Here is a 72089-nt window from a genome sequence, read left to right on the forward strand (position 1 = left end):
CTCTAGACATGTGTTCATGGATGTACACTACCTATTTCTCCATATCTTGAAGCATCTTAGGACCCAACAATATGCGATCCTCAAGGCTGTCCCAACTCAAAGGTGTATGAAAAGGTTGACCATACAAAGCCTGAAAAGGTGCCATCCCACTAGAATTGTGATACCCATTTTTATAAGAAAACTCCATTAGGTAAATATAGTCCTCCCACAAAGTCTGTCTATCCATTACATACATCCTCAATATATCCTCCAAAACCTAATTCAATCTCTCAGTTTGACCATCTGTATCTGGGTGATAAGTTGAGCTGAAGTTCAACTGCACTTCAAGATCATGTTGTAGTGATGTCCAAAATGTAGAGGTGAATATAGGATCCCTATCTAAAATGATCTTTTAGGGAATCCCATGTAATCTCATGATATCATGCATGAAGACATTAGCTACAGAAGCTGTTGTATAGGATGACCTCACTAGTAAAAAGTGTGCCACCTTAGTCATCTGATCAACGATGATCATGATAGCATCATGTCGATGAGCAGTCAAAGGTAATCCTACAATGAAATCCATAGAGATGATATCCCATTTCCATGAAGGAATGAGATTAGGCTGTAAATGCCCTGCTGGATGCTGGTGTTCTACCTTGACTCTCTGGCACTCAAGACACCTAGCCACAAAATCAATGATATCATGCTTCATCCCTGTCCAATAGTATAGATGTCACAAATCTGCATGCATCTTTTTGACACCTAGATGTTTCGAGTAAGGTGCATAATGAGCCTCTGATAGGACCAATGTACGTAGCTTATCTAGTAGTGGTACATAGATCCTTCCTAAATATCACAAAAGGCCATCTGACTCCAAAACATAACCTAAAAATGTACCCTCCAATGGTCTCCCTGAATCTATCTCCCTACTCACCTCCTGATACCAAGTATCCATAGGAAGTGCCTGAAGTATACAACTCCTCAAATTCACACTAAGAGTCAAAGATAGTGTCACATGTCCCCTACGAATCAAAGTGTCAGCTACCATGTTCTGCTTTCCCTAAATATACTTCACCTCAAAGTCATATTCACAAAGAAACTCCATCCAATGCCTTTCCCTAGCATTTAGATTAGGCTACCTGAATACATACTATAGACTAAAATGATCACTATGAAATTCAAATTGGTGTCCCAACAAGAAGTGTCTCCATCTCACTAGGGCATGAACTACCACAACTAACTCAAGATCATACGTAGGATAATTCAACTTTTCGTCCTTGAGTTTGCGTGATTCATAAGCAATCACCTATCCATCCTACATCAATACTGCTCCAATCCCCTCTAGGGAAGCATTTGTACACACCATGAAGTCACCTACTAGATCAGGTACTGATAATATTAGTGCACTGGTCAAAAGCTCTTTGAGCTTTTGAAATTCTTCCTTGCATTTCTCCATCCATATAAAGTTCTTTCCTTTCCTTTGAAGGGAAGTGATAGAATGTGCTACTCTAGAAAAGTTCTGGATGAACTTGCAATAATAACTGGCTAGACCCATGAAGCTATGAATTTTTGACATGGTAGTGGGTGCAGGCCAATCTACCATTGCCTGGATTTTTGTAGGGTCTAAAGAGATACAAACACCTAATATGATATGTCCTAAATACTGTATATTTGATTGAAAGAAATCACACTTCATTAAGTTGGCATAAAGGTAATTATCTCTCAAGCAATGCGAAACCAAACACATATGTTCCTCATGCTCCTTCTAGGATCTAGAATATATCAAAATATCATCTAAGAACACAAGTACAAATCAATAAAGATAGGAATGGAACACTCCATTCATTAGACACATGAAAACCAATGGAATGTTCATCAGCCCAAAAGGGACTACTGTGAAATCGTAGTGCCCATAGTGAGTTTAGAAGGTAGTCTTATGAATGTCAGCATCCTAAATGCAAAGCTTATGGTATCCTGACTTTAGATCAATCTTGGAGAACACTATGGCTCCCTTGATTTGATCAAATAAATTGTATATCCTTGGTAAAGGATACCTATTCTTTATCATCACCTTGTTCTACTATCTATAGTCAATGTACACAAGCACAACGAACCATCCTTCTTCTTCACAAAGAGAAATGGTGCTCCCCATGGAGATACACTCGATCAAATACTACCCTTGGCCAGAAGGTCCTCAAGCTGTAGGCACAAATAACTCAATTCTTGAGTGGTCATATGATAAGGAGCTCTAGAAATAAGCTCTACTCCTAGAATAAGATCAATGTTGAAATCAATATCCCTCCTTGGAGGCATACCAAAAATCTTGCTAGGAAAGACATTCACATATTCTTGTAGAATAGGGTGGTCTAAAGTCTTCTCTTTAGGGTCTCCTTCCTCTAGTTCACTCATTGTAACAACAAACACCTGAAATCCCTTATGAAAGCTCCACTTCAAATGCATAGTAGAGATCATCCATAGCAATATAGGTCTCTAAATGCCCACAATCTTCTAGTCCTTCCCCTAATCATCTTTACACAGAATGGTCTTCTTTCTGCAATCTATACTAGCTCTATTAGAGCCAAGCCAATCCATAGCTAGGACCATATCATAAGAGCCAAGAGGAATGACCCAAAGGTCAACTAATGTAACAAAACTCCCTAGGTTTAGTCCACACTGCTGCACAAAGGAATCTATAGAAACCCTAGCTCCATAAGCTAGTTCCACTTGCCAACCCAGGTCTTGCTTTATGGCCTCTAGCTTACATTTAGCAATTATGGATGGTGAAATAAAAGAGTTTGTAGCACCTGAATCAAACAAGATGGAGAGAGGTGTACCTCAAATAGCTCTCGTAGTCTCAACCATAGTCATTGATGATCAGCTTGACGATGGTCGACCATCGCAAATACTCTATGAGCTCTACCTGCATCTCTAACTGTAGGTTTAGATGCTGCTAGCCTAGAACCTAAATAGTGAGATGCACATTGTGGGCAATTGGCTACAATGTGTCCAAACTATCCACAAGAATAATATCCCATGTCTCCACCAGATCCCTTCCTTGCTAGAGGTGCACTTGACTGTTGGTGGCTATCCCTACTAGCAAAAGATTGGCTACTCTATGTAGGCTAAGTGTTATGATTTCTCCTATTGTGCTAAGCATTACAATAGTTCCTAGCATTGGAACTACCACTACCAATCTATATCAGAAGGTATGCTCCCTTCTTTTGTTGCTGTTGCTGAGGTTGTTGTTGGTTCTAATTTCCCTTAGAAAAAAGGGGGTTTCATGTTCCCATCTGAGTTGTGGCTACCCTTGGGTCCTAATGCTGTAGGTGTTCCCACAAAGCCACCATGTCCTAGATTAACATTATGCTCTATTAGTATGGCTCGATGTACCACATCTTTGAGGGTTTTAGGTTCAAATACCTTAACACCCCCAACTAGAAAATTATTCAAACCTCTGATAAAATGGTGTGCCAACTGTGTTGGGTTATCAGTAATTCTTTCTTAGGGCATGAGCTCATAGAATTTATGCTCATGCTCTACTACAGTCATAATGAACTGTCTCAAGTTTTGGAATTCATCTGTTCTTTGCTGATTCCATTCCTCTGGTAGGAATCACTCATGAAAGTTCTCTAGAAATAACTCCCATGTGACATTGTTCATGTTTATACCCAGTTTCTTCTCTTCGATAGTCCATCATGTGGCTCCAAAGAGTTCTAGGTTGGTGATAGAAAACCTCGCTTTGATGTTAGACTCAAAGTCTTATATAACAAAAACCCTATCAAGAGCAATAAGCTACTTCTTAGCCACATAACTTGAACCCAACCCATTGACGGTTTTGACTTTGGACCTCTGAAGGTCCTTCATTTGAGTAGCTACAATTGATCTCTATCAGTCCCTTTGAGGGCTCTTTGACCTAGGTCTCTTCTCATTCCCTATCTAGTGCGCTCCTTCCTGAGCAACATCCTAAAGAGGGGGTAGGCGATCCATAATGGTTCTCATAATTTGCCTCAGGTCAACCTCCTCTGATTCAACCTATTGCTCTCTATGGTTCTCTTCCTGATGTTCATTGATATGCTCTTCCCTATTCTCTTCTCGAATAGGGCTTTCATGGATAGACTCATGTACATTGATGTTTCTACCTCATCCGTAACCTCTACCATGGCCTAAGGTATGACCTCTAATTGAAGATCTCATCCCAAATACCATCCTACAATAATATCCAAGATAACAAGATGTTATAATAACCATAAAAACATACCACTGTAAAGCATACACATAAGAAACATGTTTTGAAGACAATACAAGTTCAATTTTTAGTTTTGCCTATTTTAGGTTTAAGTATATTTCAATTTTGAAGTTCAAGTGTTCAAGTTTGAGAATATACAAATAATAGTTTAAGTTCTATTTTAGTTCAACTAGTTCAAGTTTTCAATTTGTAATAGATATACATAACAATTTAAGTTTCATTTCAATTCAACTAGTTAACAACTAGTGGCGTTCCAATATACCTAGAGCTCCCAATGTAGAAACTCAGGCTCTGATACTAGATGCAATGCCCTTCCAAGGGATTGAAAAGAACAAACCTAAAATTTTTACTAAGTTTACCAAACATTTTTTTTAATAATAACATATAACAACAATTATAAAACAACATACATTCATGCATAAGCAACACATAAACAAATTACATTCCTTAAGGATCCCATGATGTTGAATCACATTTAAATATAATTAATACTAGATACAATATATAACACATCCACATCAACGATTAACTACAAGTTGAAATCCATTTAAATAATATACAATTATCCCAAATGCCACTTGGCAATAATCAAAATGCACAATCATCCACTGTACATGTCACAAGGTATGAAAGGCTAAAAGAGCATATATCATAAAATAAATTACATCATCTCTTTTAGATCCATGAAATAAAATACATATAATAGTTATAACCATCCATCATAATACACAATGATAGAATGAAAGGAAATGCAAAACAAGGAAGTCCAGCCACGACATCAATTGAAGGATCTCAATGGTAAAAGTAAAAAGAACTACCACCCAACCTCATGGTAACCCAAAAGGCTCACTCCCACCGTGTTGACAAGATAGTCTCAAGTCCCAAATAGGATAACAAACTGAAAATTGAAAATCAACATCTAGGTCAAGGAAAACCTAAAAGAAATCTAACTCAAAGGTACCAAGACGCAAGAGATATCTAAACCCAAAGGCAACAATGACTTGTAGGATATCTTCTATGTAAGTGGGAAAGTGGTATCACATGAGTCAACTCTAAGGTTACCCTGGTAGCTTGATTGGACTTCGACCTCCTAGTGACTCTATGCGGCACTAGTATCCTTTCATACTAACAAGGCATACTAATAAAGAAAGGTCACAACCAAGCATCCTCTCTACTCCTATCCTAGTTTGTACTAGCACTCAAGGCATGGGCGAGAAAAAATAATGACTCTTGTAAATTCATTTTACTCTTATTTAATGTAATGTTATCACTAATTTAAAGAACCTACAATGGGTTAACTAGGCAACCTCTTTGGGCTCCGGCCTCCATTGCAAGACACTTCTTGACATTACATATAGATAACCTACCCTAAGCTCAGTAAAGCAAAAAGATCTCAAAAGACCACATACCAAACATCAATTCTTTAAACAAGCAACTGACAAGTACTCAAATCACTGGTCAAAGTACAAACATCACTAATAGGACTGATCCAAGAAAGTATACATAAACCAAATCATGAAATCATATATAATCATCAAAACAATAACTCTCGGGCTCTGGTAGACATCCTAAATGGGTCAACACTTCTAGGTCCCAAAACATAAGAAAGCATACAATTAACAGTGTAGTTTCATAGTTTTGTTTGATTTGAAAACACAGTTTTGAGTTTATAGTAAGGTTCAAGTTTTCATTTTGTTGTATGATTTTAGTTTGATAAAGTTCACTATATTCCCCTTACAACTTAACCCATTGTCACATTTAAATATGAACACATCATTACCATTAACTCACAAAGCCAACGTCTCTATAAGGATCATCAATTTAAAATAATAGTTAATAAGTAATTAACTAATAATTATTTAACAATATTAAAGGATAAAATAAATTTCATAAATTGATTACCTTCTAACGTCCTATTAACAAATTAATTAATTAATAATTAAATTAATTAACTTAAATTGCTAATAACATATAAAATACTTAACAACTAATAATATTTTAATAATTAAAAGAAAGCTATTTATAAAAAATGTAATAATTAAATTTTAATTAAATTAAAATTTGAATAAATTAAAGTTTTAAATAACATAAAAAAATAATATAATTTTTTTAATAATTTTTTTTTAATAAAACATAGCATTTTTTAAGGCCTGTCGACCTGCCATACTATAGTGGCCGTCAAGCCGTAGTAGGCCCTGCTACGACAGTCCTTGTGCCGTTGACAAGGACAACAGTGGGGGGTGGGGGGTTTGGTGGTCTTGCTTCCAACCAAATTTATTTTTAAAATATTTTTTATAAATTTTGTTTTATCAAAACAACAAAATGAAATTCACAACCCCCCCAATTTTTTTAATATATAAAATTGTGAAAAAATACTCTAATAGGGAAACCCAAAAAAAGTATTTGAGTTTTAAACCAAAATCCATCTAATTAAAATTTACAAGAATGAGGGTTTCAAAAAGACTTCATTTCACAAACACAGATAACATTGAAATGAAGATATACCAAGAATCACAACAGAAATTTTTCCAATGGTATCAAACGAATCTACAAATTTTTGAGAACGAATTTATCCAAACATGAAGTAGATAGAAGATTGGAAAATAGAAATTTTTTACATAAATTAATCACAAGATTCTACCTGAATTTGATGCTAATACGCAAACATGCAAATGCACAAAACAAAAAAAAAAACCCCTTCCTTCTGAAAAGCTTCTTCTCTAAAAATCCCTTCTCCAAAATCCTAGTCCCCGAAAAATGAGCTCCAGATCTCTGACAAAGAGTTCTCCCTTAATTTGGGGCTTTGATTGTGCAATCATGAGAGGGAACCCGATGATCATAATCTTTTATTATTTTATTATTTTTTTACATTTTCATGCACCAACTTTTAGATATTTAATTACAAAATATCTTTATTTAAATAATTATCTTTCTCTCTTTAATTAATTTTCAAACTATTTTTTAATAAAAATATTTGTTAACTTAAGTAATAATAATATTTAGCATTTCTTTAAAAATGATCTCTTAAATATATTATTATTAAATTAAATAAATATTATTATGCTCCAAAATTAGACTTTTAACTTTATCATTAAATTTAATTCCTTTATTTAATTAATTTCTCAACTAATTATATATACTTAAATATTAAATTTTCTTAGTAAAATTTCCATTAAATTAAATCATTAATTATTCTTTTAAATTGATTTAATAAATAGAAAAACACCATAGACCCACAAGATGAACTCGAAAACCCATCATAAAATACAACATACTAGATCAAACTCAAGGGTTATACTCATGAATTTATGTCACTTGATGAATTCAAAATGTAGACAACTTAGATTCTTGCCCTACTTTTTAGGACAAATGGTTTAAGGATAGGATTTAGACTCAAGAGTTATCTCCCCTCTCTTACCATTGAGATATTGCAATAAGGTATGCTCATTTTGGCAATTCAGGGAAGTCGATACCCGGTACCTACAATCTGCATAAAATCCACACATGTACAAACATATATATTCTAAACTAAATAGGGAATGGCAAAAAGTGGTGCATCATGTAGATCCAGACTCGCAGGTGACTACGGCTCCCTTCCTTAATCACATCAAAAACGTGAAACATAAAGAAAACATACATGTACACCATACACATGCAAGTATGGGGTATCCATAGAAAAAAGTATAAATAATCCATCTAACTAACATTATTAAATAACTAGAATCACTGCAAATAATCATCAACAAAGTATAATCATGCAAACATGAAATAACTAGTACCAAAGTAATCCCATCATATAGTCAATTGAGTATGAAACAATATCCAATAATCTAGAAAACAATGTCACTGATCATCAAGCATAAACATAAAGCTGGCCTAAAAGAGTTTGTCAATAATAACTGAAAAGTAAACTAGGGGTAGGCACTACAGAAGGGCAAAAGTGTTCTGGGTTTTCTTCGTCTCGACATTTCCAGTCCAAAGTAGGTTGCAGAATCTCCTGAAACTCTACACAAATATTAGAAATTAGTATTTTCTAGATTTTCCCTACTTTGAGGTTAGTTTTTGTCTTCTATTCATTCAAGATTTCAAGTACATACTTTCTATAGTAGGTTATAGGATTTCCTCCTTTCTTCATATTCTCCATCATTTGATTCATTGGTGCATTGATCACTTCTTTGTGATTAATCCATTTGGATCTTTCCTTTTGGGAAATTGGGTAAGGATAGGTTTTGTATTCCCCCTCTTACATCATATATCATACCCCATCCACACATTTTTATCTCATCCACTTTTATTCTATTCACATACATATCCAAAATAAATACAAACAATCATATCAACATGAGACCAATCATTTTAGGCATAAAGATAGGATCTCCTTTTCATTTTATCTAAAGTATTCTCTGCTTCAAAGCCTCTATGCTCATAGGAAGAAAGATTCCTGTCCTATGCTTCATGAAGGTTTAATATTACTTGTGGAAAATTTCTGTAAAAGCAAGGCCATTAAGCCCTCTCCAGTTTTGGAGAAGAGGAAAGTGTCTGGAAATAATTCTCATTCTAAGAGAATTAAGGATAATTTAGCGAGGAGGGCACTAGTGATAGCAAGAGCATAAAAAAGGTTTTCAAACAGGAGAGGTATAAGAAAAATGTAGAGGAAATCACAGAATCTGAGAATTATGACAATGATGACACAATGGAAATGGAGGAACTTAGTTCCAACCTGGATCTATATTCTGGGAGCAAAGGGGTGTTGATTAGTAAAGATTATGTGGAGGGTAGCAATGATAGAATTACTGACTCAAATGTTGGATCGAAAGCCCTTAGGGAGGATGAAGAGAAACAAAGTGCTCACCCTTCCCATCTAAAGAAGAATGTCAGTGAGAAGAAAATGGAGGAGGATGCTGGTAAAGAAATTGAGGATAAAGACCTTGATGCTAAGCACAACAACCTGAGTAAAGAGGAAAAAGAGGAGAGGATGAAGAAGCATGATACAATACTGATGTCCAGATCAATACAGTTGCTACTGCTATTGATTATGAGATTAGGGCTATTGTAGATGGTAGGGAAGAATATCATGAAGCAAAATTATCCTTTCTTCACACTGCTAAGCTTAAAGTAAAGGCTTCCCTTCAGGGTGATTCTTGGCTTTACAATGAAATCATGGTACTTAAGAAGAAAATGGGGGTTATGCAGAAAGATTTGGACTATGAATGCACCATGAGAGCTCATATGGAAATACAAATTGGTAACATCCCTAAAAAGCTCAAGGAATATGTGCAGGAGCTCCATTACTTAATTAAGGAAAGTGGTGAGAGAATGGAATATGTCACTTCTAGACTATGTGTAGTGGCGACCAACTTGGGTAAGAAGAGAAATTAGGAGATAATGTCTCCAAGTAATGTTGGGATGGGGAGTCCAAGAGGACCTAGTAAGAGAACTAGGAAGAGCATGAGGAAAAAGGTCACTGAGGCTCTTGAGGCTCTTGTTTTAGCTTTGGCTGATATTATCAAGAGTACTACAGAAGCAGTTAAAGAGGTGGTGAATATCATCAAAGAGCTGTTGTAGGTGTTGGTCATGGGAGCTAGTGTGCTAGTTGTTGGTCCATGTGGTTTTATTGGTTTTGCTTTTTTTTTCCAGCTTGTTTAAAACTCTAGGTTCCAGGTCCTTGTAAAACCTAGCTTCTTTTTTATGGTTTAAACATTTGGTTTCAGGTCCCTGTTAAACCTAGTTTCTTTGTTTAAAACTTTAGGTTTTGGGTCCTTGTAAAACCTGGTGGTGCTTAATGTTTATCTATAGTTTTTTGTAAAGGGTTTTGAGTCCCTTCAAAACTTGTTTTTACCTTAACCTAAAAAAAAATATGAGACCAATCTAAAATGTGGATTGAGTATACAATGACATGAAATCTCAAATCTCCAAAACATACAATGTCATAAACTCACAATGTTACCATAGAAAATATATATCATAAACCATTCAGATCAATATATTACCTAATAAACTATATCAAACCTACACTAAATTAGAATCAATGTTTAGAGCTCTCCAAGAGCTTTCTGTTGACTACTCAAAGTCCAAAATCTGACTCCATATGTTCAAGTTATGCCCAAATCTTTGCTCATAATAAACAACTAAATTATGGGCTCTTAAAACCTGAAAAAATGTCATAATCATAGAATCAAACCTACACCAAGTTGTAGTGCTCTAAATTAGCTTTCAAATGACTGTAAGAAGTTTAAAATCTGAAATCTTGAGAGAAAGTTATGGTCGTTTACCAAGATGATCTTTATACCATTTTCACTATGATTTTTTTTTTGTGACGAAAATTTTGATGGGATTAAATTTGATAGTCATTAGGGATTGAAACTAAAAACCTTTGTATTTTTCTATCAACATGGCCAAACTAGGCCATATTACATACTAAAATTTACAGAAACATCAACCCAGATCCAATGGTGAGGTATGTTTTTGTCCAGGAGGTCATTTCTACAAGCCCCCCCCCTAAAACTCTCATTTAAATGAAACATCCAAAAAATCATTTTGGCCAACAATTTCATATGCCCAAAATCTACCAACACCCCATCATAACAACAAATCCAAAACTCTCATATTTGCAATTCATAACTCACATATCTTGCCCTTTCTTTTATCCTCTCATGCATTCCCATGGATCCAATTGAGGGTTACAACAACAAAACCATAGCTCTGATACCACTTGTAAGGAAACTTGCAACAAAATAATATAACTATTTCCACATAACCCATAATAGATCTGAAACAGATATGCAATTAAAATCCACATGCAAGAGAATAGACAACATACCCACAAAAAATGTGACATAATATATACCCTGGGAAACCCTCATTGAGTGGAAAAAAACCCATCCTCCAAAAGTATCCATCACCATGTATTATTCAAAAAAAACACCATTGCAATACAACCATGGAATCCTTCAAAGCCATATACACAACCAAACAATCCATGTGAACAAGCACGAATCCACACATCCCATGCCATGCTTCCAACTTTCACAAATGCTCCCTTGGCTAACCTGTCAAGCCTAGTCTTGCTCGACTCTTGCCTTTTTTCTTTCTATCTTTTTCACACAACAACTACCCTTGTGGTTAATTATATAGCAGCAAGTCCCACAAAACCAACAAGTGGTATTACATAAATCATGTGCTACCTAACCCACTGACCCTACATTTAATATTGGACATTTAATTCTTTTTCCCAATATTATCACAATGTTACAATACAACTCATCAAGTATATCTCATTGGAATTTTTACATGTTGCATGTCCATCTAGGTGCTCCTAGGTACAACATTACATAATAAAATAAAATAAAATAATAATATTATGCAATGTGTGCAACACCCATTATCTCAATATTTGACATCTTTGCAATGACTCTCATGAGAATCATATGAGAATTGAGAGACAAGTCCAACCACAAAGAAAAGATCAGTATGCGTGTGTGTGTCACATATAACAAACTATCCACAAGCTATCTACATAAAGTGGAATCTATTATAGGAGTAGAGAAAGTGGTATATAAAAGAACATCTGACTGAAAATGTGTGGGAGTAGACTTGCAATCAAGCATACTGAATCTAAAGAGCATATCAAAAGCATACTTCTGCTGGAGTATGGCTATCCCATCTAAATATTGAACAACTCGTAAGCCCAAAATATAGGGCAAAAGTCTAAGGTCTATCATCTCAAATTTCTCTCTCAAAGCTTGTTGAACACTTTGAATCATAGAGGGTGAGCTACTTGTAATAATGAGATCATCAACATATAGCACAAGTATCAATAGGTTAGCCCCATGATGTTGAATGTACACTGTAGGATTAAAATTACAATGTGTAAGAAGTGATGCAATAAAAAAGGAATTCATCTTCTCATACCAATCCCAAGGTGTTTGTTTAAGAGCATACAAGGACCTCCAAAGTCTACACACTGTAGAAGAGTCCTGCCCAAAACCCTAAGGCTACTCCATATAGATTTCCTCATGTAGGCCTCCATGCAAAAAGGCACTTTTCATGTCCATTTGAAATACTTTACATCCCTAAGAAGCTTAAAGAGAGAGGAAAAGGTGAATAAAATTCATCTTGGTGATAGGAGAAAAGATCTTAGAGTAATCAATACCCTCCACCTATGAGAAGCCCTTCACAACAAGATGTGCCTTGTACTTATCAAAAGAACCATCTGCAACATACTTGGTATGATACACCCACCTACACCAAACCAACTTTCTTCCTTTCGAAAGAGGACAAAGACCCCAAGTGTGGTTCTTCATGAAAGAGGAGTACTCCACATCGATAGCCCTATTCCAATATGAGTATCCTATCTCTTGTCAAAAAATTTGTGGATCATCTAAAATGGTATTACTCAATAGTTTAGTACTAGATGTTTGAGCATGAGTGTGATGAGAATATGAAGGATCTCCTTCCATAGGTCCAATTGCATCAACAATATCATGAGACCACATGGGTACTCACAGAACATCAGGGGAAGGGGAAGGTGGATCATCATCAAGATCTTCCTCAAAGGATAAAGAATGCTATAGAGAAGAAGAGGAAGTACTAGGCAGTGAGGGAGAAGCTAGTGATGGAGACACCATTAGAGGATAATGCTCATCAAACTGGACATCTTTCCAAAACAAGACCTCTCTGGAATCAAGATCAAATATCCTATATGACTTTACATCCTCACAATAGCCAAAAAATATGAGTGGTCAACTCTTCCTCTCCATGGCTTCCCTCTATGCATCTGGAATAAATGCCCAAGCCTCATTACCAAAAATATGGAATATAGAAACATTGGGCTTGACATGAGTCCAAGCCTCCTCAGCAGTTAAATGTTGCAATGCCTTGTGAGGCATCTGATTTTGAATATAGTTGGTACAATTGATAACCTCATCCCAAAAGGAAGGACCCATATCTCAAGACTGTATCATACAATTGGACATCTCCCATAATATTATGTTATTTCTCTCAACAACCTCATTCTACTTAGGGGTATGGGGAATTGTGAATTGATGATGTAAATCATGCTCAGTGCAAAAATATCTATAAAAAAATTCACATATTCCCTACCATCATCAGTGCGTATATAAGCCTGATAGAAAGACTAGATTACTTCTCAACTAATGTCTTAAATATATGAAATGAATCAAAGACATCATACTTGTACTTCAAAAAGTACACCCATTTGCATCTAGAGAAGTCATTTATGAAGGTAAGCACATATCAGACACCTAGAAAGATAGAGTAGGGAATGCCATAAGATCACTGTGTATAAACTCCAATGGTGCCTTAGCACATGCGGATCTACCTACTAGAAAATGATCTTTGTGATTTTTTCCAAGTGCACAATCTTGACAAACACCGTTAGTACAATAGATCTGAGATAGCCTAGTCACTAGCTCCTATGTACTCATATGCTATAGACATCTATAGTTGACATGACCAAAACACTCATGCCAAAGTTTTTTAAATGTGTCTACATTAGTAGAAAGAGAAACACCTGTAGAATCAAAGATCTCAAAGGCATTAAGTGATAAAAGAGAGACTGTAAATCAAAGCTCCCAATATAAATAATCAAATCAAGATGATGGAGGTCTTGAATAACCACATCATGTGGTGAGGACTCAATTGTCTTATCAAAGCCATAATGAAAAATATGATAGATAGAAAAAAGGTTCATAGAAATGGATGGAACTAATACAACATCCTATAAGGAACCACCCTCCAAAGAGATAGTGCTAGAACCAAAATTTGAAAGCTATGTGGAGTTACCAATTGCAAGTTTTTTAGAAGCTACAATTAGAACATTTATTGTGTTGTCATTGATGTCAAATCTACTGGTGAGACAATTTTCTATTTGATCTAAATGTCATATCTATTTAATTGATGAAGAGGATTTGAGAAGTTATTCATATCAAAAACATCTAGAGGAAATGTTGAGTTATGAAGAGGAAACTACAAATGGACATTTGATTAGTTAGACTTTGACAAGACAAAGTGATTGTGTAAATCATGGTTATAGAGGAGAAGACAACAATTTTTAAGTTTTGGAAGTATAAAAAAAGATAGATCACTTCTGAAGGCTTGACTAAGAAACAATGTAAAAGATTAAGGAATCTTAATGTAGGTGCCAAGTGTTTCTAGTGTCAATCGAGCCATAGTAAGTGATGAGAAAATCTAGTATTGACCAAACATCAGTATCGATCGAGGAACAATATTGATGCCAAGAAAGAATTTCTATAGTGAATGAGTAATTTAGTGATGACCAAATGTCACAACCTAGTGTTGGCCAAGGAATACCATTTTAACTGTTTGAGAGGAATTAAAATTTCTAGCCAACTAAGTTAATTTCTTGGGATATGGAAAACATGTTAAAGATAAGGATTGATGAGTTGGATCATTTAATTTCATTAGAGGATCAGATAAACAATCTAAGACATGAGTTCAAGGAGAATTTTATAGAATAGAAGACATAAACAAAATGACAATTAGATACATTGTGTTTGATGGATCAAATAGTGAACACTAAGAGCTATGGTGTTGATTAAGCATAAAAAGATTAGAACTGCTTATTTAAAGAGGTACAAAGGTGAGTTGTGCTTGCATTTGGAGAAAAAGAGAAGTGTAGAGAAGCTATGCATGTTTTGAAGGATTTATAGAAAGTTGGATTTGTTATTAATGTGAAGGGTGATTTATTGAATGGTTTCCAAGAAGATATGAGATTGAGATGACAATGGAGGCCAGAAAGTGAATCAGGTATTAAGAGCTGAACAAAGATATGAACATGCCAATCAGGTTGTACTAAATAGATCAAGCCCGTTGTTACTTTCTAACCATTGTGAATAGTATTTGAAATCCTTTAATCAAGGTTGACCTAACAGTCATAAGGACCTAACAATCTATGTAAATCCTTTAATTCGGTGACATTCTAATGGAATGTTCTAAAGTCCTCTAACAAGGCCACTCCTAATAGGGTGATTAAATCCTTTAACAAGGTCACATTTAATAGTGTGTATTTTCACCATCCTTTCCTTGTACATTGGGGTTAATCTAGAACATCTCCTAACATAATCCAATCTCAGGTTGAAGTATCAACAATGTTCAACCACTCCCATTCCACTTGCTCGAATCTGTGATCCCTAACCAAGTTACCAGGACTTGCCTAGGGTATCACTTCAAATATACCTCCTCATCTTTCCAGGGCCCCATCTCCACTATACACAATGTACATGGAGTCATGTTCCAAATCATAAAAGACCATATAGGTACTATGATGAGAAGTGGTCCTATGACCCCATTTGTGCAAGCAACTTGATTCAGAACAATATGCTGATAGGAAACAAAATATTTATTTCAAGCACTTTAAACCTTAAAAAATGAAGAACTAAAGCTTTACATAATCCTAAAACTATACACTCTAACACCTCCAAAACAAAAAGTTCCGAATCTAATCCATCTACATGCCAAATCCACACAAAAGCTTAAAAATTGTTAAAGAAAACTTTTTGCTCAGTCTGTACAATGCAAAAATCAACTTCATCAACCCCTTGAATAGGTTGAGAATGACATCATATAGGCTTTCCACCCATGCTCCTAACTATTTCAGATAGTTATAAAACCTTCTAGAAAAAGTTTCTCAAAATGCAAGAAAAGTTGTCAATGTTGTCATTGACAACAATTGAGCAACTTTTACATCTTAAGTAGCTAAGTCCTCAAAATTTCTCCAAAATTCATGAAACCTTAAATATAATGCCCAAATATGACTTAAAACACCTAAATATTGCCTTAGAAAATCTATTTGACCATTCTACCCTTCCAAGCCTCAAAACACCTATGTTATCCTAGTGAGCAACTTTTACCTATCTAGGATTGCCAAACCTAACACCTTACCTCCTTAGGACTACATGAGTCCCTTTATTCTCCTAGTGGTAGCTAGCACCACTATAAGACAAAATCCCAAAGGGAGCCCTAGGTCTTTCTTAACCCACATGGGTGCCCCTGCACCATAACTGTTGAGCATGGAGAGACCAAGAATTACAAGAAGGAGATTTGGGACCAAGACCAAAGTTAATTGAATGGACACCCAAAAGAGATGTTATCCCTTCCAAAGGTGAGGGAAAGTCAAAAACCTTAGGCCGAGTGATGGTTTGAAAAACCGATCTTTCAACTTATTAAGGAAGGCTCAAATATCTTCAGATTCTTTCAACCATAGCGATGCTTTGGGGTCAAGAGAAATTTTATTGGGGTCAGGAGAGAAGGCACAATAAAAAAATTGAATTTAGGAAGAATCTTAGGGGGAGCTAACTCATTATGAAGATGATATTTTTTAGCAAGAAGAGGGAACAACTTCCTCCTATGTCAATCTCTTCTATACAAATAACAAGTTTTGAGACCACTCATGTAGGTAACAGGGAAACAAATGGGTGACTCTCCAATGTTTAAGAATTTTTTTTTGGGTCTTGTTTGTAGGGTAAATAGAGATAGGAGCTCTTACATCTAAATTTGGAATTAAAGTGTTTGACTGATTAGTTTTAAGGACTCTACTTATAGGTTCAAGTAGTTGTTGAATGAAGTTCTAGACAAAGGTTGACATGTTACTAACCATTACCCATGTGGGGTTGGCTAGAGCTAGAATTTCATCATTAATAGAATCAAGCGACCATGGAAAAATCGTGAATTCAGCATAGCCAACTTCCTAAAATTTCTTTTCTACTACTTTTTAGGAGTTAGGTTTGTAGAAATTCAAAATTGTAAGAATTTTCTATAGCTCTGATACCATGTAAGAATTTAGTATAGCTCTAATACCATGTAAGAATCTACTTCAAGCTCTTATATCATGTAAGAATTTTCCTAAGGCAAGAATGAAATGCCAAGATAAAGAAGCTCAAGGGATAACACAAGAGAGACAAGAGGTGATCAAATGAGAATGGATTAATCACAAAATTGGATAAATACATCATAGAAGTGCCTTGTATGTAAAGACAATCAAGATGACTAGGAGTCATACAAGTGATAAGCATAACAACTAAGCACATGTCCATCAAGAGTGGATTATCATCCATTGTGCATCAATGTATGTGCAACAATGAGAGGATAAGAATATAAAGGTGTATCTCATAAAGAGATGTAGTAGACAACATGTGCTCAATTGGAGTGCAAACTAATGTGTTGTCAACATGACAACTCATATAAATATGCAAACTCCTAGGTGTCTACATGAAAACTAATATGAAAATTCATTATCATACATAAACTTAAGTAAAGTGTAAATAGTAAATACTTATTTACACTAACACCCCCCTTAAGTGCAACTTAGGGGAATACACTTAAGCTCACAAAAGATAGATAATAATGCAAGATGAGTCCTAGCTACTAGGGCATGTTAGGAACCATGTAAAAACTGTAAGTGCAAAAAAGATATGTAATGCGATCTCTCATAAAGTGGAGAAAGAGGGAAAACCACATGGGAAAACCCCCCTCCAAAAAGAGAGATAAGTACAATAAGAGAAAATGAGAGAGAAGACCTCATATGAGGAAAAGATCCCCCCCATAAGAGAGAAGAAGTGGAAGAGAGACTAAATAGCAGCCGCCCTTCCCCCCCCTCCCCCCCAATGTAGAATGTACACCTATGGTAGATGCTCCCAGCTCGATGTAGAAACCATGCTATGAGTGTAGAACAACATTCCTCCCCTTAGGAAGAAACACAATCAAAGGTGTATCAATTAAGCCTTCCTCATCTATAGGAAGAAACCTCAAAATGTATGGAATCTCTGAAACTTGCTCAAGTGTCCCAATGTCAATACTAAAAGGTTCATCCTCTGGATCATGTGTACTATACCACTCTATTGAAAAAGACAAGTTAGGATCAACTGAGGATGAATGTAGAACATAAATCAAAGACTCAAGTGTCTCCTTTGAAAAGAAAGTGACTTCCTCCAACTGTTATATCAAAGTATCCACCATCATGTCAACCTCAAAAGAATGATCACGTAGAGAATGAAGATGAGGGCCTGAGTGTTCCCTTGCAACAACTGAAGGAGAATCATCTTCACCAAAGAGAAGATGAATGCCATCAATAGTGTCTCCCAAATCTATAATGTAGTAGTCCACATACAAACTAGAAATGTTTTTCAAGTAGTCATCCCATGGAACTAAGTCTAGAAGACAATGAATATCCTACTACACTGAATCACTTGAATCCATGACTGCATGAATACTAACATCATCAAGAACAATATTATATGCAATATCAATAGGATAATTAATAGTTACAACTGGAGTCTTTGGACCATCAAGACTCTCAATATCATCAAAATTTTGAATTTTCCATAAGGTATGCTCATCATAGGGAATGCTATCTACATTATCAAGTGGAACGAGACAATTTGTAACTAGATCTTCTGGTAATGGAGGAACATGAGGATATCCAAAGTGTAATAATCCAATGTGTGTGTAGGAACTTAATACCTTCTAGCTTGCTATCAAATTTAGAGAAGAAAGGTGGACCAAGGCTATAAGCAATCAATCCCCTTATATGCATTTTCCTATCACACCAAGATAATTTTTTGAACTTTGATTTGTGCCTAGGAATAAGTCCATAAAGATTAGGTAAGAGTTTTATCCATCTACAACTTGTAATAATTCCCTAAGTTTACTATGATGTATAATTATCCCCAGTAAAAAAATAATTTCCGGATGAATTTTCTCTTCCATGACTTTACCCATGATGTGCTTATCTCATGAAAAATAAATTACTGTAGTCTCCAAAATGTGAAAAATAAAGAACCCCCCTACCCCCCTAAAAAAAAAAAAAAAAAGATGCTTTGGCACTTTATACTTAGTGCATGTACAATTTCCACTTGTCAAAATGAACTAAAGTGGACTTCTAATTTTGATGGTTACAACAAAAAATATGAAGCTATATTAGAATCAACAAGATAAGACATGAGATCTCTCAAGGATCTAATTAATTACAAGTGCCAAAATAGGTCAAGAATGATCAAATGTTGAAAGTACCATGTTCACTCAAAATTACTCCAAATTAATACCATATCTGGAAAGTAGACAAAAAATTATGCACTTGAAAAAAAAAATACTTGAATATGTGTCCATATGAGCTTGAATGAAGCCTTTGAAGTTGTAGAAGTTGGGATTTATGATTTTCCAAAAAAATTAGGAATAGAGATTACAAAGAAATTGTAGCAATGTGTAGATCACAAAATTCTACCCCAAAACAAAAAAAATGCTACAAAAAAGGAGTCCATATGAGTGAGATATCGCTATTTGAAAATCACCTCTGTAATTATTTATTATGAATCACCATCGTTGCACCTCCAAAAATCAAATGACTCTAGATTTCACCTCATATGTCTGATTTGGATGAAACATGAGCCGATTTAGTGAGGTTTGGACCTTCTGAATCTGATGCCAACATTTTATTTGTACTAGCAAGCTCTAATCTTAACGTACAAAAAAATCTTCAATGGCTATGTAATGAAATTACTCCTATGACTCTGATACCATGTAAGAATTTGGTATAGCTCTGATACCATGTAATAATTTTCCTAAGGAAAGAATGAAATGCCAAGATAAAGAAGCTCAAGAGATAGCACAAGAGAGATAAGAGATGATCAAATGAGAATGGATTAATTAGACAATTGGATAAATACATCATAAAAGTGCCTTGTATATAAAGGCAATCAAGATGACTTGGAGTCATGCAAGTGATAAGCGTAACAACTAAGCACATGTCCACCAAGAGTGGATTATCGTCCATTGTGCATGAATGTATGTGCAACAATGAGAGGATAAGAATACAAAGGTGTATCTTGTAAAGAGATGTAGTAGACAACACGTGCTCAATTGGAGTGCAAACTACTATGTTGTCTATTTGACAACTCATATGAATATGCAAACTCCTAGGTGTCTACATGACAACTAATATGAAAATACATTATCCTAAGTAAACTTACGTAAAGTGTAAAAAGTAAATACTTATTTACACCAACAAAAATAAATAAGCCCCTTTGCAACATGAGATAGAAAGATAAGTGATTCCCTAATTTATGCCCCCATAGTCTCTGAAACTAGTCATTTAGGAAATTTCTTGATGATAATTTGAGGGGGTCCATAGTAGCAAAGAAAATGACAATGTTCTTAAGCCTAATTTTCTCTTTATCTTTCTCTACCCTCATTTGGTCATTAGGTTTAATAACAAAAGAGGGTAAAGCTGAATCCTTACCTCCATCTCCTTCTTGGGTAGGTTGAACGGTGGTGATCGAGATGTCCTTGACGAACTTGATGTCAGATGGGATGGGATGGGATGGATTCCTTGCATCACTTGCTTGAACGAGATGGATCGTTCTCCATTGGCTTGGTCCCCTGCACCTTCCCTTTGTTCTCCATGATGAGCAACAACGTGATAATGTAGAGTAGATTGGATGTTGTTGAGAAATGATGAAGAAGTGACATTATGGTGAGACTTAAATGCAGGATCAAGTGTTTAGGCGGTTGGTCTTTGCAACCTCGGGTGAAGCCAAGGCCATTAAAGCCTTGTACGAAGGAGAGTAATGAGGGCTCTATGGATGTTCAGTTGCAGAGCCCTCTCCTCCTCTCTCGTTTTCTCAATTTTTAATTCTTTACTATTTTTTAGTAATACACATATGAAATTAAAGTTTTTTAAAAAATAATAGTTTAAGTGAGAGCCAATATTGTGGGACCACCTTCAACAATCAATTCTTTCCGAATGCAAAGACCTACAATATCTCAAGAAGGTTAAATCAAGATCATTACTTTGATTAGATAAAATGGTTCTCTTTTATAAGCATGCCTATTCCCATTTCTCATTTCAACACACTACTACAACTATTTAAAATAACCTTTTCATTAAAAATATAACTTATTTACCTTTCAATTATACTTCCAATAATATTATTTGTTATTATTTTAAAAATGTTTAGAATATTACTATACCTTTCATCTCTCATAATTTTAAGTGCTTCATCTTCTAACTAAAAAAAAATGACTTTATTGCCTTTGAAATGTACCTCCCTCTCTATATATAAATATCACATCTTAAACTATTGAGGGAAAACTCACTTTTCTCACACGTGCAAGAAAAGTCAATAATTTAAGATGTGATATATATAGTGCTGTGGACCTTGAAAAGCACTTACAACTATTTTTATTTTGATGAATGATATAATTAACTAAATAAAGTCACAAATCAGAATGGACAAATAAATCAAAGTATGAAGGTGTCGAAGGGCTGAGATTGCCCCATGTGGACATTTTATGGGCAGTGTGAAAAGTAAACCATAAAGATATATAATTCACCTTGAATTACCAGTCACTGAGTGGAACGGTGCTGGTCTTAAACATATTTAATTCTCCTTAATATGTAGTCAGTGCCCGAGAGATATTTAATTCTCCTTAAGTACGTTATGACAATCATGGCAGAAATGCTGATAATGTCAGGGCATTAAGTGTATGAAAATGCAATGTTTTGTGTTAAGAATAGGGGAAAACCCCATGATTAATGCAATAATATTGAAAATCTATTGTTAGATATTAAACTGTATTATAATTGAATAAAATGCAAAAGTCAACACTGTTGAGAATAAATGCTAAGAGTATGAACATGATCATGGTTCTAAAGAAAACGTGTTGGATTATAATGTTCAATCTTCTTTTTAATTATTTGGATATCAGATTCAATGTGAGTTGACAGATCTTAGTTGCAGAAGGATTGGTTTCTAGATTCAATGTTTATATGAATGCAAATGTAATGGTCATATTAGAAGGAGAATGGTCTTTAGATAAAAATATAAAGATGGTATTCATTTGTTTTTTCTTGATTCCAGTTGTAGCTTGGAATATTCTCATTACTGGAACGACTACAAAAAGGATTCGTGTGGAGAAGAAAATGTGTAGATCGATCTATGTGGATTCTGATATTAGTGATAGTGTACACTGCTTGCAATGGCTTGCAGACTTCCTGTAGTGTGTGATGGAAGAGTTTTATCTGTGTTGTTTGCTTTGTTCGCACTGTTTTATTTTATTAAAACCCCAACATTGACAAAGACGGGCTCGAACAACGTAGTGGAGTTCAATTGGACTGTAAATTACCAGACCTGGGCTCCTGATTGTGTGGAGATGAACATCATCTCTATAAATGGACAATTCCCTGGACCCACCATCAGAGCCACAGAAGGGGACACCATTGTTGTTCATTTAGAGAACTTGATGCCCACTGAAAACGTTGTTATTCACTGGCATGGCGTTCGCCAGGTAAATTATCCGGATTTTCTTTCAAAACTATAAATTTTGTTGGTAAGTAATATGATACTATCTATAAATTAACTATATTATGTACTCCTGTTAGATATGATAAACTATAATGTATGTATAGTGTTATGCCTCCTTGTGATTTCACAATGCGTGTTTTTGTAACGGCACCTCAATTACTTTCTCCTCATTTTTCTTCATGGTTAACATTCAAATACCATAAGTTTTTTTTCCCTTTCCATAAGCTAGAATCAGTTTTTATAAATTAAGATTGTTTGATCTGTAATTTTGCATGTACATGAATGAGACTTCTTTTTGTTTTAGTTGTTTTAAGATTTCTTCAAGATTTCATATTGAGAAATAATTTATAATATATAGTATTAAGAGATAATTCTATAATCATAGTGATTGAATTGTGTATTAGATTTTACATCAATTTTTCTATCACAACTCTTGCAAACATTAATTACATAAAAACAACATCACTTAATTTATATGCATTTATCATCTCCAATCACTCTAATCAATTGAGCCTTAATCTAATGATAAAAAACATATTGTAATTTGTTCAACTGATAAATACTTTTTTTTCTTAAACAATTCTTGTGTGTATCTTATTTTCTTCAATTTGATGGGCACCAAGCTCACCTATGGCAGAGATAACTCTATCCTGCTGTTTTGTATTGCAGATCGGCACTCCCTGGAACGACGGGATGGCTTCCACTTCGCAGTGCGCGAACTATTCTGGAGAGTCTTACAAATATAGGTTTGTTGTGGACAGAGTAAGTTTGAATCTCTTTCATTGCGAACAAGTTTAGAATGTATTAGTTAGGAGTAAATTGAAATGTGTGCTTCATTTCATGTTAATATCAATCACGAGTATGTGAAATATTGCAGCCTGGGACGTACTTCTATCATGGTCATTATGGCCTACAACGCTCAGAGGGAATTTATGGGTCGCTGATAGTATTTTAAAGCAGTTTTGAAATCGATTGTGTATATTTATTACTTTCTTTGTTTTATAATGGATCCCGTCTGCTTATGAATAAATGAATATTTTTGTGCCGTATTTTAGATTATGTCTTTTAATTAATATTTTTGTATAAATGTTTTACATTATAATTATGATGAATTGTACATTATTGCAGTATTGGTGTTATGGATCGTTATTTTTAAGAAAAAAATTAATGTAATATTTTGTATTCATGTTTTGCATGACATTGTCTAATAATAAATGATTGAATATTTTTATATCAATGTTTAAAATTTTTTTTTAAAGATGTTTTAGATATTTTCTGATGACCAATTGTTGAATATATTTTGTATCAATATTTTTAATAGTATTATCTAATGATATAGATGTTGTAGATCGTATTTTCTGATGAGCTGTTAAATATTTTTATATGAATGTTTTGTTCACATATTCTTAAATATGAGATATTTCTATGTGATTAATTATAATTATAATTTTGTATTATTATTTAGATCCAATTTTTGACCCAAATTTTGACCAATCATCGCATATTTTTATATATTTATTTTAGAACTCATTTATATGAATCCCTAAATATTATGTATATTAATATCTTAAAATACTTGTTTTAATAAACGGTTCCAATATGTTTTAATCAATATTTTAAATCATGTCAAAAGAATATATCATTTGAAAACACTATGTGGCACTGTTGACCCAGTCTCTGCTGATAGAGGGACGAGGAAAATACGACTGTTCAGCGACCAAGTCGTGCAACGCTACAAACGCGCAGTGCTCGCCTAAAGTCCTGCAGATCCAGCCTGGCAAAACATGCCACCTCCACATTGCCAGCGTGGCGTCTCTTTCGGCACTCAACTTTGTGATCCAGGTCAGCCGTTTTAACCCCAAATACTTCTTCATTCGCTAAATCAGGCTGCTTGAAGAACTAAACAGTGTTTTCCCAACTATAAAATAAGAAACTATTCCAGTCAATCTCAGTCCACATTTAAGGACTTCCTATGTTTCTCACCTTTCATTTTGCACAGGGACACAAGATGACGGTTGTCGAAGCAGACGGGCATTACGTAGAGCCGGTAGAGATAGACAACTTGGACGTCTACTCTGGCGAATCATATTCCGTTCTGATTAGGGCAGACCAAGATCCTTCTCAGAACTATTGGGTAGCTGTGAACGTTAGGGGTAGGCTCCCCAAGACTCCCACTGGACTGGCCATTCTCAACTATCTTCCAAGTCCCTCAACCGAACTCCCCACTGCGCCATCTCCCACGAGTCCACTGTGGAACGACTACGCCTACAGCAAAGCTCTGGCCAAGAAAATTGTTGCTCTAGAAGGACACGAAGCGCTTCCTCCACTTCATTCCAACAGGCGGCTCATCCTTCTCAACACGCAGAAGAAGATCAACGGATACACGAAGTGGGCGATCAACAACATTTCCCTAGTGCCGCCACCGAATCCGTACTTGGCCGCCATGAAATACGAAATAAAGGGCGCCTATGATACCACTCCGCCTCCGGATGTGTACGGTCCCCGTGACTACGACATCACTATTCCTCCCCAAAATCCCAACGCTGTTGAAGGGAACGGCGTTTACGTCTTCAAATTGAACTCAGTTGTGGATGTGATTCTTCAGAATGCGAATACTCTGACTGCCAACCATTCAGAGATCCATCCATTGCATCTTCACGGCCACGATTTCTGGATTCTTGGGTACGGAGATGGCGCGTTCGATCCCGTGAAGGACCCTCTGAAATACAATACGGTGAATCCGCCGCTGCGCAACACGGTGGCTCTGTTTCCGTATGGATGGACGGCCATCCGGTTTAAGGCCGATAATCCAGGAGTATGGGCATTCCACTGCCATTTGGAGGCCCACCTTTTCATGGGGATGGCAGTGATGTTTGCAGAGGGAATAGATAAAGTAGCGAAGGTGCCTATCAAAGGGATGGGGTGTGGCCTGACAAAGCATCTTATTCACCGAGGCGATGTGGCTGCTGTTACTTCCGTCACCTTGTTGCTGTTAATCCTTTGCATGCTGATTTCAAGCATGTAGTTTTGATTTTCTTCATTCACACTCACAACTGATCTCTCTCTGCCCCACAAATTAATTTACCATTGCGTCATCCCTCCAAACATCCAGGCACTGTCCAAGAAACTGCTATAATATTTAAAACTTTAGGGTGGAAGTTTTTAATTTATTTTTATCGTCTCGATAATTATATGTGTGAAAAATCAACTATTGCAGTCACTGATTATTAATCTCCTATCGTAAATGATTATTAAACTGCTGAAAATAAATTCCCAGCTAATATCAAAAAATAACACAACTGCAACTTCATTTATAAAATACGAAAAGAAATGCGCAACACAATGAACACAATATTTTCGAACAAATTGTCCTTGAAAAAACCCCTAAGGGAAAACCAGTTCTATAGATGAGGAATTATATTAAACTTCAGCAAATCAAGAGATACAAAATTCCTTGCCTCTCACTGGCAGAACTCTGACATCCTCCTAATTTCTCCCGCTGATATTCCCCACTGCTATTCTCGCGCTAACACTGCGCCCTTGCTAACATTGCAAGACTGTTTGCTAACACTGCAAACATTTCTCCAAACTTCTTCATGTTCTCCAAATGCCCCCCTGACCTCCTTTTATACTACTCCTATTGGTAAACCAACGGCTGAGATTGATTTACAATCGACGGTTGAGATTAAGACAACTCGACAGCCAACAATAGAATTGGTTGCAAGGTGTCCAAAAGGGAATCACTAAAATTAGTAAATAATTATCCTTGCAATAACCATTTACTAATTCTTGGCAAGTGGACAAACAGCTGTCCAAACCACCCATAACTAATGCTGCTATACATAGATAAAAACGAATAGCTGTCCAAGCTACCCATAAATACTACTGCTATTTTCGGGTCAGAAATAACAGCTGTCCAACTAACAAAAATTAACACTCCCTCTTAGCGAGGAAGCTGTTCTGTAGGACACCTAACTTATCTCTGAAGAAGATAAATTTTTCCTTCCCCAATGCCTTAGTCAGAATGTCTGCTACCTGCTCCTCTGTAGGTATGTACTGCAGCTGAACAACTCCCCTTTGTACACAATCTTTGATGAAGTGATATATGATATCTATATGTTTAGACCTATCATGAAACACTGAATTCTCAGACAACTTGATGCAACTCTGATTGTCACAATGTATCACAGTAGTCTCAACCTTCTGATCAAACAAGGCTACTAACAACTTCCGAAGCCATATAGCTTCACATGTCGCCATGCTAGCTGCTATGTATTCTGCTTTTGCTGAACTTAGAGCCACAGACTTCTGCTTCCTACTGAACCAAGATACAACTCTTGATCCCAAGCTGAAACAACATCCTGAAGTGCTCCTTTTGTCTGTTGTACTTCCTGCCCAATCTGCGTCAGTATAGCCTATCAACCTGATACCTTCACCTCGAACATATCTGATCCCATACTCGATTGTACCACGCAAGTAACGTAGCACATGCTTAGCCGCTATCCAATGCATTCTCTTTGGTTCAACCATGAACTGACTAAGAGAGTTTACTGCAAATGCTATATCTGGTCTAGTGTTGACCAAATACATAAGCGAACTAATCAACTGTCTATATAAAGTGGGATCTACATCTTTCTCTTTAGTCGTATCTACCTTCCTCCAATTCGTGATCATGGGTGTAGACATGGCTTTGCAATCCTCCATCCCAAATTTCTTCAAGATTTCAATGCAATATTTCCCTTGACCAAGGAAAATTTCCCCATCTGTCTGCCACACTTTCATGCCTAGAAAGTAGTGCATAAGTCCTAAATCCTTCATCTCAAACTCTTCTGCAAGGTTCCTCTTGCAATCCACTATGACCCCTAGTGAACCTGTAAGAAATAGGTCATCCACATAAAGAACAAGAATGAGAATCTCACCCCCAACCATCAAGTAGTAGAGGTTAGCATCTGCTTCACTCTTCACAAAGCCCATTTTTTGCAAGTATGTATCAATGCACTCATACCACGCTCTAGGAGCCTGCTTGAGTTCGTATAATGCTTTCTTCAATCTGCACATGTGGGTCTCTTTGCTGTGTGCTACAAAGCCTTCTGGTTGTTCTATGTATACCTCCTCCTTCAACTCACCATTAAGGAATACTATCTTGACATCCATTTGATGGATCTGCCATCCCATCTGTGCTGCAAGTGAGATTATAGCTCGTATAGAAGTATACTTGGCAACAGGAGCAAATCTCTCCTCATAGTCTATTCCCTCCTTCTGAGAGAACCCCTTTGCCACGAACCTCGCCTTGTATTTCTCGATGCTACCATCTGCATCATGCTTTATCTTATAGATCTAGCGTGATCCAACTACAGCCCTATCTGTTGGTCTAGGTACTACCTCCCACACATCATTCTGCATTATTGAAGAATATTCCTCAACCATAGCATCTTGCCATACTTGATGTTCTGCAGCTTCTTGATAGCTAGAAGGCTCACTATCTACCAACTGACTAACTAATGCCACATAGTCTTTGAACCTGGCTGGTTGTCTTCGCTGTCTAGTACTCTTCCTAAGAGCTCCAACAAACTCCTGAGTATCCCTTTGTGTATCTGGAACCACATGGTTCCCACTACCAACTGTAGAGGATGAAATGTCAACCTCTAAGTCTTCTAGATGTATTTTCAGTTGCAACTGTTGCTCCATACTCTGTGAATCTTCACTAACTGAGTCTACACTTGTATTGGTAACTGTACTTGAACTTTGTTGCTCTTGACTTGGTCTTGGAGCTTCTGTTGGCTGCTCACTCTGATCATCTGTTGGCAAATCTCTGGATCTCCTGAATGCCTTGTACTCCATGAACTTGACATCTCGTCTGACAATAATTCTTTTAGTCCTCGAAATGAAAATCCTGTATGCCTTTGAGGTCTCACTGTACCCAACAAAGTAACCCCCTCTCTGTAGTCTGATCTAACTTTGTACGTGTATCTCCAGGAATATGGCAATATGCCAAACTCTCGAATATCCTGAAGTGACTAACATCTAGCTTCTTCCCTGTGAAAGCCTCCTCTGTTGTCATCTTCCCTAGCACCTTGTGTGGAACTCTATTCTGAATGTAGACTATTGTATTACACGCCTCTGCCCATAAGTAACGAGGCATGTCCTGGTCATGTAGCATAACTCTTGCTGCCTCTGATATAGAACGGTTCTTCCTCTCAGCAACTCCATTCTACTGTGGATTGTAAGGAACCATCCATTCTCTCTTGATTCCTTCTCTGGTATAGAACTCTTCGAAGACATTTCCTTTGTACTCGCCTCCATTGTCTGACCGAAGAACTTTTATCTTCTTTCTTGTCGAGTTCTTCACAAGAGCCTTGAACTCTTGGAATCGACTGAAAACCTCATCCTTAGTCTTCAAGAAGTATATCCAGGTCTTTCTAGAGAAATCATCAATAAATGTAACATAGTACTCATATCCTCTGAGAGATTTCGTCGACATCGGTCCACAAACATCTGAATGTACTAGATTAAAAACACCCTTAGATCTGGTGTCACTCCTTAGAAAAGATGCTTTCACAAACTTTCCCAACACACATCCCTTACATACATCGTCATGCTCTATGCTTACCTCTGGAACACCTATCACTATCTCACGAAGCAATCTAAGTGCTCCATGATGAATATGGCCCATCCTCCTATGCCATAGCTCTCCAAGATCTCTAGGATTACTATTGCTCATAAGTGCCTTAGGAGTATCAAACTGCAATCTATAAAGGCGACCACTCCTAACTCCAATAGTCATGGGTGATTTCCAATCTTTGTGCTTAATCAACACATTTGCCCCTCTAAAGAGTACATTATACCCCCTATCCTGAAGAATAGATACAGAAATCAAATTCATACCTAATCCTGACACATATAACACATCATGAAGTGGAATTATCTTTCCATTCTCCCTCTGAAACTGAACAGTCCCTTTCCCAATAGGGTTGAGTTTGGACAAGTTTCCCATAGAAATCTGGATGTTGGTGTCCTCCTCCTTGTAACTGGAGAAGTACTCTAACTCCTGTCATATGAAATGACACCCCACTATCTATATACCAAACACACTATGAGGTTGAGCTAACCATACAAGCTATGAGTGCAAACTCATCTTCCATTCTACTAGAGAGTTCTTCTGCACTTGCTGAAGCTGCCACCTGCTTCTTACCCTTCTTCCTATCTGGGCAATCACTGACATAGTGGCCAAAATCGTGACATCCAAAGCACTTGACCTTAGAAAGGTCCTTCTTCTTCTTCTCACTTTGTGAATTTGATCCTTTGCTAGATCCCTTCTTTGCTTTCCCTTTACCCGCTAGGGCAACGTTCTCTTGTTCCACCTCATTTTTCTAACTCTTGTTGGCCCCATTGACAAGACTTAGTCTAAACTCCTCCTGAGTGAAATCAGTCCATAGTCAATCCCAACTTGGTAAAGTATCTCGTCCACTGACAACTTGAACAAAGACACTCCATTGTTTAGTAAACCCATTTAGGGCTATACTCACTAGCTCGTCATCACTAGGGCTATCTCCAACAGTTGCTAACTCATCCTTGACAAGTTTGAGCTTGGTGAGGTAACTTGTGACGTCTTCTCCCTGATTCATCCGGGTATTCTTTAGCTTCTCTCTAAGAATCAACTTCTTATTGGTGGCAGCATTCTGGTACAGATTCAGAATGGCATCCCACATCTTCTTCGCTGTATCTAGCTCCGAGATATGTGGAACAATATGATCCTTGACACCATCAAGGATTATCCTCCTCACCTTGGCATCGTCCTTCCTATATGTTGCAAGCTGTGTTGCATCCATTGGTATAGGTACAACATTGGTAGCATAATCCTTAATACCATTCTCTTCCAACAATAAAGAAATTCTAGCCTTCCAGACACCAAAATTTGGGGCACCATCCAATCTATCCCGATCTCTCAAACCAGCTGAAGCCATCTCAAGGATTTAAAGCAATAATAAATCTAAAGAGATCAAAATTTCTTTCCTAGGGCAAAAATCTTCTACCCTTAACAATGCTCTGATACCATGTGAAAAATCAACTATTGCAGTCACTGATTATTAATCTCCTATCGTAAATGATTATTAAACTGCTAAAAATAAATTTCCAACTAATATAGAAAAATAACACAACTGCAACTTCATTTATAAAATACGGAAAGAAATTCGCAACACAATGAACACAATATTTTCGGACAAATTGTCCCTGGAAAAACCCCTAAGGGAAAACCAGTTCTACAGATGAGGAATTATATTAAACTTCAGCAAATCAAGAGATACAAAATTCCTTGCCTCTCACTGGTAGAACTCTGAAAACCTCCTAATTTCTCCCGCTGATATTCCCCACTGCTATTCCCGCGCTAACACTGCGCCCTTGCTGACACTGCAAGACTGTTTGCTAGCACTGCAAATGTTTCTCCAAACTTCTTCATGTTCTCCAAATGCCCCCCTGACCTCCTTTTATACTACTCCTGTTGGTAAACCAATGACCGAGATTGATTTACAATCGACGGTTGAGATTAAGACAACTCGACAGCCAACAATAGAATTGGTTGCAAGGTGTCCAAAAGGGAATCACTAAAATTAGTAAATAATTATCCTTGTAATAACCATTTACTAATTCTTGGCAAGTGGACAAACAGCTGTCCAAACCACCCATAACTAATGCTACTATACATAGATAAGGACGAATAACTGTCCAAGCTACCCATAAATACTACTGCTATTTTCGGGTCAGAAATAACAGCTGTCCAACTAACAAAAATTAACAATATGCAATCCATTGATATTTTTAAATTTTTTTAATCTTCATTAATATAAATAAATCTCATTTAAATTTGGGGGAGATCAAAATGAAGCAAGTGACATCATTTCAATACTAAATAATCATTTTATTATAAACTATTATATAATTGTAATTTTTCATTGCTCTTTTTTTATTGATAATGAAGGTAGGGAAAGGGCCGTGAACTCGGAGAACCAATATAAATAGTTAGCATTGTTTTGGACTATTACAACCAAACAATAGACTAAAGTATCATAAACCAACCATGTAACTTATACCTTTCGCAAAATTTATCAAAAATAACTAACAACCACAATAACACTATGATTTATCACAATATAAACATAAATATTACTATTCAAGGAAATCATAGAACTAAGCCTAATAAGCAACTTACCTAAAATGAAATCAAACCAAAAAATATATTTTCTAATGTTTAGTTAGCAAAGATTTGTTGTACAACTATTAGACTTAAACAAAAAAAAGGTTGGATAGATGGATAAACTAAGGAGATTAAAATTGTTTTGAAAAATTTAGATATTACAACAAAGATAAAATGATAGGTGATGTTTTGAATAGTAGTGATTAAAAGGATGGATGGTATAATTAAATAAATATTTATTTATTTTCAAATATCTTAATTTCACCATTTTCTATAATTAATAAATTTAATTTAATTTATTTGATTAATTCATTATCCATTTCTCTCTAATCCTAGTCCTCCAACTAGGAAGTACTGTAAAGACCACCCCCTCATCATCAAGCATCGTATGAAGATGTCACACTATAAAATCCACTTTATTTTCCTTAACTTCTATTAGCATGAGTATGTTAGAAATGGATAATATTGAAGGAGATGGGGGGGGGGGGGGGGGGGGGTGGTGGTGGTGTTAGTGTGGGGTGAATCAATATTCTACAAACTTTTGCACACAATTGGATATTTTTAATTTCTTTTTAACTTGCATAAATAAGTAACCGAACAATGTTGTATAGTAAATAAAACCATATACATAGAGAACTCATAACACCATTATTTGTTAACTAGGGAAACCTTGGCCAAGGAAAACCTCGGTGGGAATGATACCCACATGATGATCCACTAAACAAAATAATCCTGTTAAGGATACTGACCCTATTAGGAGTTTCCACAACCTTGTTAGGAGTCGGTAGTACAAATGCAATGTATGCAAGAAGAGCCCACTTCCCTAACATGCAATAAACAATTAAGTTCCTTTACAAGAGTAGATATACATACAATATTGTCCTTACTATTGTACTTTGCAATTCGTCTGATACATTAGGTTTCACATTACACAAGGCTTCCATATCACATAAGCTTCATTAATAATAACTAACAACTCATTACACATTCACATTAGCTGCATAAGATATTATCTTTACTTATACTTCATAGATTAACAAAACTCTACTTAGTCAATCTTGATGCTTCCACACGCTTGGCTAATTATACAATGACTTCGGGGTTAACATCTAGGATGTCGACACATCATGGCTTAGTAATTATTTTGTTATTAAAATAATTCCTTAAGATGTATAATCAATTTTATTGTCGTGCTCTATTCTTCTCTATTAATTACCTGTACTGGTAATTCCTCTATAACTAATGTCATACTATCCATACAAACTTGCTCACTAACATACATCATCAAGACACTGTCATCGATCATTCCTCAGCTGTGCATGTCCTAGCTGAAATTCTATCATCCATAGATACCAAAAGTATCTCTGTACTACTGTAAATTATTCAATACTTATAATTTTCTATCATTGATTTTATAATGAAATACTAGAATATGTATGTTTCCATGAATGACAACACTACGACATCTACTTAGCCATATTTACAACAATCTTCCCCTTTGGAATTTATGGAAATATTTGGAAAATTTGTCTAAGTTCTAAAATGATGTCATATGAAACAAAAATAAATACAAAACTTAATTACTCAAAACTAGCCTCGAAAACTTGAACATTTTACTCATGTCTTGATGGATCATTACATTCCTTATCACTCCTTTACAATGATTTCCTATATACGCAGCTAAGCTCCCCCTTACATGTATATGCATCTTCTATACAATTTCCCTTTACAATCTTCCCCACTTTTGACATAAATGACAAAGGTTTCAAATCAATAAGACAAAACTATGTTACCTTCCTCTGATCAACTTGAAATTCTTGATATACAATTTACAAAACCAAGTTCATATTTTCAAGATCTTTCTTCTAGTTTTGGGTAAGTGCACCAAGATGGTGTACAAAAAAGTGGACACCCTCTAAATAAAAAGGCAAAATTTTCAATAACCCAATTGGGTTTTTGAAGACCCAATCGGGTCATTTAAAAGTGAAATGCCGGCCAGGCTTGGTATCCAAGTCTGGCCACTATACTTTACAAAACCCAATCAGGTTTTGTAAAACATGATTAGGTTATTAACTGATATAATTCAAAAGACCCGATCGGGTTTTTTAAATTATATTAGTTAATAACCTAATCAACTTTTACAAAACTTGATTAGGTTTTGTAAAGTATATAGTTTTACTGTTGTCCGCGTTTGAGGGCATTTTTATACCCTCAAATGATAACATCAATGTGAATTGCATAGGAGAACACCAAAACCCTATCGAGTTTACCATAGAAAATTATTTTTGATTGCATCTCCATCCATGGAACTCCACAAATAGGGTAAATCTTCATTCTATTAATCATTTATGCATTTTTTATTATCAAACTTTATAATTTGGTTTTGTAATTGTTTTTCTAAATTTTTAATATAGATGCAATGAATCCAAGAAAATGAAGGAGAGAAGAAAGACCACCTCCTACACAATCAAACCCTCCACTCATCATGACACAACCACAAAACACTCCCCCCATTGTGACACAACCACAAAACCCCCCATTTGTAGTGACATAATTGCAAAACCCTCCACTCAATGTTCCCGTTCAACAACCACTGCCTCACTGCCTCCTATAAACCCTATGTGCATCCAATTACATCATTTAACCACTACACAAGAGGACCTCATAAAGTGCCTCTCACAAAATAGTGCTAACGTTACCCAAATTTTTGATAAGCTGCAGTCATCTACACTTGATCACCACTCAACCCTAGGGAATACACTTGAACAAATGGCCCAAAATACAAATGAGTTGTCTAGGGAGGTTACGAAATGGGGTACATGGAGGTATAGGTGTCATGCATTTTATGTCGATGGGTTATCATATGAGCAAGTGAAAGATAAACACATAAACAAAGGTACTATATGTTCTCTTCTCACCGATCCTATATCCGACAATTCCATATTACACACAACCAAAACTTTTCCTATTCACTGGTGCACTCATGCTAGGATGAGATCATGTTTTTGGGATAGGTGGTATATAGTATTTGACCTACCAACATGTAATAATTATGAGGCGTCTCTATATTTTTTGAGAAAGCTATATTGTGAGTTCATCTTTGGCAAGAAGCCAAATTACTTTGACATCCGTTAGTTTTAAGGTAGAGGGAGAGGCTTTATGCAGGATAGACCTGAGGCTCATAGGGTGGTACCACAACATGAGAGGAGATGTAAAACATGAAAACCATGCCTCATGTTGTGCTCCAACAATTATAAAGGAGTCTATTTATTTATAGACTCTTCATGCGACTGTGTCATTAATATATGTTATGATTCAACATGGCTCATAGTTAGGTGGTTTTCCTTCACCTATGGCACCTCGAACATCATCAGATGCACCTTTAGGGTCATCATAGCATGCGACAGCTCCATCATCATCACCTATGGTACTAGGGTCATCACAACATGCAACAACTCCATCATCATCACCTATGGCACCTCGGTCATCACAACCCATGACAACTCCATCAACATCACCTACACCACCAATGTCATCTCCACTTGTGTCACCTACACCACTAGTGTCACCTCTACTTCTGTCACCTGCACTACCAATGTCATCTTGAATTATGCCACTTGCATCATCATCACGTGCATCATTACAATCTTCGAGGCTAATCAACATTTTTGTTTTCGTTGTCAACAGATGTATGATGGGATTGTTGGAATTCTTTAGAATAACTGAGAGGGGGGGGGGGGGGGGGGGGGGGTGGAGGTGAATCATTTATCTAAGGTCTGGATGTACAATTAAAACTTTTCATAGCTAGGTGAACCCATAAAATATTTTCATCATGCATGCATCCATTTAGATTATGAAATCACTTAAACTTGTAGGTTATTGTCAAATCAATTTGTAGAAATGTAAACTAAAACATAATAGATTCAATAACACATTTGATACAATGATTTAATGTGGAAACCCAATTTGGGAAAAACCACCAGTAACATGCTACCCATTCTCACTCTTTTGAAGTGATACCCTATGAAAGGCCAACCCTGTTAAAGGTTACAATGCACACTATTAATGTGACTCGGTTAAAGGATTTCAATCACCCTATTAGGAGTGAGCCTTGTTAGAGGATTTTAGATCATTCACTTGGAATTTAACCTAGTTAAAGGATTTACAAATGACTGTTAGATCAATCTTAATCCAAAGGATTTACCGTAGACTGATACAATGATTAGAGAGTAACAATAAAGCTTGATATGATAACAACTTACAACTTCATTTGCAGATTAGAGATCTCTATTTCAGTCCCCCATTCTGCTTGGCTTTCACACTCTTCACCTTTGATAGCTTGTTCACCCTTCAAGCATCCATACCCTTAAGTCTTCTTGCTTTGTTTGCTAATTTAGTCTCTTCTCTTAGGTCACTGAATGACGCAAATACCCTAGAGTCATTGTCTTCCTTAGGCTCTCACACATCAACCTTCTCTATAAATAGAGAAATAAGATATTTTTCTGTTAATCCTCCATCGTCTATTTTAGGGTTAGGTTAGATTAGGTAGGATTCAATGAATCTACCCCTCATTTCATTTTATTCCCTTCTAGAAACTTCTACTTTAATTCTCTTTGAATTCACCTCAAAATGGTTTATCTTGAATTTTGTGCCGCCAACTCACCAATCTTATCTTCCACACAGTTTACATAATCCAAGAAAACAAACTTGTTGGCATAGATTCATCAAATTCTCTATCTTTCTCATAATGTTGACACTTGACATTAACTGGCTTCTGATGCTTGACACATATTGTGTTGCTTGGCATTCACTGTTAAAACACTCAGCATGAACTAAAGCTTACTAGCACTCGACATCAATTAAACTTTACTCAGCTTACATTGTTTTACTTGGCTTACATTGAAATTGACTTTACTCAGCTCCAACTAATTTTTTGCTCGACTTGCATTAATTTTTCTTGGCACCTATGATCCACTCAGTCAAGCTTGGTAGACAAACTTCGTTTAACTTATTGTTCTAAACTTACTCAGTGTAACCAACCTTTGCAATCTTAAGTAGATTACCAATGCACTATAATATTAGTGTCTTAACTAATTCTTGTACTCCTTTTTATATCATAACTCAACCTTTCCTCTAGGTGCTATTGTTACCTCATTTGATCAAATCCTCTTCATCAATCAAACAAATGATAGTACTTAAATCATATAAGCAATTGCCTTTTCAACAAGTAGTAGGTTTAACATCAGTGAAAAAACAATGATTGAAACACATTTATCATAAGTTTATATCAATCTATTTTCAACAATCTCCCTCTTTGGCATTGATTGAAAACTAAATTGACCAAACTTAATTAGTATAACCGATAATATATCAAAAAGAAAATAATTCCTGGTATTGAAATATCTTCTTCTATCATCAACTTTCATCTTCTAAATAGGTTACAAAATTCTATTATGATCAATAGATAATCAACTTGTCCTTATGACTCCCTCTTGATCACTTCTTATATCTCCCTCAACATTATCTCACTCTTACTAGGTAGATGTAATCAACAAGTACACTTGTACACTTTAATCTTATTTCAATTCCTTTATCTCTTATTTCAAATCCCTTATCTCCCTCCATTTAAAAAAAAATTCCTTATCCCTCTCTTTGACAACAATGCCAAAGACATGCCATCTTAATATGCAGATATGAATATTTTCAGTTTCTCTCTCTGTCACCTTGCTTGTGACTAATTTGTAGTTCCAACTCTTTGATTACTTTAGGCAACTTTTAAAGTAAGATCCACTACATCAATGTGTAACATATGCCAATCAACTTGTTTGATGCAGACCACTTCTCATGCTTCTTAGATAGCCTTTGATAGGGGTATTACCCCTAGTTTACCTCTTAGATACTCATGGACATCCTTAGGTAATGCTTTTGTGAAGATATCAGGGGGAACCCACAATACTGGGTACTACTTTTGTGGCACAAAGAAAATCACAAAACGATGGAATTTTTTGAAATTCCATTTTCCATATGTTTGCACAAACACATTAAGTATGTTTGCCAAACCTAAAAAACTTGAATGTTCATGCGAACATATTTAGTTTAAATAGGGTATGTTCACATGAACATCCCTTATTAATATGTTTGCGCCAACATATTATTATGACGATTTCGAGATTAAAACTCTCATTTTTCTATTTTTCTGTTTCATTTTATGGCAAGGTAAAATTTGATTTGAACATTGGAGCGAACATACTTGATTGGTAAGCAAGCTAGGTCACTTTGATTCATTCTCCTGCATATTTTGATTGTTGCATTATTTTGGGTATGTTTATATGTTATTATTTGAATTTTTTTAATGTTTTCAAAGAATATTTTCATGTTAATTTAATATTTTTATTATTTATTTATGTTAGTTAATTCTATTAATTTATCATTTATAATATTTTTGAATTTGCTAGTTATATATGAGTGTTATTAGAAAATACATTAGAAATTATTAAAAAATATTAGTTTAGAATATTAGAAAAATATTAATTTAGCATTAAAAATCAAATGTAGACAAAAATTAGTGTTAAATTAGATAAATATTAGAAAAACAATAGTCTAGAATATTATAAAAACATTAGAAAATATTAAGAAAATTAGTATAATATTAGGAAACAAATTTAGAAAAATATTAGTTTTATTAGAAAAATATTAGAAAAAACATTTTATTTATATTAGGAAAATATTAGAAAATATTTTTAAAAACATTAGTCTAGAAAATATTAGAAAAATATTACAATATACTAGAAAAATATTATAAAATATTAAGAAAACAATAGTGTAGAATATTAGAAAAATATTATAAAATATTAAAAAAATTAGTATGACATTAGGAAACAAATTTAGAAAAATATTAGAAAATATTTTTAAAAATATTAGTCTAGAAAATATTAGAAAAATATTACAATATATTAGAAAAATATTACAAATTATTAAAAAATATATAGTGTAGAATATTAGAAAAGCATTAGAAAATATTAAAAAATTAGTATAACATTAGGAAAAAAATAAGAAAAAAATTAGTTTTATAAAAAAAATTAGAAAAAACATTACATTTAAATATTAGAAAACATTAGAAAATATATTTAAAAATTTTAGTCTAGAAAATATTAGAAAAATATGAGAAAATATTAGAAAAAACATTAGAAAATATTAGAAAATATTTTAAAAATATTAGTCTAGAAAATTAGAAAAAATTAGAAAAATATTACAAAATATTAAAAAATAATAGTGTAGAATATTAGAAAAACATTACTTGAAATATTAAAAAATGTTAATCTAGAATATTAAAAAATAAATTAGTATTTAACATTAGAAAATATTACTTTAGTTTAACATTAAAGAAAATAAATTAATATAAAATTAGAAAATATTAGAATTTTATACATTACAAAATATTAGAAAAACATTATAATTTATAGTTGAAAAAAATAATACAAAATATTAGAAAAAACATAACAAAATATTAGAAAACCATTAGAAAACAAAAAATATATTAATTAGTCTAGAAAATTAGAAAATATTAGAACGCTATCGAGATCCAATCTTAACCCTAACCCTAAGCCCAACTCAAACTCTAATCTAACCCTAACTCAAACTCAAATCCTAATTTCTAAACCTAACTCAAGTTCTCCAATCCTTATCTAACCCTAGCTTGAAAACTCTAACCTAGATAATCTAACCCTAGAGTTTCGTAACTAAAACTATAATCTAACCCTAGAATTGTAACCCTAATCTAACTAGATAACCCTAACCGTAACTAAAACCCTAATCTAACCCTATAACTCAAATGATCTTTATCTATGCCTAACTCATTTACTCATACCCTAATTTAACACTAACACTAACTAAACTTAACCTAATCTAACTCTAGAACCATAATTGTAATCTAACCCTAACTTGAAAACTGTAACTTTCCCTAGAATCTAACCCTAACCAAAACCCTAATCTAACCATGTAACCCTAGAATTCAAACCCTAATCTTTAACCCTAAAGTGAATTGAAACCCTAATCTCACCCTAACTCAAACTCAAACCCTAATCTAACTCAAACTTTAATCTAATCCTTATTGAAAACTCAAACTGTAATCTAACTAAAACCCTAATCTAATTTCCTAGTAACTAAAAACTCAAACCCTAATCTAAATGAAACCCTAATTAAACCTTAATCTAACCATAACCATAGAAATCAAATCCTAACCAAACCCTAATCTAATCCTAACTGAAAAATCAAACCCTAATCATACCCTAATCTAAATTGAAAATCGTAATCAAACCCTAAAATCTAACTCAAACCTATGTAATCTAATCCTAACTAAAAACTCAAACCCTAATCAAAATTGAACCTTAATCATGAACCCTAATCTAAATCAAACCCTAGTCTAATCATAACCCTAGAAATCAAAACCTAGCCAAACCCAAAATCTAACTCAAATCGTAATCTCAATCAAACCCTAGTCTAACTCAAACCCTAATATAACTGTAACCCTATTCTAACTCAAACTCTAATTTGTAATCTTAACTAAAAACTCAAGTTACCCTAATCTAAATGAAACCCTAATGAAACCCTAATCTAACTCAAACCCTAATCTATTCGTAACCATAGAAATCAAACCCTTACCAAACCTTACCCAAACCCTAAATCAAACCCTAATCTAATCCTAGAATTAAAAACTCAAACCCAAACTCTTGCAAACCCTAATCAAACCCTAATCTAACTCAAACCCTAACTCAAACCCTAATCTAATCCTAACTGAAAACTCAAACCCTAACTCTAACTCTAACTCTCATGTACATGATATATATTGATGTGTAGATTAGATGATGTATGATTACATATTTAAAAAAAATTAAAATTTGTGTACTAGACTACATGTATGTATGTGTGTATATATATATATATATATATATATATATATATATATATATATATATGTATGTATGTATGTATGTATGTATGTATGTATGTATGTATGTATGTATGTATGTATGTATGTATGTATGTATGCATATTTATAATATAATATTAGCTCCATCATTGTAGATACAACTTTACACAATCAGCTTGCTCATCATCCTGGGGGTGACGAGGCTCTTGTTGTGACTCCTATTGCAACTCCTATTGTGACTCCCACTATGGTTCCTACTACTCCTATTGCAGTTCTTGTTGTGGCTCATGGTGTAGTTCATGGTGCTACTCATGGTGACACTCATGGTGGGGCCCATGCTATAACTCGTGGTGGGGCTCATGGTGGGTCTCGTGTTGCAGCTTCTAGTGTGGCTCCTGTTGCAGGTCTTGGTGTGGCTCCTACTAGAGGTCTTGGTGTAGCTCCTACTAGAGGTCTTGGTGTAGCTCCTACTGGAGGTCCTGCTGCAACTCCTACTGCATTGATAGTGATGCATTATTTGCATTTGTAGAGTAGGAGATTATTAGATTAGAGTAGTCTATATTGTCCTCCAATGATGGTTTATATAAAGACATATGTGTGACCATATGTAGGAGTTTATAGGATCTCATTGCTAGATTTAGAGCTCATAATTCATTTACCCCTAATGTATTAGTTGCCATATCTAGGGAGCTTGGAGCTAAGGTTTCAGGAGATGCATCTTTTGATGACGTCAAGAGGGTTACCTCCAAAGACATCATCAAAAAAGATTTATTTCCACCATATGAGGGTACACAGGGTAGGGTGAGAGGCTATTGAGTGACATAGTGCACAAATCCTATTATTTCTAGTATGATCTATCCTCATTTTTTTAGTTGCACATGGTCGTTATCCTAATAATGATTAGATACCTCTTTATTATGCATAATAGTTGTATGCTGAGTTCCGCATGGGGCTCAATGTTAACTACTTAGATATTCTAGATTATTGCAAACAAGGGCATGGTCAGATCGTAGATTGTGACTAGTATCATAGTGTACAACATTTCCACCTCCAGATGTGAGACAATTTGTTGGATACAAACTTCCTCTAATGACTCCAACACTAACACCTATTGCAAATAGAGTTGTCATTGCTTCCCAGAGGGGAGTAATTAACAGTATTAGGCACATTGCATCTGTAGCTGCTAGTATCACATCTGACTCTCTTGGTCACTATATTCACACTTGACAAAGTCATCTAGGTCGACCATCTTTAGAGGCATCGAGTAGCACTTTAGGCACCTCCCTTGATGAGGCACATAGAGCTACTAGACTACTAGTACCATGTGATGTTCGTGCTCTTTCTAGACAACACACACATATGGATTTAGTGTTGTATTTTTTGGAGGATCTGTATCAATAATATTTCTGATACATAGGGGATACCAATTCACTTGGTGATGGATGCCATTAGACATAATCAGAGCCCCATAGTTCCACAGTCATAGACCATACTAGTGATAGTTGCTACACAACATTCTACACTAGGCTCATGACACTCTACAGATGACTCAGGCATATAAGGTGGAGATGTTAAGATCATAGAAGAGGTCCTTGATGATTTTGATGAGTAGTTACAAGGGCTATCTAAGATTGATACTAGTCCAAGCATGGGATTTTCATCGTACGTGGACATGCTATTCTGAAACAATACTGATTCTACACCATTACCTAGCTAGTCACACATGTCACTTCACTCACCATTACTAGCAGTTGGAGATTGTGGCATTGAGGGTGGTTCAGTAGGTGTTGGATTTTCAAGAGATGATGTTGGTGCATTAGGATGAGATGTTCACACTAGAGGTGCATCGATAGATGATACGATGGAGTTTGATGATCATCTTCCACCTCTTGAGACCCAGGTACACACACACGCACACACACACACACACACACACACACACACACACACACACACACACACACACACAATATTTTTAAATTTAAATATATATACAATTAAAAATTTAGTTCAAATAGATATTTATAAGTTATAATAAATTGTACAGGCACAGGCCGCCAAGCACATGATTCCATCTAGTGTTGGGTCAAGGCATGTACATTAGAGAGAGGATTCTACCGAGGCACCCAATAATGCTCAAGTACAAGTTTTAAATAGTTTGTAAAGTTATTTATGTTTCAAACTATATGCATTCGTATTTATGTACACATGTACATATATATATATATATATATATATATGTTTCTAAAGATAGTTCTAGTGTATATATCTTTTTAGGGCTCAGTTGTTGTGCCTCAGCCATAGGATGTACAGGAGACTTGATTAGAGGGTTGTTTTGTTTGTATGTGTCTTGAGGGGTCCCTCTAGTAGTAGTAGATTTATATATATTTTGATAGATTTATATATATTGGAGATTTTTTATATTCTGGAGATTTATGTATACATGTGTATTTCAGTACTTCGATGACATGTACATTTCACTATTTATTTGACTATTTAGTACTTCACTAGTTGGATGGCATGTATTTTATTTTTTATATTTTACTAGCATACATGCTTATTTGAGGTTTACAGTTTGCATATGTATGCATTTCAGTAGAGATATTAAATGTAGATATGTTTATTCTTGAGACGTACATGTATGTGTATATTTTTGTATTTTAGTAAAACATTCTTCATGAATTAGATTATAGATTTTAAACTTTAGATTTGTTTGTGATCATTATAACATAATCAAATTAACTTCTCTAAATACCTACTTCAATAGTTAAATATGAAGAAGTTCCAAATTGATCTGTGAACCTAATTTATAATTTTGAAAAATAATAATATAGGGTGATTGAATTGAATTAATATCAAGGTGCTGAAAACTACTAAATTAACCCAAATGATTTAGATTACAAATTTAAAACATTATATTTATTTGTAATCATTATAAAATAATCAATTAGTAGGACTAAAGATACATATTTGGTAAATCAATTAGTAGGACTAAAGATACAAATTTGTTAAATCAATTAGTAGGACTAAAGATTATATTTGTTAAATCAATTAGTAGGGCTAAAGATAAATATTTGCTTTAAACTAACATTAATATATAGTTGCTTAATAAACTAATGATAACTAAGAGTATGATCCTATACAATTAAAAACACATAATGAGATGAAATTCAATAGTTTGCAAAGAACTTGATAAAATAATTCTAACATATTAAATTATCTAAGTTGATACATATCTATCTAATGATTGTGTAAGTTCCAACTAATTTGTATTGCCTATTTAGATCAAGTTGTTATTGTTAAATTCATCCATGATAATTAATATTATTAAAATGTATACATTTAAAAACACATTAATAAATTAATAAAGTAAGAGTATGATTCTACAATTAAAAAAACATAATGAGATGAAGTTCACTAGTTTGAAAAGAAGTTGATAAAAGAATTCTAACATATTAAATTATCCTTGATACATATCTATCTAATGATTGTGTAAATTCCCACGAATTTGTATTGCCTATTTGGGTCAAGTTGTTATTATTTAATTCATCCATGGTAATTAATATTATTAAAATTTATACATTTAAAAACACATTAATAAAATAATAAACTAAGAGTATGATCCTACAATAAACTAACATTAATATATCTAGTTTTTTAATAAACTAATGATAACTAAGAATATGATCCTACAATTAAAAACACATAATGAGATGAAATTCAATAGTTTGAAAAGAAGTTGATAAAAGAATTCTAACATATTAAATAATCTTTGATATATATATGTATCTAATGATTGTGTAAGTTCCAACTAATTTGTATTGCCTATTTAGATCAAGTTGTTATTATTAAATTCATCCATGGTAATTAATATTATTAAAATGTATACATTTAAAAACACATTAATAAACTAATAAACTAAGAGTATGATCCTACAATAAACTAACATTAATATATAGTTTAAATTAATAAACTAATGATAACATACTGTTTAGTTTAGGATGGTAATTAATGTTATTAAAATGACATATTTATAAATTACAATTATTCATTAGTTCCATACTAATGAATCCTAAGATGGTAATTTCATCTCATTATGTGTTTTTAATTTCAATTAATAAATTGCATGACACCTGAACTAATAAGATACCACACTAAACTCTAAAGATTATGTTTAATAAGCTAATGATAACATAATCTCATTGTTATGGTAATTTCATCTCATTATATATCAAGGTAAACAACTTTAAATTAATTCAAATTATTATAAATTAAATCTTAAGAAGAAGTAATATTTATCTAGTTACTTGATAATATTATGAAATTAATATAACATTCATCCCTTCTAGTTGTCTACATTTAAAGGTCCTGAAATTTGATATATCAAGGCAAACAGTTCTTTAAACTAATTCAAATTATTATAAAATAAAATCTTAAGAAGAAGTAATATCTAGAACCTTTAAGATAATAAATTATTAAATTATTATAACATTCATCGGGCTTCTAATTGTCTACATTTAGAGGTCTTAAAATTTGATTTAAATTAAATTATCTACCATCTCAAAGGTCAGTTCAATCATGATGTACACTTATAACATGTAATATCTTCTCATGATCTTCATTGTCTAGTCTCCACTTGCAATGTACACACTTAGATTTGATTGGATGTAGACAAAGCCTGGTAACAACAACCAGGTGGCTATATTCTAAAACTTTGTTGTCAGGTTGATAATCATCAAAGTGTATTCCATGTTGGACTATTTTGACTTGCTTCAAATATGTTCCCTCTATCACAACAGAACATGCACTACAAATTTAAATATTTTAAAATTTGTGTTGGTCTCAGATTGGTTTTGACAATTGAGTGTCAACACACTTAACAAATTCTCAAAATGATACTGAGTATAATACAGAAGCCAAGCTATAGTGTATGTCAAGCTAGAGATTCAGTAGGTGTCGAGTGAACTTCACATGCCAAGTGAAGTTCAAGTACCGAGTGATGAGTGATGCCAAGCAGAGTATAGATGCTGAGCAAAATAGGATTACTATAGGAGCCGAGTGAGACAGAATTCCTATATGTGTTGAGCATCAACAATTAGTAAGTTTCGAGTAACAAAAAATCAACATTTGAGTTTGTGCCTTCACAAACTTAGATGTAAATCATTTTTTGAGCCAACAAAGGATGAATCTTGAAGGATCTTGAAGACAAGATTCAATCTTTTGCATTACCTATGTAATCAACATGCAGCCAATAAGAAAAATGGAGAAGGTGTGGAACCAATACGAAAAGTGAAAGAATTGAGTGGGAAATGAAGAGTAAATATTGATCATAGATTCATACCTAACCCTAAGTCTTCAAAGCCTTTAAAAGGAGGATGAAACCTCATTCTATGTATGCATGAGGAAGAGTGTATGGGTGAATTATAGTGAAGTGCAAAGGGGTGTAAAGACTTAGAAAGAACAAAACAACATTGCAGAATTTAGTTGATTGAGAAAAGAGTATCAGAGTTTTGAAGAGAGACATATCAAATCAAGCAAGGATCAGAACAGACAGAGCAGAACGAGGATCTAGAATCAAAAATTAAGGATTGCAAGTCATCAGGTCAAGACTTTATAATACTCTCTAGCAATTGTATTAGGAATGGAAATCCTATGATGATAGGTTGGTTTAATAGCCATGTTGTAAGCCTTTAGACAAGGTGCTAAATCCTTTAACAGGGTAACATTCCAAGTGAGTGTTTGTAAATCCTTTACCCAGGTCACTTTTAACAAGGTGTAAAGTCTTTAATAGGATAGGCCTTTCACAGGGTAGACCATTGGAAGTGGTCAAACTTTATAACCTTAAATAGTTACATATTGTTGCAGTGATACTTTGTGGGTGTCATCCCCACCCCAGTTTTACCTTCTCATTTTCGAGGGTTTCTGGGCTATCAAATCTTGTGTTATCTATTTTCATGCATGTCTTTACTTTATTTTCATTAGATGAATTAGATGCATGTGAGTGTTTACAGTTAAAAGGTTTTGAAATGGTTAAATTTAGTTACTTCTGATTCACTGCACCTCTTAGAAGTAAATCTTCCCAATTGTAAATTCCAACAATTGGTATCAGAGCTAAGTTCTCACAAGGAGGAGCCTTATAACTTGGAGAAAAGATCTCGAAATGGAAGTCTAAAAACTTGGGAAGATCATGGAGAATCAGGCATTTGATATACAACTTTCTTTACATGCTTTGGAGGAAGCTAGAGAAGAATTAAGAAAATCCTTAAAGAGAAGAAGAGAGATTGCCATAGCTGAGAATGATACACAATACAACAAGATTGGCACCTCAAAACTATTTACAAATGGAGATTCCAAAGAGTTTGATGCAGCAATAGTAGACCTAATGGAGAAGAATAGAGCTCAAGTAGAAGAAATCAAAACACTCAAGCTTCAACAAGAATCACAAGCCATGATGCTCTGCGAGGTGGCTAAACAGAAGAAAAGAGCCATTGAAGACAAGGCTATGCTAGAAGAAGACAATAGAAATCTAGCCAACAGACTAGAAGAAAAGTCAATTGGACTTGCAAGAATTTCAAACATGCAACTAGACACCCTAGGTCAAATGATGAATGCACATCGTGCACTGAATGTCAAGTTCATTGAGATCTCTACACTGAAGATGCAAACTGAACAATTGCAAAATGACCTAAAAAGAGAAAAGGAGATTGCAGAGAGCTTCAACAAACCTAATGAGCCCATCAAGTACTTTGAGTAGCTACTGAAATCACCAAGGACTAGCAATGATACTTCAAGACTAGGATATACTAGTATTGAACAAGGAGAGTCATCCAAGACTACAGAAGAAAAGAGTAACAAAGGTAAGAACACTAAACCTACTTGTAATTTTTGTGGTAAAAAAGAACACACCTCTAAGGAGCAAGAATACTCATCAGCATGTGAGTCACTGTCATAAGTGCAAAAAGCAAGGACATCAAGCACATGACTACAGGACTGTCTAAACACCAAGATTTGAAGGTCACTACTACAACTCCAAGAAGTATGGACATAGAGCTTTTGAGTGCAGATCAAAGCCTATGTGGACACCTAATTAGCCAAAAAAGAAAAATAACCATGGACATCACTACAATTGGGATTACAACATTAGGTATAGTTGTCATTACTATCAGGAATATGGACACATTCTTTAAAATTTTATAAGAACACATTTTAGTGGAAACTACAGCAGATGGTTGAATCAAGTCACATGTTTCAGTTGTTTGAAGACTAATCATATCAATAGGAATTGCCCAAGAAGGTCAAGGGCACCCAACTCAAAGAACAAAAAAGGTAAAGAGAAGGTAGATGTTGAACACATCAAAGGAGAAATAAATAAGACATGGAAGAAGAAAGATGGGAGTAGCACATCAAATGAAGGGATCACTTCACCTAAAAGGTCAAGTGGTCACACTTCATCAAACTAAGCAAAGAGAAGGCATAAGGGACTGATTTACAAAGCTTTATCATACATCAGTTCCTAAACAAGCAAGTACTAAAAGGAAAATATCAATATGAATAAAGATGTAAAAGTTAAAATTTCAAGATTTTATAAGTGTTGCTAAGTTGCCCTCGGATGCCAAGTAAAATTCTAGTACAAGCTGAGTTGACTGTCAAAATCTGTAGAAGCTAAATGATTAGTTGTAGCCGAGTTGGTAGAGGAAGTTGAGTGAAGAGGAAAATTCAGTTGAAGCTAAGTAAGGGTTACTCCTATGGAAGCCAAGTGGTGAAAAGGCAATAGAAGCCGAGTAATGTTGAAATCCTTAAGAAGCTAAGTGGACAACTATAAACGCACTAAGCATTAAATGCAATGAAAATAGGATATATTATTGTGTTTTCAATCATTTTTCTTCATCGTGAATAAAGAGAAAAGACTAAAAAGAATGCAGAATGACTTCAAAGTAGAGAATCCAATGTTTAAGTAGATTTCAACAATGATTCAACACAATTTCATCGATTTTAAGGTATTTACTTTTGTGTCGAGTTACACAGTTTCACATTTTCTTTGTATTCAAACCCTAGATCACATAAATGGCTTCTAGTTCAAAGAAAACATAGGAGAAAGAGCTGTTTAAAGTTAAACTAGTATCCAATGAAGTAAAAAAACTTGATTTCTAGCCAATTCCAGAGGTAGCATATAAAAATGACCTAGTTAGAGCCCTATCTATCATACCCCCTAAGGTAGTTATGGTTCAAGATGTTAGAAGATTTTACAACTATAAAATCAGAGCCATAGGTGACATGGAGATGAGGGAAGCTTATGAGAAATTGTGTGAAAATGGAGTTTTGAGAGAAGAGTACTAGATTGTTGAAAAGAAGGGTTTGATGCAAGCCCTAGAATTCCCTACAATTTTTAAGACTGAATGGATTAGGCTAGTACTTAGCAGAAGACATGATTGGAGTTTATGGTTGGAGTATGGTCCAGTAAAAATCACAAAGAGGGTTGTACATAGAGTGATAGGGTACCTAACCCTAGATCGGCCAAAGACCCTTAGGAGTGATTCTAAGGAGGCAATTGAGAAAAAAATTGGTGCCAAGTGGAACAAGAGAGGAATGCCAATAGATACTATCCAAGACCCTCTTGTTGATTTTGTTGTTAGAGTCATTGCACATAAGTTCTACCAATCTAGCAAACTTAACAATGTGCCTTGCATTGTAGTAGATGTGGGCTACAAATTAGTAAAAAAGGATCATACTTATGATCTTGTAGAACTGTAATTGCAAAAAATTACTAAAAATTTAGCAGCAATAAGGAGAACCAAGGGAGCCCAATGCAAACTATTTTGTTTTGTATATTCTTTTATGTGCAGAATGAGTTTCCTTCTTTTGGTAAAGTAGTCTAGAAATAAAATAGGTCTATCATAGCTCAAGTTAATGAATACATAGAACAAATGGGAGCTAATTTTGAGTCCCTAATGACTAGCTATTTTGAAGACTTCAAGAAAACCATGAACCAAAGGCTAAGAATTCTAGTTTCTTTGGTAGAGAAATATGTAAATGATGTATGCTTTCTTGTAGATATTGACTACACCTATATACAAACTGCCATACCAAGAGTTAGATGGTTAAGACCTCTTGGCTATGAAATAAATATAGATGAGTCATCAACATCTATAATGACACTACTAGCTGAGGAAGTGGACAAGAGTGCACCACATTTTGGAACCTATGATGTGGTCATTTCAAAGGTGGATATGGAGTTAAAGACTACATCCACACTAAAGAAGAAAGATAAACTTGTGAAGAAACTTAAGGCCAAGTTTGGTGAAGGAACAATAGAAGAAGAAGAAGAAGGTGAAGAAGCCGTGGATGATGAAGAAGAACAAGGATAGGAAAAACTTTCTTTGACCCAAGGAATGGGGGAGGATGCAGAAGAAGAGAAAGATGTCAAGTAGGAAGCATCCAAGGTTGAATGAAAGAAGAGAAAACCACAAAAATAGCTAGTTGCACAACCAAAGGGGAAGAAGAAAGTAACAAAGCCAAGCCCAACCAAGCCAACTACAAGGGTAGATACCAGGGCAACAACCCAAGTGGCAAAGGAACAAGGGAAACAAAAAGCCATAGAGCAAGGAGGGGCTATAGAAAAAAATAAGAGAAGAAAATATGTTGCACGTCCAGAATTAGATGAAGAAAAGATAGTATGATAATGATCCATTTAGATTGGTAAGGCATTCTACCAAGTCTAAATTGGAAAATGTTTGCAATAACATTAGAGACAATGTAGATTTAACTAGTTTAAATACCATTGATTTTAATAAATTGTCAAGGGAACAAAAAAACATAGTGGAAGAGTCCATCTACACTATGATGGCTAAGTTCAAGACCACCCCACTTGAACTAGATAATTCTATGCCTAAGGAGCTAAGCTCCATTCTAGAAAATAAATGACATTACTGTCTTAAAATGGAGAAGGAAATAAGGGAGTCAAAATTGGCTCATGTAATGCCAGACCTAACTAAAGGTCAAATAAGAAAGGTTAACAAGAAATATGGGAGAAAATTTGCCCCTAAATATAGAGCCTTTAGAATTTTAAAAAATCAAATTGAAGATGTTGTGCAAAAGTCCACACAAATGTGGAAATTGATTTATGGATTAACTACTATCAAGGAAGGGCAGGAAGATCCCTTTGAGGGAAGAAATGATGAGGAAGAAGAAGAGAATGAAAAAGAAGAAGGAGAGAAAGAAAAAGAAGAGGAAATAGTGGAGAAGACACAACAAGGTGAACATGCAATAGCTAAAGAGCAGTAGCTAGAACAGAGTGTCCAAGACACTCAATTGCCACCACAAAGTCCTCCACATACAACACCTATAGAAATAGTAATTGTCAAGAATGTTCCTAACACCTCAGGTTAGAACATCAACCCATTAACTACAGAGGATCTCAAAAAAATCCTTCACCAAACTACATTGCAATCACAACTATGCACAAATCTGATTTTGGTGAGTGTGGAAGAGTTGCAAAAGCCTGTAGTAGAGATCACTAGGGAGAAGGTGAAAACACAAGAACCACCTTCACAACCTCCCACAACTACAAAAGATCAACCAAAAGAGCAAGAAGCATAGGATACAACTGCTAAGGTTGATCATACAGTCACAACAACAACAACTGTCGAGGAGCCAGCAAAGGAACAAATAGGATAGGATGTTCCTACAACACAAAGCCAAGGTGCACCTCCTCAAATCATTATCATTGATCAAGGAAATAGAGAAGAAGAGAAAGAAGATGAGAAAAACCCTAAAGAAAAAGAGTAGGAGGCAATTCAAACACTGGTAAACTTGCCTACCTCAGGGACTCCGACCAAACAGCTAAGCACTAATGCAGTACCATTGTAGATTTCAACACCAGGTTCGAGCTCCACCAAGGTAGCAAGGGTACTTTACTATGGAGACCCTGCACTTGATGAGGAAATAGTAATACCTAGTTATGACTCCAGAACAATGAACCTAGCGTAGATAAATGAAGTACAAGAGGCACTAGAGAGAAGGAAGAAGCAGGAGATACTCATAAATGAGTATAGACAAAAGGAAGCATTAGTGGAAATCAAAGACATATTTCTTAATGCATTTAGCTTGCCAGTACCTGATGAAACCAAGTCCATCATGGAGCAATTTTCCAACATAATGGACTAGGTACAAAATGAAGACCTTGATACAAATGTTAAGTTATCATAATGGTCTAAAAAGAAGTTTCAAATGAAAGTTAATGAAAAGATATCTAGTGAAATAGTACTTTCACAAGTTGAATTGGCTAAGAAAGTTGAGAAAGTGAAAATAGTACTTGAGAATATATTCTCATTATACTCCGAATTGTGTGACTCATCATTTTTCACACAAGAAACTAACCAAAGGATTCTAAGCTTGGAACATAATCTCAAGATTTCTAGCACACAACTACCCAAAGATCTAGCTCAAAGTGAGAAGCATTTTGAAATTGTGCTTTACACTTAGAAGGAGTTAGCTATATTAACAATAGAAGAGGCCAATGTCAAGGCCAAATTGATATAGATTCAATCTGCCATTACCCCACACTTGGAAGTACTCCATAAGGAAATGGCCTATGCAGAAAATGTCTTAAAGAAAGACCCCAATCTTTCTACTTTAGAAGGCCTTGTACATCTTGTAGCAAAGATAGCCATCCAAAAAAAATAATTGGAAATTGCCTTAGACAATTGGGATGCTTCTCTAAAGATGATAATGGAGGTAAAAAAAATATTTTTGGCTAAATATTCTATTTATTCTTAGGACCCTTTGACGTAAGTGTCAAAAAGAGGGAGATATTCATTATTGCATATAATAAGAATAGGGGAGATATTATTACATTCTTTGATGGAGGTAATAAAGAATATCCAAAGGGGGAGATACTCAACTTTTGAGGAAGTAATAAGTGAATAAAGCCAAAAGGATGGAAAAACTACAAGAAGATGTGAAAAGGGGAGCATAAACAAAAGGGAGAAACAAAGCAGAAATAGGGTACATAGAAGCAAAGGCAAAATCAGCATGAGACAAATCAACACAAGAATCTTTGGTTGAATGAATGAAATTTTGGTTAGATAAATGGCACATTAGCTTAGGGGGAGTTACAAATTTTTGAGGTATATAGAATTCTGAACAAGTTTTTGAAGTTTTGCACATATGCCGAATAGAATGTGTAGTATACTCATAGAGATTAGATTCATAATGTTTAGTTAAGTGTTTTTTCCCCTCATGTCAAAGGGGGAGATTGTTGGTCTCAGATTGGTTTTGACAATTGAGTGTCAACACACTTAAAAAATTCTCAAGATGATGTTGAGTATAATATAGAAGCCAAGCTATAGTGTGTGCTGAGTCAGAGATTCAATAGGTGTTGAGTGAACTTGAGGTGCCGAGTGAAGTTCAAGTGCTGAGTGATGAGTGATGTCGAGTAGAGTGAGACATAATTCCTATATGTGTCGAGCATCAACAATTAGTAAGTTTTGAGTAACACAAAATTAGCATATGAGTTTGTGCCTTCACAAACTCAGATGTAAGCCATTTTTTGAGTTGACAGAGGATGAATCTTGAAGGATCTTGAAGATACGATCGAATATTTTGCATTACCTATGTAATCAACATGTAGCCAATAAGAAAAATGGAGAAGGCATGCAACCAATAGGAAAATTAAAAGAATTGAGCAGGAAATGAAGAGTAAATATTGATCGTAGATTCATACCTAACCCTAAGTCTTCAAAGCCTTTAAAAGGAGGATGAAACCCCATTGTATGTGTGCATGAGGAAGAGTGTATGGGTGAATTATTGCGAAGTGTAGAGGGGTGTAAAGAATTGGAAAGAACATAACAACATTGTAGAATTTAGTTGATTGAGAATAGAGTATCAGAGTTTCAAAGAGAGACATATCAAATCAAGCAAGGATTAGAACAGATAGAGTAGAACGAGGATCTAGAATCAACAATTAAGGATTGCTAGTAATCAGGTCAAAAATTTATAATACTCTCTAGCAATTGTATTAGGAATGAAAATCCTATCATGATAGGTTGGTTTAATGCCATGTTGTAAGTCTTTAGACAAGGTGCTAAATCTTTTAACATGGTAACATTCCAATTGAGTGTTTGTAAATCCTTTAACTAGGTCACTTTTAACAGGGTGTAAAGTCTTTAACATGTCAGGCCATTCACAGGGCTGACCATTGGAAGTGGTCAAAATTTGTAACCTTAAATAGTTACATATTGTTGCAGTGATACTTTGTGGGTGTCATCCCCACCCCAATTTTACCTTCTCATTTTGGAGGGTTTCTGGGTTACCAAATCTTGCGTTATCTATATTTTAATGTATTTTTTTACTTTATGTTCATTAGATGAATTATATGCATGCGAGTGTTTACAGTTAAAAGGTTTTGAAATAGTTAAAGTTAGTTACTTCTGGTTCACCCCCCCTCTTAGAAGTAAATCTTCCCAATTGTAAATTGCAACAATTTGATAGATATAAAGTTACCTAGATATATATAAATTCATATATGTACATGCACATGCATGTATAATACCTATGGGGAAAAACATTTCATCACTTTCTTCAGGATCATATAACTTTTTCCTCTCTACAATACATCATAATAAATAATAATTGACACCTTCATGATTTCTAGGCTCAACAATCACTACAAAGACATCTCCTATAGAACAAGTATACATACATGTGTATAGTATATATAAGATAGTTCATTGATAATTAAATAAGAAGTTGAGATTAATTAACAATTTGAGATTAATTTTTATGATACTTACCTACTTTTACCAATCTATAGATATGATTATAATCATTAGAAATTAATGGAATATCATCAAAATTTTCATCATCTTTATCAAATGTATCAGTAACATCAAGTGGTACCGAAATCCATGCACCTATATATCCATGTGTTTGATTGATGCATTCTTGATAGTCTTCATCAATGCAATTGTCACAAAAATATGAGTATTCTCTTGTCTTCAATGTCCAATTGCAATTATTTGTACTCATGATTGAATGTAAGGAATGTGTCTTTTCTATCCTCTTACAATGATGCATGTTTTTTTCTATTAACACCTGAAAGTTCATTACATTGAAAATATGGAAAAATTAAATTTAAACTTCAAAAAATTGAAAAATAAAACTTAAAAATGACATTTTAAAACTTAATTGCATAAAATTTAAATAATTGTGCACATCCCTACCTGTTATCTCCAAAAGACTCTATATGGTACCTATCGACTTGTTGTTGATGATGTACTGACCTCATTTGATGCAAAATGTGTCTTACACCATTCAACAACATCATGTGCATCATTTATATGAACTCCCTAATAATTCATTTGATACTTTCATAGAGCACTTTTGATGCAACCTCCAACACCATCATGTTCACCTTTTCCATGCCCACTCTCGATGAAATTCCATATGTGTTTTATATTATCATTATAATGATAGCTACATAATGCATAAAATGGTCTAGATGAGTTGAATTGTGCAACACATCCATTAGACCAAGCATAATGTTTATCAACATTTATGCCTCTTTCTTTCAAATAAGAAAGAACATATTGAAGCAATGTTCTACATAGTGAATGTCATGATGTTTATCATCACTTATATAAAAGTGATATTCCTTTTTAATGACTCATGCTTCAACTGTACTCTAAACACCATCCAAATCTAATTGTGCATGTCTATAACAAGCATGTATCATAATAGTGACCTGCTTAGAAAAGAAATAATCTAATTGAATTTCTTTTTGATGAACAAAAGAATTGTTCTTTGCAAAATCAACGACTGCTACAATTGTTCCAAGAAGGAAATTATCTCTCAAAGCTTGAAACTGTTGTGCTTGCCACTTTGCAAAAAATGCGTGACATATATAAGGTTCAATCAAATTCTTAATTCTTTCCATAAATGTTACAATAGGTAACTCCTCTCCAACATATTCCAACATTTTTGTCTCTTTCCCCAACTTTGTTTCATTCTTCACATACTTGTAACTTTTACAATTCAATTTTTTTGTTACATCAATATTTTCAATTTCCAAAGGAAATAGAGCCAATTCACCGTGCATGTTTGACATAATATTTTGATGCAATTTATTTGAATAGCTAGATCATCTATTTTTCACATAGAATGGATGATATAAACTCACTTCTCCTACTATGAGGAGTAGCATGATTACCATATGTGTCTTCTACAAACTTTCGAAATACCTGATAGTGGAGATCAAATTCAATATGATGACAACAATAACATGTTTTAAACACTTTGTTTGACCTTACAAAGTATGGCTTCAATTTTTCAAATAACATTTGCCCAATTTTAACATTAGGATTTTCACTAGAAAATGACACATATAACTCATGTTGTGTTTTGTCTAACCAATGTTTTGTATGATGTTCATATTGACTAGATGCAATCCTATGCCTGATAACATCTCTACTATTTGATGAAGGATGAGTGTTATCAATCCAAAATGATATTAATAATTTTTTTAATTCCTCCTCAATCCTATCCAAACGAGGTGCTCTACACATGATTGCCCAATTGCCTTCCATAGTACTATCATCTAGAATTAATCTTCTCTTAACATATTCTCTCATTTTTTTCCTACTAAAACCAATTTCAGACAAAATTGAAGATATCTGTCTATTCAGAATGGTCATATTCTTATTTACAATAGACATCAACAACACTTTTCTTGCCATGGACTTATCTTTAGTTCGAGATTGCTTTCCTATGTTTCTCAAACCTTGTTTAACATTTTCAATTGCATCAGTTTGCATGTTAGAAAATTTGCTCTTCTTTGATGTTGTGTGTAAACCTAACAATTTTAATGCTTCTTGCAATTTCTTTTGTGTAAGAAAAAGTGAAAGAAACTAAGCTTATTCAAGTGTTTTAATTTTCTCAAATTTAGTCATTATTTCTCTTATCTTCTTATTCATTGACCTTTTCTTAGACAAACTTAAGGGTTGAATAGTAGCTGCAAGTGTTCTAAATTTGTCTAGATCTATTTTAAGTAAATGATCTAAATTTTTATGAGAAATTCCATTCTTTAAAGATTGGGCAATATTTATAAGTTTGTCCATACCAGTTCCTGCACCCGATCCTAACCCTTCTCTAACTTCTATTACTAGAAGTTCTATAGGGAGCCATCTTGAGCCTTCTCCAACATTCATTGTTTGAGATTTTGCAGGGAAAGTTTATGACCCTTCTTCAACTTTTGTTATTTGAACCTTTGTAGGGAGTGATCTTGAACCTTCTTCAACATTCATTGTTTGAGATTCTATAGGGAGTGTTCATGATCCTTCTCCCATATGCACTTCTTCTATTTCCGTTGAGCCTCCTTCAACATTTTCTTCACCTTCACCTTGTTGATTATCTACAATAAATTTATAAATAAATAAAATTAGATAACAAATAAGATTGATACATAATTAAATTCAAGACCATTAAAAAAAAATAAAAAAAAAAAAAAATATATATATATATATACACACACACACACACACACACACACACACACACACACACACACACACATACATACATACATACATATAAAATTACAAACATTGTTTAATTTGATGATAACGTGCCAAAGTCTTCTGAAGATTTCTTTGTTTTGCTTCATGAGATCTATTCCTTGCATTTTTGTTTTGTCTTCCTTTCTTGTTTCCCATTAAAAAAAAAAGAATTTTTTTTTTTGTCCTTACCTTAATAAAATTATAGTAACTTTATAAAATTTTGACACTAACTATCAATTTTTGGCTTCACTATCAAACTTTTGTCATCACTGTAGGTGATGACTTTTTATTTTTTGGCAATGTTTGCGCGAACACAATTTTTTTTACATGTTTGTGCAAACACATTAAATTAAATTTCTGATGGTTGGATTAATTACGCTTGAATATTCGCCCAAACAATTAATATATGTTTGCACAAACATAGTGTTCACACGAACACATAAATTTATAAAATTTTGGTGTTCTTTTCTTGGAAAAATTAAAATTGGTTGTTTTGACCCCTAAAATTGAGATTGAATGATCTGCTACTATAAAATAAAAAATTCCAATTTGTGCAACTTGAAGAAAGCTTTACAATGACTATAATTGTAATACATATTATATTCATTAAGACTTTCAAATATGAGTTTAACTCATTATAGGTTCATTAATGATTAAACATCAAATGACTTCGACACTTCGAGAAAATTAGTAAATTAGGTCAATTTTTTTTTGAAAAATATCTAGAAAATGAATTGTTGAGATAGCTTTCTATTAAAAAAAGAAAATTATATTTATGATAAATTGAGTTCAAGTTATTTGTGTCAAAATGAACGTATGTCTGAATTACGATTGATGTCAATTCAAAACTTCATAAACTATACAATATTTAACCAAATTGAATCAAACCAAATCCATCCTCTGAATATCGATGTTACAAATCCAACACCGAAAGAATTACCTCATTATCATTTCTAGAAAAAAAGTTATGTGTGTCAAGCAGACTGTCACTCTTTAAAAATATTAATTTTTCATATGAACCACTTTTCAGAGGAGAAGAAAAATTTGACTTAAATATTTTTTTTAAAATTAAAAAATATGGTTACAAAGTAGGAACAAAGTACTAGAAATCACTAGTTTATGTCATCTTTAAATTATTCATAGTTTTAGAGATATAGCCACTCGAATGTGAGGTTTTTTTCAAAAATATTGATTTTAGTGTCAAAATTGCTCAAAAAGTGGAACCCATTATTGTGGGATCACCCATCAACAATTTGTTCTATGGTGTTGACATATTCCATCTTCACCTCTTTATCTTGAACTAATTCTCTCAAGTAACATTGCTTGATTGCGATGTGCTTAGTCTTTGTATGCACCACATGATTCTTTAATATATTTATAGCACTTGTATTATCACAATAAAGTATCATAGGTTTAGTAATTTCCTCCTTCATATCTTTGATTAGTTGTTTGATCCATACAATGTTTGTACAATTTACTGCAATAGTGACATATTCTACTTCAACAATAGATTGAGAGATGCAATTTTGTTTCTCGTTAGTCCATGTAACCAGCCTTTTGCCTAAGAGAAATGCTCTTCCACTAGTTCTCTTTCTGTCATCAATATTTCTAGCCCAATCAGCATCAATCTATGCTCTCAATTCACATTTCTCATTTTTCTGGTAGTATTGACCATACTCCTCTGTTCCTTTTAGATATCTCATTATTCTCTTTACTACCATCAAGTGATTCTCTATGGGATTAGTAGAGAATCTTGCAACTATCCCTATAGATAATGTAATGTCAAGTTTGCTATGTACTACATATTGTAATTTACCAATCATAGACATGTATAATGTTTGATTCACCTTAGCTGAATTATCATTGTTTGACAATTTATGTCCTCTCACCATAGTTGTACTTCCTGGCTTGGAATCTTCCAATCCAAAAGTTTTTAGTATCTCCTTAACATATTTTGACTTAGTGATGTATATGCCATATTTCATTCGATGTACTTGCAAACCCAAAAAGAACTTGATCTCTCCAAACATAGACATGTCAAATTATTGTTTCATTTCTTTCGCAAAAGCATTGGGTAAAAGTACAAAGCCATGTCACCTTTTTGGCTAACTTATCAGAACGACTGAATTTGGTTATTTCTATCTAAAAATCAATTTTGTTAAAACATATGATCTAGATAAATTTATTCTAGCTAAGTTATATATGGTCTCATATTTTTCCAATTGGAGATGACTATTAAATGCATGCTTTATAATAGTTTGTATCCAATTACAAAAGAAATAAAATTATTTTAGAAAAGTGGCATTTCAATAACTCTTACTATCTTTTATGATATTTTTTTAATAACATATAAACACCATTTTATAGAGCTCAAAGTCCTGAATATTCTCATAGAGAGTTTATAGTTTTTAAACTAGATATAGTATACTGCAATTAAAAGATTCTACAAGCACATATTTTAACACTAAAAAATATGTTAGTTTTGAGAAAGAAAAAAATATTAATTCATATCAAAAAAATATAAAAATTATATGATATTCTAGAGGAGAGAGTCATCTTCTAGATTGTATAATTTTTCTCTTGGTTAGAATAGATTTGTTTTGAAAAATGTGGTGGGACATGAAAACAGTTGAAATTTTAATCATTATAAAAGAGAAAATATATGTCCAAAGCTAATTTTTATTTTTGATTGTTCTAGCTGTATATGTTATCTATAACTTAGTCTAAGTTTAAAAAGAAATAAATTTATTTCCTTATAGTTTTGTGGTGGGAACTAGATGCTCAATTTTCAACAGCTAAAAATTGTCTTTAAAAATTAGGAAAATATATCAATTTTTATTCCAAATAATTATTAAAAATTATAATCCTAAACTTCATCCATTTCTACACATTTCATTAGTTTACTTCATTTTCAAATTCAAAATAATAATACCAATTTTATGTCGTTAAAGGTGAACAATTATACTTTTGTTATCCTTTTTCTTTCCAAAAGGGTGACAGAGGTTTGTGCTTTCACCCCATTACATAAAGTATCTTGACCTCCAAATATGATATCATCAACAAAAAATTTAGATAACAAAATGCATTTTCCGTTCTTTGTCTTCAAGTATAGATTGTTATTGTCATCAGTCCTCTCAAATCCAATTTTCACAAGATAATTATGAAGTCTCTCATACCATGCTCTTAGTGCTTTCTTCAAACCATAAAGAGCTTTGTGTAATCTACATACCATGTTTTTGTTGTTAGCATCAAAAAATTATTTTGGATTTTCTATATGAACCTCTTCCTCCAATATGCCATTTAGAAATGCAGACTTAACATCCATTTGATAAACTTTGAAATCTTTGTATGTAGAGTAAGCAAGCATAGTTCTTACTCCTTCAAATCTTGCAATAGGTGCAAATGTTTCTCCATAGTCTATCCCTTCTTCTTGTGCATATCCTTTATAAACTAATCTTGCCTTGTTCCTTGTGACTTCACCATTTTCATCTAACTTGTTTCTATATACCCACTTGGTACCAATCACATTTTTGTCTTCTAGTCTAGGAACTAGATTCCATGTCTTCTTTTTCTTGATTTGTTCAATCTCTTCTTCCATGGCTTTACTCTAGTCCACATCTTCTAAGGCATCTTTCACTATTTTGGGTTCGTGCATGCTCAAAAAACATATATCATTTCTCAATTTGTTCCTTGTCATTGATCTAGCATCTTTATCACCAATGATTTGTGCAACATGATGATGTCTCTTGACATATTTAGACAATCTTGGTTCTATTATATTTTCTTCACTTGGTCTTTTAACTTTTGAATCACTATTTACCTCTTTGGTAGGTAGTTCAACATCTCTTTCATGTACACTAATCTCAGAATCAGAATGTGCCTCAACTTCATTATGTAACTCAACATCTAAATGTAGCTCAGTTCTTGAATGCAACTTGGCATTCATTGTATGAGATTTTGCTATCACTAAAACTTGTTGTTGGTTCTACACATGATTTACAATATCTTCTTCAACAAGCATACCTTCATAAAATTATACAAATGATTTGTATTCTTTTGTTTCCTTCATAGTTCAACCTCATATACTTTTATATATTCATCAAACTTCACATTTGCACTTTCCTAAACTTTTTTAGTGTTAGTATTTAAACACTTATAAGCTTTACTTCTTGTGGAATAACCAAGAAATATACCTTCCTCACTTTTTGCATCTAGTTTACCATTCCTGAAATATTTAAGAATTTAACACTTGCTTCCAAATACCTTAAAATATTTTACATTCAGTGAATATCCATACCATAGTTCAACAGGTGTTGAATGGGTACCTTTCTTGACTTGTACATGGTTCAAAGTATAGACAATTGTACTTATAGCTTCCCTCCAGTATTTCAAAGAAACATTTTTCTCCATCATGAGTGTCCTAGCATAGTCCTTTATGGACTTGTTTCTCCTTTCAACAATTCCATTTTGTGGAGGATTTCTAGGAGTAGATGTCTATCTTTTAATTCCTTTGTCATTGCAGAACATGTCAAACACATTTGATGTAAATTCTCCTCCTCTCTCAGATCTCAAACATTTCAAACTTTTAACTATTTCTTTATCAACTCTTACTAAGTACCACTTAAACATTTAGAAAGCATCAAATTTCTATTTTAGAAATATAACCGTCATTATTCTAGAATAATCATAAAAAAGAACCATAATGTACTTATCATCTTTTTAGCTTTGCACTTCAATTGGTCCACACAAGTCAGTATGAAAAATCTCTAATATTTCTTTAGAGGTATGAGTCTTACTCTAAAAATTTGACTTTGTCATTTTTCCTAATTGACATTGTTTGTAAATTATATTGTTAGAATTTTTCAACTTAGGCAAACCTCTGACTCTTCTTATGTTACTAATACTATGACACAAGAGGTTATGTCACGTTAATTTTGATATTATCAAAATTAATGTGACATAACCTCTTGTGTCATAGCCACACATCATCAAATTCTACACTAAACAAGTAGCATCCTCTATATCAAGGTCAAATAGATTACATCTAGTTTGATCACCTTTTTCAATCAATTTTCCATCAGTATCATATATCTTAGCAATTTTGTTCTCAAACTCAACCTTACAATCCAAATTATTTAGGTGTGACACACTCAACAAGTTATAGTTAAGTCCTTCAAGATAATAAGCATTCTCACATAAAATCTTGATATAACCTTTTCCCTTTATCAAACATGGTGCATCATTACCAAACCTTACACTATTTCCATCATAACAATTCTAGGTAATAAACTTACTTATATCTCCAGTCATGTGATGTGAACACCAACTATCAATGATCCATCTGTCATTCTTGTTCACACAAGACACTAGTGCTATTGCCTCATCTTCATTAGATTCATCATTCATTGCAACATACACTACTTCATCATGATCTTTAGATCCATCTTTTATTTCCTTTTTAGCAATATAGCAAGACTTCTCACCTTTGTCTTTGTATTCTTTGTTGTCTTCATCTTTTCTATTTTTTTACTTGTCACCACCTCTTTAATTCTTCTTCTCTAGACATTTAGCAATAATATGACCAACCTAATTACAATAAAAAAAAATGATAGGTAACTTAACTTTAAACTTGCCTTTACCTCTATGAAATATCCTAGCTAGTAGTGCTTCAAGTTGATCTACATCCTCCTCATTTGTATCACTGTCACTGGACACATATTTTGTCTTTTTTCTTCTTCTTCTTCTTCTCATCAAGTTCCTTCAATGATGACTTAGCTTTGAAAGTAGATACAATATTTTTAGATTTTTAATTATTGAAATTAGATAGCTCAAAAGAAATGAGCCTACCTACCAGACTTTCAAGAGTTACATCATTCCCTAGTATACATGTTATTTCTTGTATTGCAAAAACTCTAATATCATAGATGGGCAACAGTGTTCTCAAAAATTTTCTTAATATAGTATCATCATCAATTTTACCAGTAGCTCCTTTTATTGCATTAACAACATCTTTTATCCTATAACAATATTGAGCAATATTCTCACCTTCTTGCATTCTCATATTATCAAACTTACCTCTAAAATTTTCAGCTTTGACTCTTAGAAAATTCTTATCACCTTAATAGATAGTGTGTAGAGGATCCCACATTTTATTTGCACTATCACAACCCTTGATATCATCAAACTTGACATAGCTTAGGGTAGAGGTAATATCCAACATTGCCTAGTTGTGTTCTTTCTTCTTTTTCAGATCTCCAATAGTTAGGGCTCCAACATGCTTAATAGTAATGGTAGATTGTGCATGATCTTCAAGACCTCCTAGCTATAGCTTAATTAGACTTTTCCATGTAGGAAATTTATCTCTATTAAGCTTGGGTAGTTCTCTTTTTGACATCTTGATCTTTGTGCTTCTAATACCTTCAAACTAGTCCTCTTAAGCAGATGAATTTGATACCAATTGTTGGAATTCATTAGAATAACCAAAGGGGGGTGAATCATGTTGGAAATATATGATAGGATAAGTTACTGAGAGGGAAGGGGTGAATCAATAACTTGTAAAATTTAATCCTTTATTAGCAATTAATCCTTCATGTGTATTATGATCTAATTACATGCATGAAAAACTGAAATTATTAAAACATTCATAACACTTTTGACACAGAATATGGTGACCCAGAAACCTTCCAAATAGAAAGTAAAACTAGGGTGAGGATGATACCCACAAGCTTTAGTGCTACAGTATAAAGTTGGCTTGTTGAGGCTTACAATGATCACTTATGATGATCTGCCCTATTAGGAGCAATAAGGACTACTAGGTCCACCTTGCAAAAGGATTTACAAATATACAATGAAGTATGCACTCGGTAAAGAGATTTATAAAAAATTGTTAAGTCTATCTCATGAAAGGATTTAACTAATCCACCTATTAGGATGAAATAGTAGCTGATCTCTAATCTGCAACTTGGTTTTCTAAATGAGATTCCTTTGAGTGTAATAATCACCTTGCTGTGATAGAGTAATCTTTGCCACTCCTTATACTATTGTAGCCTTTTTACTTCACACTTATGCTCTTTACTACTTGTTACATTACTTTCATTCTTATTCCATTATATCTTTGGATGTGATACAATAGATTACGTATATACCAATCCAAATTATAATTCAACAAAGTTAGTTACAATACAAGTTTACACAAAATACACAAAGTCGGCCCAATTGCAGGGACTTGGGTTATGAAAACCAACTTAATAAGGTTTTGATACTTATCATCCACTATTAATGCTTGGCATTGTCATGCACTCATTAGACATAGAAGCTCAGTCCATATTGATCACTTCCAAATAGTCTAATCTCGGTCTGCACTGGTGACTCAATGAATATTGCAAAACTCAGTATATAGAATGAATCAGTTGATTCATACTATATAGCTCGGTCAATACTATCACTATGAGCTTGGTATAAATTGAATCACTTGGTTAACACTGAGTGGCTTGGTCAACATTGGATTCACATCACTATAACTGTGAACTCGGTAAGCACTACACAACTCAGTTTGCACTAAGAAAGTCTGTAAACACTAAGAAGCTTGGTTTACACTGATGATCACCATCCTCGTAGAAACTACTCAACATAAATTGAATGTTTTTCCTTGAACTTGGTAGCAACTATAGAACTTGGTAGAGTCTAAAATACTTGGTTAATATTGTTAACTATACAATAAGGTTGGTAGATACTAAATAATTGTGTGTCACTAATAAAAAACTTGACTGCAATGTCAACAATCTCCCCCTTTGGCATTAGTGACAAAAACACTTACACTCAAAACTGAATTCTTAAAAGGTCCAAAACACTTTTTATTCTTCATCTTATGTCTTCAACTCAGTAGCATACTCTATTTTTGAGATTTTTCAAAATTGCTTTTGTAAGAGATGTTTCTCTGAATATCTGTACATGTATATAATATGATGCTACTCCTCCATAAATATATATTTAATATTATATACATCTTCTCATCTTTTCCTCTTTACATATGCTTTACATGATATATACATTTACATCTTCTCCCCTTTTACAATATTCTTTATATACATCATCTACCCCTTTTTGACATGAATGCCAAAGGTGTAGTCTATACTGTAATACCAAAATGTGACAAGAAATCATAATGTACCTTTAGAATCAGTGCCATTATCTTGTCCCAATTTATTTGCAACACCTTACTTATGTGTAATGCAACCTAAACTTCTGTTGATAGTTCTATCACGTGGTCAACAATAAAGAAGTTGTTATCATGGATGAGGGTTTTAACATGTGCAATATGTTTCTACAATGCATCCATGTTTGGGAGAATCATGTCCTATATGTCTACTAGTGTAGCTCTTATCTTGGCTTCTTCTCTTAGCAATTCTGCCTACATATCAATTAAAAATCTAATCTTTGTATAGTGAGTAGAGCTATAACTTGAGTCAAGTTGCAACTATTGTGCACTTACCTTTAGATCTTCATCATTTTTTGAAAGTTTATCTTTAATTTCCTTGGTGAAATTGGAAGTGTTGTAGAGTTTACCAAATAAAGAAGTCACATTGTTGCAAGAGGTTTCCAGTGAGCCTAGAATAGTTGACAAATCTACTTGATGAATTACAATCTTTTGTGCTACTAGCTCCAAAACTTTATTCTCAAATTTCTTCTTCGCTCTCTACAATAATTTCTCTTGTCCATTCAAGTCTTCATTGAATTTCTAGACTACTTCTGCTAATTGAACCAAAATTGGTTGAGAAGTATCAATCTCATTATTGAGTGCCTTTATAAGAATGTTCTTAACATCTTCAAGCACTTGAAATTATTTATTCCTTTCTTCTCTAAGCCTCTGTATCTTAGCTTTCTTCTAAAGAAGTTCCTCTATTATGTGCATTTGATTAGGATTAAGATTGGAGATATCCCAATTTGGGATAACTATCTCTTCATCAAGATCAATTTCTTCTAAATTCTCTTTTCCTTTACTCAAAACTTTTGTACTTAGTTGAGGCTTGGTCTCAACTATCCTTGTACTTATTATTTGCATACTAAGAATGGAAAAAATAGTAGAAATAGTAGGACTAGTAGAAAAAGTAGATACTACACTTATTGAAGAAATACCTTGTGTGACCAAAACTAATGGAGGAGGAAGTGCTGATTTCTCAGTAGATGAAGTGCTTGTCACTTCTGTCAATGAAGTATTGAGTTGAATAGGTGCAAATATTGATTGAGTTCTTGTACTTGCAATTTTTGACACAACCAATTCTATAGTAGCTTTCTTTGAGCTTGATGTCTTCAATGTTTCACTCATAGAATGAGGAAGTGAGGCTATGACAACTACTACAATCTTCTCAAGGTTAGTCTCCTCAATGTTCTGAATCTTAGGTAAATTTTCCTCATTAGCTTCCTGTTCTTGTTCCTCATCATCTATATTGTCATAATGTGTTTCTTCTCCATCATTATTTCCTTCTTCTTCCTTGTCATATTCATAATCATCATTCTTATCACTAACATGAACCACAAAATCACTTTTCTTATGAAGATTGAAAATGTTTTTCCATGTGTTGTTTGCATTCCTTACCTCATGTTCAATGTCACTAGTCAATATCAAGAAAGTGTTGAACTTTAGGGTAAGTTTTTCTTCATTTTTATTGATGGAATCTTTCACCTCTTTGTCATTCAAGCTTGGCATGAGTTTCCTCAAGGTTTAATCATATATGTCTTTAGTAGTTTTCATAGCATGTTCCCACCTTCGCTTGATTTTCTCTCTTAAATCACTCAGAATTTGCTGAGAAAGCTCGTCTAGAGAATATTTCCATTTACTCATCTTAGACATAACCATGTCTTCAATTTTCTTCTACTCCTCTATAGTTCTTGTCTCATACTTTAGTGATTTGAAATTTGCCATACCGGCTCCAAAGTCAATTTCCTTCAACTTATCTTGGAATGATGGTGGTGGTTGTTTGAAGATTACATCTCCTCCTTGTTTCTTCCTGGATGCCCTCCTTATAAACATTGCAATAGATGGCTTTGTAGGTTTGGTTATAATAACCTTATATTTATTCTTTATTGGCTCTTCTTCTTCTTCTTCTGACTTTTCTTCATCTTCTACACCATCTACCTCAATGTCATCTCCTTTACCTTCAGTCAAAAAAAGAGTGGTGCTGGTTTATTTCAATTTTGCTATTATTTTCTTTATGTTGGAGTAAATAAGTATTTACTTATTACACTTTACTTAAGTTTACTTAGGTTAATGCATTATTTTATTATTTTGTATTATTTTATTATTTCTTAAGTGAGACACTTAGGAGTTTGTGTACTCTTATAAGTTGTCATGTTGACAATACTGGAGTAATCAACTCTAATTCAACACATGGTGTCTACAACAATGGAGTTTGCATAATTAACTGAATTATCATGTATACAACACAATTATTCACACTCTTAATTTAACACATGGTGTATACAACATAATTTTGCATGCTACACCTTTGTAGGTTTATCCTCTCATCATCACACTTACTCTTGTGCTTAATGGAGGATAACCCATTTTTGATGGACATGTGCCTGGTTGTATGAATTATCATGTTGTTGACTCCTATGCATTCTAGAAGCATTCTAGAGGCCTTTATATACAGACACTCCTAGTGTACTTTCATATCAATTCATATACATATTGAATGAATATCATATCATCGTGTTGATCATACTATCTTTGGTCTACTATTGTGCTTGTGTTTGAGTTTCTTGGTCTTGGGTGATTTTTCCCTAAGGCAAATTCTTACATGGTATTAGAGCTAAGGGAGATTCTTTTCACATAGCTATTTGAGATCATTCTTGCTTTAGCACCTCAACCTAGATCTAGAGAATCCACAGATATTGGGAGTGTCTAGAGCCAAAGTAGACCTTACCATTGCATCTAGAATGTTGATTCGGTGAAAATTGACTATAAATTTTCCTATATTGGGCCATAGTCGAATATGAGGCAATTTTTTTAAAAATCAACACCTGAAGTCCTGATTTACAGAATTGGTATGATCATCTTAGATCTCTGAATTTAAATTTCAGATTTGCACATTTTATCATTTGAATCTTTGCTATTTTTTTTGGTTCTGCATTATTTTACATAATTTTTTTTGGCCATCAGGCCAGTAGGAGAGATTTATTACAGGCAAAGATTGGAGTTTGCAGGCACTAATCAAATATTGACATCATATTTAGAAGGTCAAAAAATCCATAGATTGGATTTTGTTTCATCCAAATTTTACATCTGAGGCCAAATCTAGAGCCATTTGTTTTTTGGACGCACAACGGTGGTGATTCAAGAAAAATAATTACAACAATTTTCAAACAACGATATCTCCCTCATACAGACTCCTTTTTGCGAGAAATTTTTTTTGTTTTAGGGTAGAATTTCATGATCTACATATTGATGTAGGTGGTTTGAGATCTTTGTTCATGAATTTTTCTACAACTCAAAAATCTCAATTTTTTCCACTTCAAATGCTTAGTATGGGCTCATCTGGACACATAATTAGGTTCTATTTTTTTTGAAAGTTCATAATTTTTGTCTACTTTCTAGATTTGTAATCAAATTATAGGCTACTATGGACATAAATACTACTTTTAGAAATAGGCCCTAAATTGACATGTGGCTATCACACTAAGTGCCAAATCATACATTGGGGGGGTTGATTGAATATTTATGCATTTTAGGGGTGCATATATATATATATTGATCTCATGGAGTCTTGTCACACATGTCAGTCTAGTATAAGACCAAAGTTGACACTAAGGAACTACCAAAAATGGAGTGCCTCAATCATTGCTCATCTAAGAGAACATAAGGAAGTGTTTCCTTCTCTATACTTGAAGATACCACCTTCATTCAAATATCTTCCTTTTCTTCTTCACTTTATGTATACTAGCATGAGTAAGGAATCTTTTGTTTCTCTTCTTATGGCAAGTTTTCCTCATGATATTTGAATGGCTCTTTGGAAAGCATATGGAGATCCATGAGTTCCTCCATTTCTAGAGGACATTCTATCATTAGTCACTTTAGCTTTGGTTCCTTCAACTCTAGATGAGATCCCACCTCTTGATACTCCTATTGATTCTACTGATCCAATTCTAGCCATAGATGCTTCTGATTCAATACAACAAGAAATACCATGTCTTCCTACTTTAGCTTCATGGGATGACCTCCTTCCAAATATTGCAGGTCTATTTGTGGAGTCTCACATTGAAGATGTGGACAACATCATTGATGATATTTGTCTTCTCTTTGTTGAGGAGACTACTTCATGCATTGTGGAAATTGATCGTGACACTAGCAATAGTGCTTCAATAGATTCAAATATGTGGGGTCCTATTGATAGATATAGGGAGAGGTCATAGCATTAGCAAATACAACATGCACATATTGCCACAATGACAGGTCTAGAACAACAAGGTCCACCTAGTCTTCCAGCTCTAGCATTAGGTGATGACTTCTTGATAGATATTTTAGGTTTGTTTGTGGAGTCATACATAGTAGATTTGGGAGACATCATTGATGATATACAACTTCTCTTTGATGAAGAAGATCCTTCTTCAGTTGTTACAAGGGCTCACTCTAACCCTCTTGTCCATTCTCTACATGATCATTCTTTATAGGTTGATACGATTGTGGATCCTTATGAACACCAGTTGCAGAAGGTCTCTTTATCATTTGAGGAGACAAATGGTTCTTTGGGATAGGTTCTCCATCCATCCTTTCTAGATTTGCACTTATTCTTTTTTGTAGTGTTAGAAGGAGAGACCATCAACATCGACGTAGGGACAACTAAGTAGGTTTTAGAGACACCATTCATCTTCAGGATTCTTTCCACACATAGGGGAAGCATCTCTTATGTACCTATGATATTGTTTCTTCCAAAGGGGAGGAACATTATTCAACATTCCTAGATTAGCTTCTACATCAGAGCAACTATCACTGATCGACACTCTTCATTTGGCAGGGGGGGGGGAGGGGAGACTACCTTGTCTCTCTTCTTCTCTCTTGTGGGGGGGACCTTTTCCTCTTTTGGGATTGTGTCTTCTCATATTTCTCTATTGTATATACTTGATGTATGTCATAATGGGGGGTCTTGATTACTCCATCCATCCATGCATCTTGTCTTTTCATCTCTCTTTTTGGGGGAGGGCTTTTCCCATGAGGTTTTCCCTCTCTCTCCACTTTATGAGAGATTGCATTGTATTATGTACATGGGTACCTAATATGGCCAAGTAGTCGGGACCGATCATGCATTTCACTCTAGCTTTTGTAAGCTTAAGTGCATTCCCCTAAGTTACACTTAAGGGGGGTGTTGGTGTAAATAAGTATTTACTTATTACAATTTACTTTACTTAGGTTAATGCATTATTTTATTATTTCTTAAGTGTGATGCTTAGGAGTTTGTGTACTCTTATGAGTTGTCATGTTGACAACATTGGAGTAAGCAACTCTAATTCAACACATGGTGTCTACAACATAATTTTACATGCTACACCTTTGTAGGCTTATCCTCTCATCATTGCACTTACTCCTATGCTTAATGGAGGATAACCCATATTTGGTGGACATGTGCCTGGTTGTATGACTTATCATGTTGTTGACTCCTATGCATTCTAGAAGCATTCCAAAGGCCTTTATATATAGGAACTCCTAGTGTACTTTCATATCAATTCATATATATATATTGAATGAATATCATATCATCATTCTAATCATACTCTCTTTGGTCTATTTTTGTGCTTGTGTTTGAGTTCCTTAGTCTTGGGTGATTTTTCCCTAAGAAAAATTCTTACACTTTCCTTATTTGATTGCTTGAGGAAGTTTAATCTCTAGTTCTATTGTTGCTTTTGCTTCCTCATAAGTGCCAAAATATGTAGCTTTTGGATCAGTAGGCTCATTTAATAATTCTTTAATGACATTCTTGGTTTCATCAATATTAACCTCATAAACTAGAGGCTTGACCCATACAATTCTTAGTCTTACTACTTGTATATACACTTTATCATGATCAACCATGAAACAAATATCATCTTTGTAGTTTTCAACAAGTTTCTTAGGAATTTTGAATTTTTTATTCATCTTTTCCTTGAGTGCATCAAAATAGTTATCCATTATATTGACATATTTTTCTCCCAATTCTGCTATATACTCATTTATTTGGTAAAGAACATGTACATCTTTTCTCCACACAACTATACCTTTTGATGGGAAGAACTTGTGTACAAATAAAAAAAATAGACAAGTTAAGAGTGAATTGAACTTACAAGGGTTGTTCTTTGAAGTTCTTATGCTCTCCATATTCTTGTTGAACTAATTCAATATCAACTTGATAAGGTGAAATGACATATTGTTCTTGACCACTTTGAATGCAAGATCCACTACTTCACATAATGTACTGTTGAGTTTTCTTGAACTGTATATCTTGTGCAATGACATGTATCCAAAATTTCAATTTCATATCTCTGACACAACTAATCTTCATTCCCATTCCGTCCCACTCAAAAAGGGTTGTCTTTTCTAGCTCTACCCAACTTAGGGTTTTGATCATTTTTACCTTGGTTAGCATTGGAAGACTTGTGATACTATGAATCATTTTCTTTGTTATTACAATAGGTTTCTCTGACTACAACTACCCATTATGCACATGGATGAGAATAAATCTTATCCATTTAATCTGAAAGTCTCGCAGCATGTGAGGAATGTGAGTCAAACCCTTTTCTTCAAGGTGTTGATGTTCTAGCTTTAATACACCATTCACACATAATTTTTCCAATGACTCATCCATTTCTAGAGTTCCTGTAT

The 72089-nt window shown here is 34.0% G+C and overlaps 1 pseudogene; it reads left to right on the forward strand.

Annotated features, from left to right (window-relative positions):
• Window positions 1–9613: 9613 nt before the first annotated feature.
• On the forward strand, window positions 9614–41217 carry LOC149536474 (L-ascorbate oxidase-like; annotated as a pseudogene).
• Window positions 41218–72089: the final 30872 nt, after the last annotated feature.

This window comes from Cupressus sempervirens, chromosome 10 (assembly GCF_028749045.1).
Source record: "Cupressus sempervirens isolate cs-2001-9-10 chromosome 10, ASM2874904v1, whole genome shotgun sequence".
Taxonomy (NCBI): domain Eukaryota; kingdom Viridiplantae; phylum Streptophyta; class Pinopsida; order Cupressales; family Cupressaceae; genus Cupressus; species Cupressus sempervirens.